Consider the following 53,207-nt stretch of genomic DNA (forward strand, 5'->3'; position numbering starts at 1 on the left):
AGGTGGCTCGGCCACCGAGCCACCTAGAGGTGGCTCGGTTTTGGCCGAGTCCCCTTTGGTGTTTGGGTTTTGCCATTTTGTCCGGTCTCGTGGTTGATTCGGACTCTGATTTGTTGATCTGATTTGGCAGTAGATCCGATTCCTGATTTGGCAGTAAATCCACTTCTGAGTTCAAGTCCGAAACTGATCTTGATTCGATTGTGATTCGTCCGAGTCTGCCCTTGGTTGGATGACTCGTTGACTCTTCGAACCCTTGTCTTGATTCCGCATGCGAGTGGATTTATTCCGTTGTTTGCGTGCGATTCGTTAACCTCGTCGCCTCGTTGGTTCGTCGGTTTGTGCTGAGCTGTGCTAAGGGATCTATAAGCAATTTTATACGCCTACATATATGTTCTCATTATCTCATGTATGTGAGTAATATTTAGCATTTTTTTTATCTATGTTTGCTCACATGTTTTGCCTTGGTCTTTATTTCATATACTCCATATGGTATTTTGATAGGGGGAGTTTTCCCTTTTCTATTATTGTTTTTTATACTCGCCCTTGCATATTGATAGGGGGAGCTTTCGCTCTCTTCATTCTTTATGGTTTTCCTCATTTTGATGTTGGCAAACGGGGAGAAATATTGTGAGTATAGCCTTCCTTGTTTATATGCATAATAATTACAATAATTTATATTCATTTCCTTTCATGCAAATATCATTTTTTATAAATTGTTTGTCATCATCAAAAAGAGGGAGATGGTTGGCCTCTTTGTTTTGATAATGTTTAACAAATAATTTATAACTAATGTTGTTTGTCTAGTGTTTGTATTTATCTATTTATTGTAGACAAACAACATGTTGGAGGATGGATGGAATTGCACATTCACGATCATATCCAATGGAGGTTGGCAGAATTGTGGAGTGAAGCCTACACAATTCAAAGTTAAAGATTCAAGTTCAAGCTTTATCCATAAGTGTACCAAGATAGAGCTTCGTTGAAGATCACAAACTTGGGTAAATTTAGTTTTAGGTTTTATATTATGTGTGTTAGTTCTTTAAGCTCAATCATACACACACATACACGTTTTGGTTTTTCTATATATATATATATATATATATATATATATATATATAGTCATATATATACATACATGTTTTGGTTTCCAAGTATATATAAATATGAAATTACATCATTCATATTTATTGTTTTGGTTTTTCAAGTTTAAATATGAAACAATTGAATATAATTGGAAAATAATTTTTGTTTCATGTTTATATGCTTATATATGATTTTATCAATATCTAGTATATATTTATTGAAATCATATTTATTGTTTTTTGAAAAGTTTGCAAAGATATGCAATTTTATGAAAATATTGTATTCTTAGTTTTTGGACTTAACAATAGTTATATACATCTTCTATTTAGTCTACAAAATCATTTTGTAATGTTTCAAAACATAGTTAAGCTAAAATGTCAAAACTCATGTGTATATTTAATGATGATATTTTTCATTTGGGAGGTCTTTTTTAAAAACCAGTTTTTATAGCATGTTTATTATTATGTCTACAATCATTTTTAAAAGTTTTACATTTTTTTGAATTTATTTGATATTTTTAAACAGGGTTTTAAAATCATAAAACTGTTTCAAACTTGTCAAATTGCATATATCTGTTTGCAATCGACAGCCACGGTCAACCGCCCTTGAGTCGAGAGACTCAGTATGTTTTTTGATGGCTTGCGGTTGACCGTGGCGGTCGATCGGATGCAGTCCAGAGAATTTTGTTCGACCGCCACGGTCAACCGTCTGTTTTTTAGAGCCCCAGTTTTTCCTTTTTGCTGCTCGCGGTTGACCGCGTGTTTTTCACGATCGACCGTCACACTGTCTTTTCATACACCAATGGCTATTTTTTGCAGCTATTTTTGTGGGGCTTTTTGGTCTTTTGTTTGGGGTTTTTGCTGTTGGTTTCTCTTCCTACATAAACCCCTCAAACCCCTTCTACCAACAACAAGATAAAGGAAGTTTTTAAACAAGATTTAATAAGGGTTTAAGTTGGTTTAGTTTGTTTTAAGTTTGGGGTTTGCTTTTACAAAGAGGAGCTTACATCAATTGTTAAGGAGTTCATCTTCAATATCTCATCATCCTCTCTTTGTGTTTATAGAGAAGTTTTCTTAAGTCAATTTCCTAGCATTTTTACTATTGTATTTCATATCAATTTTATTGCTAGTTCTTTTTGAGTTAGATTGTATTTCATATCAATTTTATTGCTAGTTCTTTTTGAGTTAGATTTTATTTATTCTCATTGTTACACACACCCACATGAGCTTATCGTATTTTTGAGTTAGATTTTATTTATTCTCATTGTTACACACACCCACATGAGCTTATCGTATTTTCATACATAGTACATTTGGGTTGGTGAGAGTTGTAACAATTGAGTGTGAGCTTTCATTGTGTTCTCATTAGAGAAAAATCATTTGTTGTATTCGTGCTTAATTATGAGGTTCACTTTGTAATACACTTGTACACCGAGAGGAGTGTGTGGTAAGAGATGGGGTCATCCCAAGAGTAGTGGGGTAGGTGGTAATACCGAGAGATAGGTTGTAATTCCTAACACTTGAGGAAGACACGGGCTAGAGACCAACACTTGAGAGGGTGTAAAGTGTGATTGTAAGAGTGGTGATTGTAAAGTTTTCGGTTAGCTAGAAAACCGAGTGTGAGATATAAATGTTGTTCGGGTAAGCGTAAAAAACCAGGTTATGATAGTGGATTTCTCCCCGGGAGTAGGGAGCGGAGATATAGGACAGAAGGTCCGAACTCCATGATCATTTGCTTGTGTTTGTGTTTGCTTTGGCGTTTTATTTGTGTTTAGTGTTCATTACATTCTTGTCACCATTGTCAATTGGCCTATCACTTTGTAAATTGTTTATTTCACTCTTGTGTTAGTTTATATATCCTTGCATATATTTTATAGTATATCTCATTGCTAGGATATATTCATTTATTCATATTGCTTATTCTTGCTTATAACATATTTTATATCTATATTGCAAGAAGAATAACTTATTAATAAGTTTTAATTGGTATAAAATCGGATTAGATTAGCATAAGACCCTAATCACCCCCCTCTAGGGTCTAACAATTGGTATCAGAGCTTAGTGCTCTTTGATTTAAGGTCTAATCACATTGAGTTAAAGATCCAAGTTATCTTTTTGTGCTTATCTTGTTTTAATTGTGCTTGCACATATATACATTATAGATATGCACGGTGCACCTAGTTTAGGTTATGTCATCAATATTGCTTCTAGATTAAATTTTTTTTCCCTATACCCAATGGTGTATTAAATTTAAACTTTTTGTTCAATCTAGACACTTTGATTTATGGGAAATTATAGATGATGCTTATATTGTGCCCAATTCGGAGAAATCCAAGTGGAATAAAAATGATCATCAAATGTTTACAATGAACAAGCTCTTGTTAGAATTTTAACATAATGCGTTCGTTTCATCTTTTTCTAACAAGCTTGATTCTTTTGATAGTGCTTACACATTGTGAAAACTTATATAAGTACATCAAGGGAATTTAGAGGCGATCTGACTAGCTTTGGAGGATTCCGCTTGTAGTTCATATGGAGCTTCATTTTTATGCACACGACCACTAGGCGATAGCCCTCGTGAGGTTTACGAGTTCAAATCCATCAATGATTTATCTAGTGATGAACTTTCTTGTGCTAGTGAAAAATTATTGCATGCCTATAACAAATTGCACAAAGATTTTATTGAATTACAAAGCAAGCATGTTGTATTAAAATCCGATCATGAGTTATTAGCTTCTAAGTATGAAACTATTCATGATTCTTTAATCTCAAATGTTACTAATTTAACTCATGAAAAAGATAATGCCATATTAGAAGTAGAGAACATAAAAAATAAAGTTGCTTCTTTTATAAATAACTATTTATATTCTACTTCTAATAAAATGCATATGTGCCTAATGATGATTTGAATCTTGTGAATAAACGCATTTCATCTTTAGATTCAACTTTGAAAATATGCATCAACAATCATAAGAAGCTTATGGATATGTGTGCCAAGTCTAAGTCAAAATCACCTACACACTATGTACACTTATATAGCAAAATTTACAAATGCTCAATTTGCGGTCGTAAAGGACACATTGCTAAATTTTGTTATGATGTACACAAATCTTCTAAGGTTAATGCTTCTTGTGCATCTCATAAGGCTTCTTCATTACACACATATGTACATGCACACACTCATAAAGTTCATCATAAGCATGCTCATGTGTTTAAATGTGATATTTGTGGTCGTTTTGGTCATTTGGCCAAATATTGTATTGATTTTAAAAATAAGTCTCATTTGCCAAATGTTTCTAGTAGACCATATGTTTATAAATGTAATGTTTGTGGTAGATTTAGTCACTTAGGAAAGTTTTATTTTGATAATATTTCACATTTGCAAAAAGCTTCAAATAATTTACCTTTGTTTTCAAATGTTCCACGTGCACCTTTTAATGGTCAACATAAGTAAATGCTTCCTTTCTATTGTACATATTGTAATCGGAAGGGTCATTTGAGCAATTTTTATTTTGACCATGTTCGTGCACTAAATGCGTCCAAGAGGGTTCATAACCCTAGGACTTTGAGCTTAAATGATAAGGTTCATGTCCCTAAACCTTTTGGTACCAAGATTACTTGGGTACCAAAACAAATTTGATTTTAAACCAAGAATTTTAGTGTTTTTATTTTTCTTTTTTCTTGGTTTTGAAAATTTTGCTTTGAAATTTTTGAATATGAAAACAAATTTTATTGATCAATTCTTTGTTTTCATGATTATTAGTTTTGCTTTTGATGAGAGGTTTTTGTTTATAAAACCCCTCTGGGTTTATTGGGTGTTTATTCCCAAATCTTGTTTACCAGGTGCTTAAATATTTATATGGGTTGTTACTAGCTCAAAAGCTAGATATGGTTGCCTCTCTTGATTTTAAAAAATCAATGATGGTTTGGTTTTATACTCCTAAAAATGATTTTTGGTTTTTAAAATCCATAGTTCATGATTCTTGTATGTTACTTTTGAACTATGAAAATTTTGAATTCTTGTATGTTACTTTTGAACTATGAAAATTTTGCTTTGATTTGTTCTTTTAAATTCATTATATAAGCACAAATAGATGATTCAAATTTCAAATATACTTTATAATGTATTTTTTATGTGGTTTGATCAAGTTTTTATTGATCAAATATCATTTTTGGGCTTAAAATTTGATTTATGATTTCATTTGGTTAATTTATTTTCATTTGAAAACTTTTTGCATGATTCTCATGTTCCTCTTGTTTTGATTTCATAAATCTATTTTTTACACTATGTTTTTATAATTGTGATATGAGACACTTTGTTCATCTTGATATATTTATATATGTTCTCATTATCTCATGTATGTGAGTAACATTTAGTATTTTTTCATCTATGCTTGCTCACATGTTTTGCCTTGGTCTCTATTTCATATACTCCATATGACATTTTGTTAGGGGGAGTCTTCCCTTTTATATTATTGTTTTTTATACTCACCCATGCATATTGATAGGGAAAGCTTTCGCTCTCTTCATTCTTTATAGTTTTCCTCTTTTTGATGTTGTCAAAGGGGGAGAAATATTGTGAGTATAACCTTTCTTGTTTATATACATGATAATTACAATAATGTATATTCATTTCCTTTCATGCATATATCCTTTTTATAAATTGTTTGTCATCATTAAAATGGAGGAGATGGTTGGCCTCTTTGTTTTGATCATGTTTAACAAACAATTTATAACTAATGTTGTTTGTCTAGTGTATGTGTTTATCTATTTATTGTAGACAAACAACATGTTGGAGGATGGATGGAATTGCGCATTCACTATCATATCCAATGGAGGTTGGCGAAATTATGGTGTGAAGCTTGCGCAATTCAAAGTTAAAGATTCAAGTTTAAGCTTCATCCGTAAGTGTACCAAGATAGAGCTTCGTTGATGATCACAAGCTTACGTAAATTTAGTTTTAGGTTTTATATTATGTGTGTTAGTACTTTAAGCTCAATCATACACACACATACACGTTTTGGTTTTTCTATGTATATATATAGTCATATATATACATACATGTTTTGGTTTCCAAGTATATATAAATATGAAATTACATCCTTCATATTTATTATTTTTTTTTCAAGTTTAAATATAAAACAATTGAATATAATTGGAAAATACTTTTTGTTTCATGTTTATATGCTTATATATGATTTTATCAATATCTAATATATATTTAATGAAATCATATTTATTGTTTTTTGAAAAGTTTGCAAAGATATGCAATTTTATGGAAATATTGTATTCTCAGTTTTTGGACTTAACAATAGTTATATACATCTTTTATTAAGTCTACAAAATCATTTTGTAATGTTTCAAAACATAGTTAAGCTAAAATGTCAAAACTCATGTGTTTATATTTTTATGTTTTGGACTATTTTGTAAAATGATGATATTTTTCATTTGGGAGGTCATTTTAAAAACCAGTTTTTTTAGCATGTTTATTATCATGTCTATAATCATTTTCAAAAGTTTTACATTTTTCTGTATTTGTTTGATATTTTTAAACAGGGTTTTAAAATCAGAAAACTGTTTCAAACCTATCAAATTGTATATATCTGTTCGCTGTCGACAGCCACGGTCGACCGCCCCTGAGTACAGAGACTCAGTATGTTTCCTGATGGCTTACGGTCGACCGTGGCGGTCGACCGGATCACGTTCGGCCGTTTGTTTTCCAGAGCCCCAGTTTTTCCTTTTTGCTGCTCGCGGTTGACCGCGCGTTTTCCATGATCGATTGCCGCACCGTCTTTTCATGAAGGACATCCTCTCAAACCCACACGTGTTATCAATGATGACATCCGTGATGGGCAAAGGAAACTTGTCCTTAGGGTACGCAGTATTGAGATCCCTAAAGTCGATGCAGATGCGAATCTTATCGTTCTTCTTCAAGACTGGAATAATATTGGCTACCTAGTTGGGGTGCTATTCCTCTCTGATGAAACCGGATTCGATCAATTTCTTCACTTCGGCCTCGATCGCCTCCATTATCTGCGGGCAAAACCGCCTCTGCTATGTTCGCGGTGAAAGTTGTTTTCATTGAATTCATTGTTCTCTCAAGTAATAGTTTTTCGATTACAAAAGATCCGGTCTTTTTATAAGATCCGGTTACAACGAAATCAAAGAAAGAAAAGAAAATTACAACTTTCCTTTAGAACAAATCGCAAGATCCTGTTTTGCGGTCTCTTGCTTGTGTGGGTTCTTCGCCTGCGCCAGGGTTAATCCGTAGACCACCGCGTGATCTTGATCTGGTCGGATCTACACGATATGACGAGTGCTATTTCACGAAGGAAATAACAGCCGGGGGTACTATTTCGCCAAGGAAATAATAGCCTTTAGTAATCGAAATCGACCAAGCGAAATCGATACTCTTCTCGGGATCAAAAAACCAAGTTTTGATCCGGAGGATAGTGGTGTAGATCTCAGATCTGATCCCTCTCTCTCGAACTCCTGCCTTATCTGACGTGGACGATCACCAAGAACCATATCTGAAAAGTTCAAGTCTTCCAAGCTTCAAAACTCCGAGGTTTAGCTCTTGATCCGGCAGAGTTTCGGCTCCAAAAGTTCCAACCTTTCAAAAAATGAGCCACGCCCACTCTATTTATAGGCACTGAAAGCGGATCTGGGCCCAGATCTGCCCGTGGCTCGGCCACCGAGCCACCCATGGGTGGATCGGCAGCCACCTCTTGGTGGCTTGGCCATGGCCGAGCCACCTCTTGGTGGCTCGGCTTTGGCCGAGCCACCTGGGTGGTTCGGCTTTGGCCGAGTCGTCCGGGTGTGGTGCCGTGTCGTCCGTCGTCCGGTTCCGCGGTTCATCGGTTTATCTGAGCTTCGTCGTTGATCCGAACTCTGATTTGGTAGTCTGTATCCTGATTTGGCAGTAAACTCGCTTCGGTGTTCGAGTTCGAATCCGTTCTACGGTTGGATGACTCGTTGACTCACCGAATCGTTAGCTTGATTCCGCACGCGAGTGGATGTATTCCGTTGTTTGCGTGCGGTTCGTTTAACCTCGTCGCCTCGTTAATCTGCTTTGTCGCATTTCACTTAGCTTCGGTGTTGTGGACTAACGATCACGCTTGGATACATCGCCCGATGGTTCGTTGGTTTGTCGAATCACCGTGCCGAGCTGTGTTAAGGGACCTATAAGTAGTTTTATACGCCTACATGCTACTGTTTGACTGGTTTAGCATCTGAGCCGATGTTGAGGCGATGCATGGCGACCTGCGGATCGAGGCCGGGCATGTCCTCGTAATTCCACGCGAAGACATCAATGTATTCCCATATGAGGGCAATGAGATCTTCTTTCTCCTGAGGAGGTAGACTACCACTGATGAATATGGGCTTGGGGTTCGCCTCATTGCCCATGTTCACCTGGAGGATTTCATCTTCGGTTGGTAGTTCGCGTTGCTCGAAGTAACTATTCCACTGAGCGTTGACGTGGCGGTCCCATGTCTCATCATAAAGTAGGACTTATTCGTCCCCGGCCATTTTTGCGGGATCAATCACAACCATGTTGACCGTAAGGTTGTCGAACAAATTCCTTACGCTGACGTCTAAGTCCCATGCTGAGGTTGTCGACGATCGATCCCCCGAACGCGCATAGTCGGAGTCCTCGTTGACATAACAGAACAGATCCGATGAGGAAGAGGAATATCCTAAACCTCTCCGAGTCCTGTTGAAGTAATTTTAGGGTTTGCCTTTAGGTACGTAAGCAGGTCGGATGACCGTCTTGCGCCCTCGGCCGTAATTCAGGCCCTCTGGGCGAGTAAGGTCATACCCCATGTTGCTCATCATGCGCTTCGCGATTTGACTCTACTACGAAAATTAAGGCGTGGGGTCTTCATCTTCAGACTCGTCCCACAATGTGCGCAAAGGGTGATCGATTCAACATTGTGGTACGACGAGTACAGCTCGTGAAGACTTGATCGGCTGTGCCTTCGCGACATACGACGAACATATAGGAAAGTGCAAGGAGTGGTCGTTATAGAGCTTCGACATTAGGTCGTTAGGCGCCTCATCCTCGGACGTTGAGCAAGACGACAAATAAGCAAAGTTGAACTTCTCATTCACAATAATCTCCTCCGCCTGAATAACGTTGGTTACATTGTGACTTTCGCAGCCGATTACAATTGATTTGAAATCATTCAGGACCAGGCTGTCACCATACTCGGACTCGCTATCCGCCTCATTGCCGCTCTCGAGTTCCTTGATCGACGGCTCGTCGGGGTCTTGGTACAGCAGAGAGTCCGTGAAGTAGTTCTCGACGCCTTTGAAGGGTTTTTTGTCGGCTACTACTGTCTTCACGCGATCATAGTCGTCCACGTATTTTAAACATTGATGTAAGGTAGATGGGACTATCCGGTTACCGTAGATCCATGGTCATCCCAAGAGCATATTGTAGGATGGCTCGGGGTCAATGATATAACAGGTCACCTCTGTCTTCATGTCGCCTATCTGGCACTTCAGGCGTATTTTGCCCAGTGGTCGGGTTCCCGTGGCGTTGAAGCCGAAGATAGTTATGGTAGTCGTTGACAGACGCTTCGAGGGCACCCCCAGGTGTTTGATCAATTTCAGAGGTACGCTGCTTAATGCAAACCCTGGGTCGACCTGAATTCGATCCACTTTCGAGGAACCGACGTACCCTCTGAAGTACAGTGGTCAATCGTGGGAGGTGCTTTTGATGAGCATGTCCTCAGGAGTGAACGTGATGCAAGGGACCCGCCTCTCGGTGGTTTGGCAACACATCACACATTCCCACTCCGTGTCTTCTTCCCTCGAGAAGTGGGTAAGCCTGGACAAGCACAAGAGATCATACATGGTAATGCGTGCAGGGATGCTTTTCAGTTGCGCAAGCACATTGAATCGGAAGGGCTGATTGCTCAAGCTCGGCCTGTCTGGATCCAGAGGAGCTACTGTCACTGGCCTTGTGGGAGGTCCTACCGGGTTCTCCACCCTCGTAGGGTATTCTTTTGTGAATTCTTTCCCTGTCCTTATGGTGAGGACGGTGGCTTCCTCCTCGGAGTCAGTGAGGGTTGATACTGCAGTCTGGTCCCCATCTGGCACGGCTGAGATGGCATTGCATGGTCTACCTTTGGTCTTCCTGGAGGGCTTTGTAGTCCACTGTTCGTCGCTGAGGAGGTCCGGATGGACCCACATCATCTGACCTGACGGCAAAATCAGAGGTACTAAGCCTTTCCCTTGTTGATTGTAAGGGTCGTCATTAGTGACTTTCAGGACTGCCTTGGGATAGGGATTATCCTTGATGGAGCCTGAACCTCTGGGAGATCTACCCCAAAACTCAAGGTGATCATATTCGTGGTCACCTGCTTTTGTATCTTCTCCTTCTTTAGGACTTCTGCATCGTAGAGGGCCTGAAGCTTGTCCTTGAGGATGTAACACTTAGAGGTGTGGTGGCCAAGGAATCTGTGATAGGCACAATAACCCAGGTCATTGGTTTTGTTCACCTCTTCAGGCTTTGTGACCTCCGATAGTTTAATTCGATTGCTCTTGAGTAGCGTATCGAATGTCGCCACCACTTGGTCTTTCTTAAAGTCGTATTGCCGTGGGGGGCATTGCTAGAATTGCATGGGCTTTGGCCTTTGAGCTGTTTTGGGTGTCGGGGCGGAATCGACAGCCATGATCTATTTTCCTCCTGTTCGAGGGGGATTCTTTGGCGTGGTCGGCTCTACGGCTCTTTTCTTGGGATGTGGCTCCTCGGCTTCCAGCCTTTTGATTATGTTTTCCACTTGCTCGCCGTGACGAACAAGTTCTTTCTAGGTCTGGGTTTCCACCGCGCCGACTTTAGACAGAATATGGATTGAGAGATTATTGCGGCACATTTCGATCAATGTAGACTCGGAGACCTGGTCTCGGCAGTGAACTAACCGATTTTGACTTCCGTTGCTTTTTGCCGAGGAGGGTGGCCATCGACACCTCCGTGTCATCGTCGAAGAAGCGGGCTAGGAAGAGCCTTTCTGCGTCGGCCCAAGATGTGATGGAGCCAAGCTCCAACTTGCAGAACCATTAAAAGGCCACGCCTTTGAGGGTACCGATGAACAATCGTGTGAGGATGGCATTGTTCCCCGTAAGGAAGCCAGTTTGCGCCATAAAATAATAAATGTGCTGCGAGGGCGAGCCCTTGCTGTCGAACTGCACCAAGCTAATCGGCTTGAACTCTGCTGGGTATGGGACTATATCCTACTCGACAGGATAGGGCCGGACTACCCCCAGCTTGTTCATGTTTTGCTGGAGTTTCAAAACGTTGAGTTGGCTTTGGAACTCATCTAACCTCTTGTCGCAGGCGCTACCCTCAGTATGCGACGTCCCTATTGATGTATTGGAAGAGTAATCAGATTGTGGACCGACATTATCCTCTGTTTCAGTCGTTGGACGATGGGGAGGTACCCATTCCTTACCCCCCCTTCCCCCGCTTGCCTCTTTACGGTGTGCGGGGTTCTTTTCTTCTTCTTCTTCTTGTTCAGAAGTTGCTCCAACATCTCCCTTAAGGAGTCGATGGTTGCTTATTGTTCTTCGAACTTTTGGGCCACCGTCTGTTCATGGGTGGGTTCAGCCATGTGTACCCTTGCTAGTGCATCCTGACTTGAGTGCGATGCTTGGGACGTAGCCACCGCTGAGTAAATATCGTCTTCGTCGTCGGAGGGAGGTGCTAAGGTCGAGTAATCAAACCCGATGCTCGCCCCCGTGCGACTACGGGTGCGCTGGTATATGCCGCCTTGACCACGTTGAACAAGCAGAGGATTAGGTCCGAGGAAGGAGTCCGGATCTGGAGAACCAGAAAGTACGGCCTTACCCTTGTCCGTCATGTTGATCATAGCGGATGGGAGCTCCAGATCATCGGCGGCGCATCCTCTTTGGTGACGACGCCTTCGACGAGAAAGTTTCGGTCGAGGAGGCCGTTGAGAGAGCCTCTCAAACACTAAAGGTTTTGCCGTTTCTATACATCGGCAGTCAGCGAGTACTGTTTGGATAAGCCTTTCGTAGTGGCACTGAGGATTCACCTCATGTATGGTGCGTTTGTGAGTTAGGTAACCCCGTAGGTCTTCTGTGGGCGGTTGGCGACAACCCCCAACATCAGAAAGATTACCCGAATGATCGCACGAGAGAGTTTTGGATGCACTCCCTGGTGTACACTGGGTGGAATGGTTAAGTGTTAGAGTTGGACGAGTTTTCCCTGATAGACTAGTCCTCGCGCTTGGGCGAACTCCAGCATGCAGGCGAAACTCAACCCTTTGCTCGTGCAGACGAGTTTGTGAGGTATCGCCTACTGCTTTGCTTTTGTAGTCAAGTCTCTCTCGCTTGTTATACTTATCCGTCGAGGGGTCATAGCGAGGCTCGCCCGCCTTTGAGGGTTCGCCTACTCAGATAGGTTTGCTTGTTCGGGGTGGTTTGTTCGCATCAGGGATGTGACCTAAAAAGTGAAGTCCACCCGAGTGGGCGGTCTCGTCCATCTTGGTTGGCGCGCCTGATTTGGAGAGCCTTCCAGTGCCAGGCGAGTTGCCCCTTCGCCTTACTCTCTTCGAACCTGGGTGATAGTTTAGGCCGTCGTATGAAATGAAGGCTCGGGCCTCCCGTCGGGCGAGGGCCTATCGTTGCTGCTGGCGAGCTCTTCTGGAAAGAGGAGCGTCCGTGCGAATTGCGGCAGCATGGTCTGCGTCGAAATGAGCCACTGTTTCCTCCTAGGCGGGTGTCTACGAGGGCCGTTTAGCGACCCATCTGGCAGTCTTTTGCCCTGTGCTCTCGACCTCTGGCTTAGCCTTGATCGATTTAGAGGGAGTGGGCTCCCCCAAGGTGATTCGAGTAGAGTCTCCAGGCGCGGAGGGTTTGACCGTTTGAGGTCGGCCTCTACGCACGACTCTGTGACGTTTGCGGGACGCATCGCCACTAGAGGAGGAAGAAGATAAGTACTCCTCGTACTTGGCTTAGTCAAACTCGATTTCTAGGGACTCCATAGTCGTCCCAACAGCAACCTCATCAAACTGAGCTACCACCATTTCGGTTGAAGAAATAGTTTCTCCCAATGTGGTCGCCATCTTCTGTAGGTGTGAATTTCTGATCTCCCGAAATAGGGATTTCGTTTGTATTTATAAGAACAGCTTATTACAAACTAATGAATCAAAAATTACAATAGAAGCGGAGGGAATGCCCTCCTTGTTTAACGTGGGGACTTTCGGTAGCTATAGGACGCCTCGCTCGGTTCTCGTACCGAGTCTGCTTCCCTTGGACGATCCAACCGAGGTTGCTGGTGAGCTTCAGTACGCAGTAGAAGCTCGAGTCAGTAGAGTTTGAGTCTCCGAGTTCGACGGCAATCAGGGCCCGAAACTAGGAGAAGATGCTGCAGTGCAAAGATTATGCAAAGAGCTTGTCGTCGACTCCTTTGAGAGTCGTGAGCTAGTGGTTTAGTTAACTGATTGAATTAATCAATTAACTATGAGCGAACCTCTTTTCCGAAGCTAGGAGAGGTTCTTAAATAGAAGGGAGATGACGTGGCCGCTCCTTGAATCATGGGATATGACTATGTACTGTTGGGAGATACCATGCCTTAGGTTTGTACTATGAGCGGCTGCTTAATGGGCTCGGAGTACTGTACTCTTTTCCTTCACGTCATGAGGAGTAGGATGGCCCCTCCTTGTACGTGGGATAGCGGCTACCCTATACTCAAATGGGTTTAGCCAGCTTGCCATTTGCAGGCGGATTTAGTTCTTGACTCGTGCTTCTGTTGTAATTTTTACCGTCTACAACCACGTTCCAGGATAACTTCAGATCAGTGTGGGAGGCTTTGGATCAGATTAAATTAAAATCTAGATGAAATCATCATTTTTAGTCCCAAGACAGACTTTGTGTCTCGGCCAAGTGTGTCTCGGCCTTGACCGAGACACAATACGTGTCTCGGTTGCGTTCATTGATCCTTTTTTCTCATAATTCCCAAGTTCGACCTCGAAATGATGCAATTCACAATGCGTTGGAAATCCAGAGAAGCGATCTACAATCTCCCATAGGTGAATCACACATGGAGTGGATGAGACATGAGTGGCGCTTCGTCTTTCATGGGTGAAATGTAACTCCCGATCGAATCGTCATTTTTTTATTCTACCGTCCTGTTGATTCGTACGCTTCATCAACTCACTTCATGCGCTTGTCGGCATTAAATAATCTTTTATAACATAGATAATAATGTTCAACGTCTTTAATCTATCGTGAGCTGCATGCGAGAACCTATAGGTAATTTTTGACGCCTATAGATACCCCATCCAAAGTGTTTTAGTCTCGTTTCTTTTAGGAGAGCCTGAAATACTTTGAATGTGATAGGCCCAACCTTCAGTCAGTGTAAAAGGACCTACAATTGGCTCTAGTTCTTAAATTCTTTGATTTACAATCTATTTAGTATTTTTTCAAATAGCTAAAATTCTTCCGACGCTACGTTTATCGTATGACCGATGTCGAAGTCTCGAACTGAGACTGGTGTGTTGATTTTTGATTTTAGCTAGTGTCGTTGAGTCGACATTGAACTGACTATCTTCATCAGGGATTCGTATCTGAATTACGGCTGAACTCCTTGGAGATTATCATACAATCTCAAAGAATCAGAGTGCATGTTGACTGATACCGCAGGGCGTGTCGACTAAGACCGCTTGTCATGTTGACAAAAGAGGCGTCGAGCTTCATGTCGACTAGTCGGGTTTCATGTCGACTTGCTTCGTGTTTTGAGTAGTGTCGACTCATCTGGTCGGGCATAGACTTGATTTGAGCCTTGTTTCGGTGAAATTTGTCAACACGTTGATTTTCATCGTGACGAGCTGAGCCGCATTGACCTCTATAATAACGCATTGACCGGCATTAACTCAAGGTTACGCGTTGACTGACGTTGACCTTCATCGCAACGTGTTGACCGGCATTGACCTAATGCTACGCGTTGACTGACATTGACCTTCATCGTAATGCATTGACAGCCGTTGACCTTCATTGTAATGCGTTGACAGACATTGACCTAAGGCTACGCTTTGATCGGTATTGACCTAAGGCTATGCGTTGATCGATGTTGACCTTCATTGCAACATGTTGACCGACGCTGACCTGCATCGCAATGCGTTGATCGGCGTTAACCTAAGGCTACGCGTTGATCGGTGTTGACTCAAGGCTACGCATTGACCAGTGTAAACATAGTTTATACTTAGACGTTAACTGGAGTCTACATAATTTAGTCTCTTAAGGTGTTGGAATAGGGAGGACCAGTTTATACTCATACTCCTGGGAGTTTCAGAAATCAGTTTAACCTCGTGTACCCGTTGGAGGTTCAAAGAGATGTAGTTTATACTCATATACTCATCGGAGTGTCAAGAAGAGTGAGCTGAGAATGCTTCGGATGCTCGCTAGGTTGATCTCTGATTGTCGGACTAGCTGTTGGTGCTAATACAGCTACTATCTCTGAAGTTGCCGAACATGTGAAGTTATTATCCTCAAAGCTTCGGTTGAAGTTGAGGTTAGCTCGACTATTCAAGTCACGAGACTAACTGGTGAAGCTGATGTGTTAGTGACTTTTGTCCCTTATTATGATTACCCATTCTGTTTTGAATAGATAAGCATAATATTCATAGGATTTTTGGCAAATCCTTAGCCATCAATGGGTTTGAAGTGCCTTTACCGAATACCATTTGAATCGGGCTAGTATGCAGATTGTTTAAATCTGTTACGCATGTAACATTATGCTAAGAGAATAAACTCTCTTAAACATGGTGCTATGATATTGAATACATAGGCTTAATCATTCCTCATGGGATGCTCATATGATTTATGGCAAACCCTCAGCCATCAACGGATTTGACTTACATTTACCAATCACCGTTTGAATCGGGCTAGTATATGAATTATTTAAACTCGTCTCACGTGTAACTTTGTGCTAAAAGAATAACCTCTCTTAAACTTGGTGCTATGATATTGAATACATAGACTTTGTCATTTTTGTGGGAACGAACCACCTGGTAATACGTGTTAGACATAGGCTTATCTCTAATTATGGGTCGAGATAAAGTTCTCTATGTGTGTGAACCATGGATTCTGGTGTTATTAATAATAACCTACCACGATGTCGAATACGTAGACTGTTGTCCTTTTCGCGGTAAAAGACTAACCGACAACGCGTGTTAGGCATAGACTTATCTCTATTCAGGAGTCGAAATAATGCTCCCCATGTGTGAAATGCATAGATTTTGGTGTTGTAAGATCTCCACTTTGAGAATCTGAAGGATGAAACTAAGAGTGAGATCTCCACTCCGAGAATCAAAAAAATTTAGATAACCCTAACTGATTAAAGGTTTAGTTATCCAATCTAAAAATGAATTTCTCATTTATCGAGTTAAAATTCCAACTTTAGCCCTAACTGTTTAAAGGTTTAGCCAAAGGGCAAATTGAGATGATCCTAACTGTTTAAAGGTTTGATCGCTCGATGTGGGTGGAAGCCTGTCGTTTATCGAAAGGGGATTCTGGTTTTTGTCCTAACTGTTTAATGGTTTGACCAAGATGGATTTTGAGATGATCCTAACTATTTAAAGATTTGATCGTTCAATTCGTGGACCTCTCGTTCATGAAAGAAATCGGGAGGGGATTTTGGCTTTGGCCCTAACCATTTAATGGTGACCGAAGGGAGTTTGAGACGATCATATCTGTTTAAAGGTTTGATCATTTAATTTGTGGACCTCTCATTCATGGAAGGAATCGAGAGGGGATTTTGGCTTTGGCCCTAACTGTTTAAAGGTTTGACTAAAGGGAGTTTGAGACGATCCTAACTATTTAAAGGTTTGATCGTTTAATTTGTGGACCTCTCGTTCGTGGAAGGAATCAAGAGAGGATTTTGGCTTTGTCCCTAACTATTTAAAAGGTTTGACAAAATAGGGGTGAGGTGGTACAAATAACAGTAGGAGTGTCGATTTGCACAAATTATTGTGTAAATACAGTGGGAGTTTTTGGTGTCAAGTTGCAAGGACTTTAACACAAAGGGGTTTGAAACTTTCAATACTATGTCCGAACTTTAACAATGGAAGCGTTGAGTGTACAGACACAGTGAGAGTTTGAGTGGATCAAACTAGAAATAATTTTTAGTGGAGCCAACGTCAATTAATTTGACCAGTGAGGGATTAAGCACTCCACAATTAGACCGTGGGGTTTTCGTGAGGGAAGATTGACCAGATGAAGTCATTGAATCTCATCTCGATGAAGAGTGCTTGAGAAGTCACAGAGGGAGGGTTTTAATCATCTTGGAAATGATTAAATAGCCAGAGTGGGAGGTTCTTAATCATTCTTTATCATGGGAGGGTTTTAATCATCTTGGAAATGATTAAATAGCCAGAGTGGGAGGTTCTTAATCATTCTTTATCATGATTAAGAATTTATTGAAATGATTAAATAGCCAGAGTGGGAGGTTCTTAATCATTCTTTATCATGATTAAGAATTTATTGGTTTTAGGTTATCCTTAATAATACCATGTGTAGTATTCTCTAGGAACTTCCCATTAAATGTAGGGAACAGTTTAACCTCTTGTACCAGTTGGAGGTTTGGGAAACAGTTTAGCCTCGTGTACCAGTTAGAGGTTTGGGAAATAGTTTATACTTGTATACCTTGTTGGAGTATACACCGTTCTCATTTGGCTTGTTTTTCCGTTATGACGCCGGAGTCAATTAAGGCTTGGATTTTATTTTTGAGGCCAAAGAAAACCTTGGTGGGATGAAAAACCTTCCTGTGGTACACACAGTAGTTTGGATCTGTAATCCTCTTAGCTCCTTCCTGATCTTTAATAGGTGGTAGTTCGATCTTGTCGTTGGCGAGGAGGTATTTTAAGATGGCTGGAACTTCCTCATCCTGGAAGGAATACTCATTTTGGACTCTCGGATCTAGAGTCCTTCGTTGTTTCTGATGTTGTTGTTGTGACGTTTGATTAACATCAACAGCAACCACAGGTGTTGTCGAATGGCTTCTCTCGGCCTTCTTTCTTTTGAGGAAGCACTCGACGTGTTCTCCACGTAGTTTTAAATCTTTCTAGGTGGTTGAGGGGACAACTCCCCTGACTTCGAGAACATCGGGTGAGAGATTATGATGCTAGGTCTGGAGTATGAACTCTTCTGTGACTGAATCTCAATAGTTCATCGCCTTGTTTCGGAAATGTTTGATTGAAGGTATCAACTGATTCTCCATCTTCTTGCTTCTCATCTAGAAGAGCTCCAATTAACACTTCAGTGTCATCATCAAAGAGAGGAATGAGCTTTTCATATCATCCTAACAGTTGATGCTTCCTAGCTTGAGATGTCGATACCAATCGAATGCATCCCCGTGAAGGGTACATATGAATGTCCAGATCATCAGTGTTTCATTCCCGAAGATCACTCCCAAATGAAACTTGAAATAGATCAAGTGTTAAGTGGGAGAGCCTCTCCTGTCGAAATGCGTGAAGTTAATTAGGGTGAACTTTGCCGGGTACGGGATCGAATCCCACTCTCTTGGATACGGGCACGGAATGCTCATTTTTCTCACTTCTTGAGTGGACATTAAGACACTGACCTTATTCTCTAGCTCTTTCATCATCTCGTCGTCGCCTATATCTTTCTTCGGGTGACTTTGAGGATGAACGATGGGATCACCCTCAGCATTGACATTACTGTTGGGGCCACCCCCAGTGTTGGTATTATTGTTAGGGCCACCCCCAGTATTGGTATTATTGTTATGGCCACCCCCAATATCTTTATCATTGTGAGTATCGGCATTGATAGTCTCCTCTACCTCTGAGTTGCTATCTACTTGATTGGTAGTGTGACGACGACTGGATTCACCATGCTGATTTGACAACTCCTGAAGTTGTTGAGCATGTAACTCCTTTACCCGCTGCACGACCATCTCCATTTCAATTTCAAAATCTTATTTTTTTGGCCAAGGCTTCTTGAAGAAGTTGAGCCACTTGTTCGGTAGTGATCATGAATACTTCTCGAGCTTGCCCCATGCTAGACATTATATCGTTGGAGGCGATTGCGGAGCAAGTATCTGAAAGTTTATCTTCTAATGACAGTCCTTCGTGCATCTTCAGGTAATCCTCATGTCTGACGGCTTCTAACTGGAGCTGAGACACTCGTCGGGCTATTCCAGAATCGACTTTCCTTCATGGAGAAAAGTCGGGATTAGCGTTATTCGAATTGAATACAGACTTTCCTTTGTCAGCCATGTTGATGGTGACTTCTGGGATTTGTCATCTTGAATGGCCGATCTTCTTTTGCGGGAGTGTCTTAATTTGGGTTTTGACGCTTTAGTGGAAAGCCCTTGGAATACCGAGACCCTCTATGGAGCGGTCTTGGGACAGCTACATTCTGATAATATTGCCCTGATTAACCTCTCACAAGACCAGTGTGAGTCTGATTTTAGGGTACTTTTCTTTTGAGAGTTATTCGTACCCCAGCCCAATAATACAACTCATCGGCATTATGGCCAGAGCAACCTATCGGTTGTTTACTTGAATTTTTAGGTATAACTCTGTCATCTGTCGGACATATTTTCTTTTGAATAGGTAATGCCTTGTTAGCGACCTTAGGAGTCACACGTTTGGAATCACACATTCGTGAAGGTGAGACCTTAACAGGCTCTTGGTCTTCCACACACACCCCCAAGCGGGTGGTTACAGGAATCAACTTGTTGAATGGTGCGTACGACTTCTAATCTGAATAGTTGCTCCGAAATTGAGGAACGACCCCAAGTGTTCCTTGACAGGAGTCTTGCCTCGATGTTCGTGTAGAGGACCTAGGCGATCCTTCAACGGAATTTTGAATTTGGAGAGTTCCACATTGTTAAAGGGCTTCACCGGAGGTGCAGGAGCAGAAGGAGCGGGATCTGAAATTGACGAAGGCTGGGAAACAGCCTTGGAGCTGGAATTGAGTGAGAGACATGACTGGTGTCTCTTGTCAAGTAGGGGCACCTTAGCTGTTTTTGATGCAGTTGTAGGCACTATTTTGGCCTACGACACCCAAACCAGCTTAGATCTTGGTAGCTCTTTGACTACCTCTTCTTTTTACAACTCTTGTGCTTTTTGCACAAGGATCTGGGCATGCGCAAGAAGTGAACGGTGCTTCTGGATGCGCTCCTCAAGAGTAGAACGGGTTGGTTTGACACGAACCCATTTGTTAGTCGGTGGTTGGGAGGAGGATCCCGATGCTTGTTGTGGTGACGGCTTAGCCACTTGATGTTTTCTGAACTCTAGATCTGCTTGGTAGCGGAGTCTATCCACCTGCTCCAAAGTATTGGCGAATTGGCGAGCGAGACGTTGGCGACGCCTCTGGCAAGCCCTCTTCGTTAGCACTGATGGGCCTTTGACGGGGGACTCCTTAACTCTTGAGGAGTTGTCACAAATGTCAGATCTGGCTTTCTTGGAGGTCAGAGGAGTCTTCAATAGCAGTTGGGTGAAAACTATCACCCTGAGTTTTCAGATCTGAAGGCCAATTAACCTTCTTCACGGAAGTGGTCTTCATGCGCTTGTAGGTAGAGGAAGATCTGGAGAAGGAGGAGGAGAAGACGTACTCCTCAAACTTCTATTGGTCGAATTCATACTCGACCTCTTCATCCACCAGGATCTTGATCAGTGGCTGTGACACGACAGCCTCGGCAGTGAAGCTGTTGGCTCCTACTGTGTTCGTCAGTATATTTTGGTGGAAAGTTAGTTCTTTCATTAGTGGACTCAATACAACTTTAGTCGTTACAATGATTCAACAAAAAAATAAAAACAAAAGATTACAATTCTCTTAAAACACACACAACGGACGTTTATCACGCGCTGTTTGCGTGGGTTCTTGACTTGTGCCAGGGTTTATCCGTGGACCACCGGCTGATCAGATCCAATATAGATTTCCTTGCCTCGCAAAAGAGATAAGAAACTAAAGTGACTATCTCGGTAACAGTGAGACAATCACTCTTCTCAAGAATCACAGCTTGGTACGATCTCAAAGAAATGGATGAATGGGTGCAGATCTCTCGAATTCTTCCTTTTTCTACTGAATAGCTCACCGAGATCTCCTTCTCCTCTCTGAAATTCTTGCTCCTCACTCTTCAGTTTGACAAGGTTTCGTCGATGCTCTAGAATTCTGGATCCGTGCAAATGAAGGCCCTAAGGTTGTATTTATAGGCTTTAGAAGCTCGGTTTTCGGATAAGAACGATGGATTTGATCTCATCCTCAGTTATAACCACTCAACCACATTCCAGGATAACTTCAGATCAGTGTGGGAGGCTTTGGATCAGATTAAATCGAAATCTGGGCAAAATTAGCATTTTTACCCCCGAGACAGACTTTGTGTCTCGGCCTTGGCCGAGACACAATACATGTCTCGGTTGCATGCCTTAATCCTTTTTTCCCATAATTCCCGGTCCGACCTCGGAATGACACGATTCAAGATGCGTTAGAAAGCTGGAGAAGAGATCTACAATATCTCATGGGTGAATCACACGTGGAGTGGACGAGACATGAGTGATGCTTTGTTTTTCGTGGGTAAAACGTAATTCCCGATCGAATCGTCTTTTCGTTATTCTGTCGTTCTGTTGATTCGTATGCTTCGTCAACTCACTTCAATCGCTTGTCGGTATTAAATAATCTTCCTTAACTCGGATAATGATGTTTATTATCTTCTCTTCATCTCGAGCTGCATACGGGAACGTATAGGTAATTTTTGACGCCTACACCGGGGAAAATTAGTAAACTCCCCTAAGGTTCATAAAGAGTAACCAGACCCAATAGAGAGGACCTAGTTGTAAATATGCAAGGATAAATTACTTATAAGACCTTGGTATTTCCTTAGTTTGCAATCAGGACCATACTGAATGATATAAAACTACTTTTAGGCTTGGTTAACTATCTGCAGCTCCCTGTAGGCACTATGAATTATTAATAGGTCCAAATTCATTAGAAAAGTGCAATAAATTTGTGATAAATTGATAAAATTAGTAATAAGCCTATGTGAACCCTATTTATGAGCCTTGATTACTATTTGATCATATTCTATCTTATTTGGACCTAGATTATGAAGTAATTAGTATAAGTTTATATTAGTGGGGCTTTAACCTTATAATTTTATATACTATAGGATCTTGTGAATATCGAGCGGATCAAATTTTGGAGATTTAAAAGACTCCAATAAGTTAGAGGTGAGTTCATTTCTCAATAGTATCTTTATATATATAATTGCATGAGAATTATAATTGATTGATTTTGTGCACAAAAAATAATTATTCTTTATTTGTCATGTAATATATAATGAAATGTGATTTGATCTATTCTATTGTGAGCTAACCCACAATATGATTTTGATTTTATATGAGATGTTAAAAATAAATTAGATTTTATGTAAAACATGATAAGCGATTTTGGTTTTCATGCTGACTCAAATAATTGTGAATATTGCTTTATTAGAAAGCTATTGAAGAATGAAATAATTTAAATGTGTTTAAACAGTTTGGTGGGTTCAAAAGATTTTTTTTGTGATTTGGTATTTGACATAAAAATTAATAAAAGTGAATTTTTTAAACTATGTAATTGTGATAATGAAATTTACACTCGTTCACTTGATTTGGAAGCGGTTGTGACTTTGACAAGTGAACAAGTTTATACGAATAGTATTTTTGGTATAAGTGTTTTCGAAATAAGGTAATGTGACAAAATATGTATTTTCGAAATCAAGTAATTTGACAAGTGTTGTTTTTGATAATAAGCAAGTTTAACAAATGACGTGTTTTTGAATCAATTGATTTTGACAAGTGATGTGTTTTTTAAATCAATGATGTTTTTAAAACCTTTAAAACTACACTAAGAAATGATGTGTTTATGTCAGTCATATAGTGAAGCACTTTTACGTGTCTATTTTAGCCCTTTATGAAGCGGCACTTTTAGGCATTTGTAATGTGGCTAGCGTCCTATGACAGTGTTGGTACATTATATTCTTGGGAATTATATGTTAAATGTTGTGTTTTTTTGCGTTCTCATGTTATTGGACTGTAATATTTGTAACCTTAGTGCGACCTTTGAGGGGATTCTGACAACCATATGAACAACTCATCGATATTTAAGATTTTAACATTTGACTATGAATTAGAAAATATGGTGATTTCTTTCTTTACACAAAATTTTATATTCCATTTTCTCAGTGTTTCTCAATTGCAAAATTTTTATTCAAGTATTCATGATAATGTATTCAGTTTACCAGTATAAGAAAGTTTTTCTAGGATCTTTCTAGGAGGTATTACAGAGGGAGCTTCCCTTTTGCTTTGCGTATAGCTAAACAACTTGTTTTTCTTATGTAAAATACTTATGACCGTGAGTTTGTGTGTTGTAAGTACTGATTATTATATATATAGTTTGCTTTGAACTTTTATCATCAACAAGTTCATATATTTTGAGAAAAACTGTGTGATATGAAGTGTCAGGCTTAACACATGCATGAAACTTGTCTTGCTTATGAATCGTTTTTGTTGCGTAACTTGTATTTCTATTATTTCAGGGTGTAACAACATTAAAAGTTGTAAATCAAGTATTTAAATTAATAGAAATCTGTTGTACGTGGAAGCCACCAATCGCTATGCTTCGAGGAACCAAACCAAATGCTGAGAGAGAAAGCCAAACGATGCAAAATAACATCACAAACAACCAATTTTACGTGGTTCGGCAAGTTGACTACGTCCACGGGGCAAGAAGGGGATGAGTTTTCACTAATAGAGAAGGAGAGTACAAACTGAGATTACAAATCACTCAAAACAAACCAACTAATCTTACCAACAAAGCTCTCAATCTCCCAACCAATAACCCTAACCAATAACTCCAAAAAGATCTATTTTTTGTGCTCCAAATATCCTCAATACTGCTCCAAAGAAACCCTAAAACATGTATTTGAATTTATATCAAACAGCAAAACCAAACCAAACAGGAAAACAAAATCAGGCCCAAACCCGAATCGTGGTCGACCGCACTTGACGCCGTGGTCGATTGGACAAAACGACAGAACCCAAAATTTAATTACAGTGTCTGGCGGTCGACGACCGAAATCATCGCGGTCGACCGGCCAAAAATCCAAAATCTGTACTAAGTCGTGCATGTTGCCGGTCGATCGTGCTAAAGCTCGCGGTCGACCAGATAGCACCTGAATGTCTATCAGCTCCATTTTTCCTGATTTTCTCTAATGTTTTCACTGTTTCTATAATTCTCCACCTCGATGAAGTTTTCCAAAAACTGAGCTGATACTAACCAAACCAAATGTCCCACTTGTTGCGTCCAGTACGAGGTGAAACAAATCCACAACAACATACTCAATCCACAACAAGTCGGGAACCAAAATGAGATTGCGAACAATCTTCAAATATCGGTATCAACTTACCAATTCAGCTGCATCATAAAATGACTACCTACGTACCCTCTTACCCAAGGAATCAAGCCTTCACGTAATTACCCAAATGACCTCCGTAGGCCCTCAGTCAACTAGAAGAGTTCTCAACCCCTCTCTAACATCACCAACAAATCTGCAACCGATAGCTCTTCCAATGACCCCAAAGTGAAACGATCCAAACACCTCCATATGAAATGAATCAACGGTCATATCAAAATTCGAACTATGTTCACCAGCTGCACTCGAATCAACGAACTCATCATCAGCATCCACATCGATATGATCCCCAAACAGTGTCACCTCAGCTGGAATCTCAAATGATGCAGTATGATCTGGAGTATGTGGAGTAATCTTCACCCAACGTGAAGTAGCATCACCCTCTACCTGCTGCGATATCCCAACGATCTGATCAACACTCTCCACCTGCCAAGAGTCAAATATGACATACCTGCTCAGAACAAAATCAGAGGCCCTCAGCTGATAACCAAACGAGCCTCTGAATCCCAAATGTGTACTCAGATCAAATCTCACATCCTTGATGTGACCATATGTTGGGCAACCAAACATCCGAAGCAACCCAATATCTGAAGCAGCTCCACTGGATCCAAAATTTCTAAACACAGCAGTCGGTAACCTATGAATAACATGATACCAATATGTCAAAGCTCCAACACTAAAACCAATGCTCGACATCAACCGCCGATCCTCCTCTAGCAATGAACGACCTATCAAAACTGTCATCTCATCACGTATCCCCAGTGTTTCCTCTCCAATAAAATATCTCAAACTATCGTGAACTCGACACAAATGCAGAAAAGAACCCCTACCAAAATCAGAACAATGTATTACCTTTCTGCCAATACACTTCTTCCACCTATTGTTGACTACTAGGACCTTACACCAACGGGACTTGGTTGCAACCCGCAAATGCCTAGAATAGTCACCAACACAAGAAACCAAATATCTATTACCTCCCAATGATGTCTCTTTGGAAGGCCCCCAAATGCCTGAATGAACACCACCTAGAAGACCCTTCGCTTGGTGAATAGAAGTGCCAAAATCCACCTCGGTCTCCTTGCTCATACCAATGTGCTCACAGAACTTCAATCTGCAGGTCAAAACACTCCTCAACAATCCATGCACGACACCAATAACCGAATAACCCAGTCTCAACAAACATCACAGCCTAGCCAAATCCAAAGAAGTCGTCAGCTCTCTACCAATCACCATGCTCCCAATCAAATAATATAAATTCTTCCTCCTGACGTCCTTCATCACAATCATGGACCAAAATGTGACCTTCAAAGATGTATCCTCTAAGGTCACACGATAGCCTGTTGTCACCAAAACTCCAAGTGAAATGATGTTCTTCCTCAACTATGGAACGAACCTCACTTCATCCAACTCCCGAATCACTCCGTCACACATCCTAATATGAACGGTACCAATACCATCAATAGGGCATTCATGATCATTACACATGAGCACGACATCCCCTCTTTCCAACTCCTAAAAGCTTGATAATCAATCCCTCCTAGGATAAATATGATAAGAAGCACCCGAATCTAACATCCACTTGTAGAGTCAGTAACACAAACTGACGGTGTGCAGGGCATGAATAGTCCGAAGAATCCGAATATGAATTGTTGCCACTAGCCTTGACAATATTCACCTCTAAAGCTTGAGTAGCTTTCCCCTTATTCTTCCCGACTCGATCAACCAGCTTTGGGCATTCGGCTTTTCAATGTCCATCCTCTTTACAAAAAGCACACCGATTCCTACCAACTACAGGATGGGCCCCTCTAGACTGTGATCTCCTACCTCGGTTTGGACTCTTTGCTCTTGCGACCAATGCTCCCACTACTGGCTCAATTCAAGTCTCATTATCCTTCTTCCGAAGCTGATAATTCACAAGTGCAGTGGTGATCTCACTATATGAAAGAGATGCTTTCCCATTAATAAGAATAAGGATGAAGGTCTCATATTCCTCGTCGGGTAAGGAACTCAACAATAATATGCCTTGTCCTCATCTTCAATCATCACATCTACATTCGCCAAATCCGTAAGAAGCTTCGTGTAATGGTTCATGTGATCACCAATGGAGGTTCCTTTCTTCAATTGGAAGCGATAAAGCCTCCTCTTCAAATGCAAGTGATTTTTCACACTCTTTGTGAAATATTTGCTCTCTAGAATCTCCCAAATCTTCTTTGCAAAAGTCTCATTGACCATATCATATTTCAAATCTTGTGTTAAAGAAAACCTAATCACACCACACGCTGTTCGATTCATCTTCTTCCAAACCTTTTTCTCAATGTCGTCCGGTTTCCCGTCGAACTCCAATGTATCCTCCAAATTTTACGTGTTGAGCGCATCAAAGACTTCGCATCTCCAAATACCAAAATTATTAGTGTCGTTAAATTTCTCTACATCTATCTTCATAGAGTGAATATTCAAACTTTGGACGGTATTTACGTCAGAAGTACCATCCACAACTCCTTCTTTCTCGGTCATCTTTATCAAAGCACTAACAAACCAATGCAGAACAAACGAAGAATAAATCCAAACTGAAAAAGAGATATTTTTACCTCCAACTGAAACCCTAACAAGGGCCTCCAAAAGATCTCACCCCCACATGATGGTAGACAAAATCCACAATAGTAAAAATCACACATTTATCACCAACTGAAACCCTAGACGAACTTCCAAAGTGATCTACTCCTCCAACTAGCCCAAGCGTAGCCCAAGCTCTGATACCACTTGTTGTGCGCGGAAGCCACCAATCATTATGTTTCGAGGAACCAAACCAAACACCGAGAGAGAAAGCCAAACGATGCAAAATAACGGCACAAACACAAACAACTAATTTTACGTGGTTCGGCAAGTTGTCTACGTCCACGTGACTAGAAGGAGATGAGTTTTCACTAATACAGAAGGAGAGTACAAACTGAGATTACAAATCACTCAAAACAAACCAACAAATCTCTCAATCTCTCAAACAATAACCCTAACCAATAGCTCTAGAAAGATCCATTTTCTCTGCTCCAAATATCCCCAATACTGCTCCAAAGAAACCCTAAAACGTGTGCTTGAATTTATATCAAACAGCAAACCCAACCAAACAGGAAAACAAAATCAGGTCCAAACCCGAATCGCGGTCGACCACACTTGACGCCGCGGTCGATCGGACAGAACGACAGAACCCAAAATTCAATTACAGCGTCTGGCGCTCGACCACCAAAATCGTCGCGGTCGACCGGCCAAAAATCCAGAATCTGTACTAAGTCATGCACGTTGTCGGTCTACCGTGCCAAAGCTCGCGGTCACCGGAGAACACCTGAATGTATATCAGCTCCATTTTTCCTGATCTTTTCCTATGTTTTCACCGTTTTGTAGAAAATCAACAATTTATGTTCGCAAGCCCATTGCAACCTCATAACAAAATCAACAATTTATGTTTGCAAGCCCATTGCAACCTCATAACGCTCTTAAGAGATGATCAATGTGATCTTAACAAAAAAAGTAAATCTATTACGGTAGATTGGACTTTCTTTTTAGAGCCCATTTAGTCTCACTATGCAACAACTGTATTCACAGCGCACGAAAAGATATTTGACACTTAATATGCAACAACTGTGGTAACCCTTGCTTTTATATGCAGCAGGGAGTCACAAGGCTCAGAATGTCACGAATTTAAGCTCCGAGTAACAAAAACATAGACATTTTCACTCATCTGAACATGAAACCTGGACCCACTTTATGATCTTTTACAATCATAACGGGTATAGCTAGCTGGATCAACTTGCCAATTGAGATTGACTGTTCCATGTAAAATCAGTAATATTCATAAATTCATCTCAGAAGCAAGCCATTATTCGGCAAACGTATGATGCAAAGGGACGAAAAAACAAACCATATTGATAGATATAAAAGGATATAACTAATTGCAGACAAACCCCTGCGGTATCGCTGTTTTGAATTTACTAAACCTCTAGTTTACTGTTGCAAATAGACCATTGTGACATGTGTACCTTTATAGAAAGATAATTGTTTTTTGACAAATAGATCCCCGAGTTCCAAGCATTCAAACAATTCCATTTAGGGAATCTATCTGCAACGATAAAACTAGAGAGGTACTATGTTCAAACAGTGATACCACAGGGTATATCCGCAATTACCCCTATATAAAACACCAACTGCCTTCAGATTCACCATTACGAAGACACAAACTGAAGTCAACAGCAACACAACACAACACAACTCAACTCAAGTGAGTGCTCATGTGCAATTACAATAATATTCACAACCTGGGAATGAAAAGAATCCATCACACAACTGAAAATTACAAATGGAAGAAGAGAGAAAGACCCACCAATCTATAGAACAAAGCAGGAAGTTCTTATCAGAAGGATAAGGACTCGAGTGTTAGCAAACTTCAGCATCACTTCCACCACCGCTTATTATAGCAGCGTCAGCAATGTAACATCTAGACCGACATCTGTTCAAATTTGCTTCCTAAAATATTCACGCTTATCACAGGCTTGCCGGCAGTTATAATTTTATAAATCAATGAGTAGGAAAAAAGAGGGAAGAAAAGAAAATTGACAAAAGACACCAAAGCCTATCTTGTAACTCATTACTGCTTCACTTAGCTTCTCATTACATGTTGCACTTAGCTTCTCATTACATGTTGCGCATCGACGCACTTCTCGCCACAGTCCTGTGTATGCGTCACAACAGTTTTCAATTTATGATCAAATGATATATAGCTGCTATACGCATATTTAAAGCAAAAAAGATATGCTCCATCTTCACAAATCTGCTGGCACTTTGTCACACAACTTGAACATAACGGACAAAGTATCATGAAAGCACTCTACAAACGTGAAACTGAATTCTTGATCCACCTTTGACCTCAAAGATGATGCTTGCTGCCAAGAAGAGCAGAGCATAATGTCCCAAAGTTTCAAGTTATTAATAGTTCAAATTGTTAATGCATTGGACTTAAAGAAAGTGTCAATCTGCCAAATTATTCAGGAATTTTACTACCTTATAGGCTTCTGCAAGTTTCTTTTAAGATATAAAACCCTGTGAGGATACAATTTATTAGCTGAAATCATGTCCTGACAGGCCCTATAATGATCTTTCCAGATCACACAAAGAAACAGGTTACAGGATACTGACTTGCTGTTGAGAAATTGACATCTCTATTGTATAATTCATTTGGATCCTCCAAGTACACATATTTATTTCTTGCTGCCTATGAAGATAGATTTGATCAATGCAAAACCAGTGTTCTATCTATGCAATGGAAGATTGATCCATGAAGATAGATCTGGTCCATGCAAAGCCAGTGTTCTCTCTATGCGATGGAAGATTGGATCAACCTTGTAATTTCCAGAATGGTTTTGGACAGGGGTTGGTTCATGGCAGTAATCAACCCACCATGCATGTTGATTGAAATTAAACCTACGCACGGCCAGGATAATATCTTAAGTGGGTCTCTGTAACAGGATTTGTAAAACTCAATCTACAAGGTTCTTGTCAGAAACTTCTTTAGAGAACCTAATCAACTATTACGAGATAGATACAATGTAATTACTAGATTTATGAATTGCATACCTGTGAAGCATTAGACCATGTGCTATACAAATTGCTAAGCCTTGATCTCATTGACCATTTTTATCATGGAAATTGGAACAAAAGAGGATTAAACTTATAAGAAGAAGGTTGACCTGGTAATATATTGGTTATATTTCTTTATTCGTGCTTTCAGTGATTTACAGGGCAATTTCTAGCTAGAATTTGTCATAGTTTCTTCATATACTTCTGTTGCCCTTCTTATTTTGGGAAAGATTCAGTTTAACTGCTAGATTGTTGCTCATTTATAACTGCTTCTCCGTTGTTGGTTAACATATAGTATCTGTTGCTATGGATGAAATAGGATGAATAATTGAATCTTTCCATAAACCGGAAAATAGGAGCTCATAAATACACCCGTAGAAATAAGACACTCAGCTGCTGATGAGTTCAAAAAGAAATAACAAGTCACAAATTTTGGAAGATGCTCGATACATGAGATGGTTGTATAAGGGTGCAACTAAGTAAAAGTAGTTAGTTTTTAATAATGTAATTTCCTTTTATTGTGAAGGTTATATCTACTTTCGTCTTTATGGGTTTGATTTCTATGCATGATTTGGATTTAGAAAATTTTGATACAAAAATTGGCTTACTTTATGTCGAATTAGATGAAGAGATATATATGCATTAACCAAAGGGTTTTGAAATTGAAGGCCATGACGAATGTCTTTGACTGTTGAAAGAAGTATTTATATGGTCTCAACAATCTTCCAAGTCTTAACTTTTTCTTTTTGTAGTCAATATTGGATGTACTAACAGCTGTATGTATTTCAGAAAGCTTGCAAAATGATTTTTTTTCCATTTATTTGTTCATTCGTGTTGATGACATTGATTCCGGGAGATCTTGAAAGATCAGTTTCAGGCTCTCTTTAAGCGCGTGTTGGAAAGCTAGTTTACATATGACAATTGCATTGCCTATCATGAATATGGAATATATATAAAGTTACTAAGATATAAAGGAAGATATTTTGGTTGAGAGGTTTATTTGAAAGGCTCAAATTAAAACATAAGAGTTGACTTCATTTATTGTTACAATCAAAGTAATACCAAGCTAACATAAAAAAATTTATGAATGGATGAAGCACATCAATTGGAAAAACTTCTTATTGTAGAACTAGGACATTAATAAGAAGGGTGTCATTGTTCTTGTGCAGCAGACTGTTATTTTAAATAATCCAATTAATATTGACAAAGACTCTTCCAATTATATGTTCTGGTCAGAACTTGACTGTTGTGTGCCATACTTGACGCCCTTCTATTTGATTCTCTAATTGGAGTTGTTTGGTTCTCTGATTGTAGCTAGATCCTTATTCAGAGAGAACAGAAATAAGTAAAAAAGAGAAGAAAAGAATAAGAAATCTTAACTATTCCATAATTAGGTTTGATGTATCTATACATAAACCAACTCTCTCTCTTTATACTGCCTTTGTTTAGTGACAAGTGACAAATTTGGAGTTTTCTTTCAGAGATATTTCCTACCCGAGGATTGGGATGTGTATTTGTAATTAGAGTTAAGAGTGTTCCCTTGCCTTGTGTACACTCGCAATTTGATTAGTAATATTGTACTCATCTTGAGGATATATGCTGAAGGCCAAACCACATTATTTCTGTATGTTTGTTCTTCTTACACTTCTCAATAATTTTGTGTTTGTGCCTGACCATTTTGTTTTCCTTTTTTGGGATTTGACGTAACAAAAAAGTGTCATGTGGCCTGACGTTGGGAAGATCATGATTAAAAGCTGTCCATGTTTGAACTGATAAATAGGTTCTTTAGAGTTTGTTCTTGGGCTTTTCACAAAATAAATTGATATTAGAGTTTATGGTTCAATGGATGCTTGCTTTATACCTTACTAGTTTGAGGTCAACGTTACGCACAAATGTTGTTTGATACAATACGTATTAAGGTTTACTTGGATGGAGACGTCACAATTTCCTGTTGTAATTTGATTTGTCTATAAAGTGTTACTTGAGATCAATGTTACATTAAACGCTAGGCGCTCAAAAACAGCAACTTCATTCGTTATTGCTGCAACTATCACTACAAGGTGAATGCGGTGATCCATGTACAATTGTAAACTTGTAATCTTTGAACAAATGCAGTTGTAATCTTTGAACAAATACAGTCCTGTTGGACAAATGTAATCTTTGAAGTTTGAACAAATGCAGTTGTAATCTTTGGACAAATGTAATCTTTGAACAATTAAACTTTGAACAACCTTGAACAACAAGAATTACTTATAAACTTAAAATGAACTTAAAATTAAACTTAAACAATTAAACAGCCCCATGATTACATATTTACTTTCTCTTTCAAAATTCTGAGATTTACAGTTTAAACTTAAACAATTAAACTTAATATAATATAAGCATATGATAGTGATAGAGATAATAAGTTTAGTCCTTTACTTATAGAGATGAAGCTGACTGGCAACGAGATGAGAACGAGGTCGGAAGTTGAGCTCGAAGACGAGATCGGAAGCGAAGGACGAAGCCAAGATCGGAAGCGAAGGACGAAGACGAATCGGAAGCCCAGGACGAAGACGAGATCGGACGCCCAGGACGAAGACGAGAGCTCTGAGGTTCTGGCGGCGTCAGGAGAGTTAGATTAGGGTTATTTTTTCTTTGTTTGTATTTTGGGTTTTGGGTTTTGGGTTTGGGTTACGGGTTTTGGGTTTGGATTTTCGTTTTTTTCTATTTAAATTGTGAGGCGGCCCGCTTAGCCTTGGGCGGCCGCCTAGGCGCTTCCAGCGCCTAAACGTGGCCGCTCAGGGCATTTCTGCACGCCCTGAGCACCGCCTCCGCCTAGGCGGGCGCCTAGGCGGCCGCCCAGGCCGTTTTTTAGAACACTGCTTGAGATATCATCTTTATTATCCACTAAATTGATGTGCTATACACTAAATGATGTATTATCCACTAAATTGATGTGTTAGGCCTGAGTTAGGCTCAACTGATTTGAGCCAAGGTAGAGACTTATAAGCAATGTCTCATACTCATTCAGTGTCAAGTGCGGTTTTGGTTTAGCTAAATTGGTATGAGGTGTCATTTAGTCCAAAAATTAGAAATGACTAGTATGTTGAGCCACATAACTCAAATGAAGTTATTACTTCAGAGTCTATGTGGATCCAGATGGATTAGCCTAATGGCCATAATCCAATTATCCTACTAGAATTTTTCAACCTAGCACCTACCAATAATACACAGTAAAGCAATAACAATCCTTTTTACAAATAAATAATGAACAAAAAACGCATTATCCTTGTTACCGTACTATATAGGTACATTATATCAAGTGAATCTTACAAGAAGAGCTTTGCATGAATATCTTGCAACTGACATGAATTAGGACAAACTAATTGCCAAAGTTACCCCAGAAGGGTATGCAAAGAACTTACAGTTTGTATAGTACCTTGTTAATTTTTGGTTTTCAGGGTGTGTGTGTGAGAGACCTCGATGAAGTTTTGAAAATCACATATTGAAAAGCCCTGCGTAACTGTTTGTAAATTAATTTCTGTGTAAATCTCGCAGAAAGAAAACCCCCTTAAATATCCCTATACAGGATTTCCCCTCATTTGGTCCATAATTAAAAGTTGGCAAGGAAAACACAAGTTGAATTTCAGACTTGATTTGAAGGGTGTTCAGCTTGGTATTATTGAAGCTTTAATGCATTTGCAGTCTAGAAGGAAACAATCCCAAAATAGTTGTACCCTGACTTATTGTTGTTATCGACAATGGCTTCCACGGTTATCATTGATTTTGTATTGAGATAAAAGGATGTCTTCAGAGAGGACACTATTCTCTTAATCTTTTTCTTTAAGGATATGTATAAACAAAATACAAACCCAAATAAATTAGCAGAGATTAAAATGTGAATACCAATGCCAAATGCCCAGAACCATAATCCAAAATTCATCAGCTAAAGTTCAATCCTTGTTTTTCTTTCAGTTACAAGATAAACTGTGTAACGAATATAGGTGACCATATATTCATAAGTTCTGATACTCAGTCTTCAGCATCATCAAGACTTAGAGCTGCTCCCGAAGACAACTCTATAGTCATGGACACAATAGTATGATGAGATACAAAATCAACAATCACCCAGTTAATATGTCATGGAAGAAATAAAAAAATCTCAATCTAGCAGCTGTAGCATCAACAAAGACATGCAAATTAATAAATCAAAACAGAAATCTGAAAATGTTATGCAATTGATTACACACTAATTTTCCTATTACGATGATTACTATCACTGAAAGGTTTGCTTTTTAAACCTACCTCCCAGGAAGTAGCTGAGAAGCATTTCCAGGAACCCTGGAACTGCCGAGTCGTTTAGTTCTGTTGTCTTGGTCCTTCTCCACTCGCATAGCAGCTACCTCTTTCTCCATAGCAGCTACTTCTCTTCTCATTTTCTTGGCCTCCACTTCCATTGCTTTAGTTAGAGTATCCACTTTCTTTGCTAACATCTGTACAACAAAGGGGAAATGTAATGTATGGGAATTGGGAAGGATGGGACAGGGTTGGGGGGAGAGGCCAGCAGATAAAAGCAACAGCCTTGAGATTACAACTTCCAAAACAGAATTTACCTCGATTGCATCGTCCTTGTCTTTCAGGCTTTGGTCTTTCTCATGGCATGCTTTCCTTAGGGTTATTACCTCCTTTTGCAACATGTCATACAACATTCCAGAAACAGTATCTTCAGTGTCTGCATTAGTCGACTCAGATGGTTTTTCATCTGAATTTTCCTTCCAATCACTGGGTATCTCATTGTCTCTGGTGCCATCAATAGATCTGTTGAGTGAATGGGCGGCCCCATTTACAAGGATCTTACCCCGATCAAGTGACCTAGTTCCACCATCAAATGATTTTGATGTCCCTTTCGCATGTTTCAGTACAGTACTAGTACTATTAGAAAGTGATGATCTAATTTGAAATGATGGTGATCTCCTGGGTAGAAAGCCATTTGGAGATAATTTTGATATATTCTCAGCTCCTCCAAGTGACTGGCGACGAGAAGAACCATTACTCATACTCTTCGCATCTATAGTGGAGCGATTTGAACCACTTGAAGACATCCTCAGGCCATCTTCAAGGACTTTAAGTCGTAACTGAAATTTATCCTGAGATGCCAAATATGTACACATAGAATTTTCTTTCCTTTTATTTCAAATAGAGTGAAGCATTGATGAGTTTTTGCAGTCTACTTTACCTTTAACTGGGCCTCCGATCTTGCAGTACGTTCCGCAACAGCAAGTTTATCTCGTAGTTGTTGCATTTCTCCCTATACCAATGTATTAAGAGAGAAGTTAGTATGAGTCCCACTCTTACTATGGATTAAATCTACAACCTTGAAGAGAAAGGTGTAACAAGAAAAAACCGGCCAGAGCAGCATAGAGCCTGGCATACCATGAAAACTTATGGATAATAATCTGTTGTGGCATTAAAACCTACCTGCATGAATCTCCGCTCTTCAAGCCACTGTTTAACAGGCATTACTTTGTCATTAGCATCTTTCCATTCATTTGCCACTACAACTGCGACTCTGTTAGCTGAAACCTTTGCACGGGCTAGTTCTCGGTCAAGAGTTTTTCTCTCTTCCTAAATATGTGCATTTAAAGAATCAATGATCAAGTTAGAAAGAGAATTTAGTTAGAATGATGAGTTCTCATAAAAAAGATGGAAATGATAGATTCAAGATATTTTCTGAGTCTTTTACTAAACAAAGATACGTTACATTCATCTCTTGAACTTTCCTCTGGTAGTCTCTCACAGCATTTGCAGCGGCACCACCAGCAAGAACAGCTTCTTCAAGCTCTCTCACAGTCTGGCTGAGCTTTTCAACCTCCGCAACCTTCTGACGATGCATTTTGTCTAGGATCTTGTTTTCTTCCTAGACGAGAAGGTAAATTTAGATCATACTATTGGTCCTACAATTACAATCTTTCTGTGATCATGAATAGAGAAATTTCCTTGTAGTTACCTGACAGATCTCAATCTGTTTCATTAACTCCTGGTTTTTGTTTTGCAAATCATCCACCATCGAAGCTTTCGCCAGAGCGATTTGGATAGTCCTTTCAGCTTCCAGTAATGCTGCTTCCTTCGATTTGGTAAGGCGGTCCAAAGCCCTATTGTCGTCCTGCAGCTTTGTGATCTGCAGTCATAGCATAGTGGCAGTGAACCTTAAGTTTGAAGAAACAGACCTTTACAAAAATAACACTGCTTTATTCTTGTTCTATGCTACTCAGTAACTCAACGCAAGTCTCAAAGAGATCCTTGTTTGCTCCTTGAGACAGAAACTCTTTACTTGCAGTGACCGTAAACATTCAGTATATTACAAAAAAAAAAAGTTCATGGAATATTTGAGCAAGAAAGGATCTTAGCAAGAGTAACAAAATTTATTCAGCATATGAAACAATGTTCAAAAAGAAGGCACGAGGTGAATCATAAAAATCCTTTATGAAGGAAAGGCATAAAGCTTAGAGTCTTAAGGCATAGTTTTCATCATTTTCATCTTAAGAATCTTTAACTATTCTCAAATTGAGAGGAAAAGAAAAAAGGAAAACAAATAAGTAGATGTACTTGAAGGCAATCTTTAATCTAGCAATGTTTACAAGTTTAATTAATTTGGCATTTTTACTGTTCCCTCTAACAATATGCTCTTCAACCAACTATATATTTCCAATTAGCTACAGAGATCTCATCTTTATTTGGTTAATGAAACACAGGCCTCATGCAAAAGGGCAAAATGATGTGTACCTTGAGAAATGCCTCAAAACGCAGTTCATTTGCATTTAGAAACTGATTGGAAAGTACCAATAATAAATACTACCAAACATTATATGTGAACATTTAAACTACAATAACGCTTTAAAGAAGTGAACTAGGCAGGATTAAGCAGAATACTGGAAACTCCTTGAAGCTACTCACAAGATATTTATGTAATACCCCCTCTCCCCCGCATGTACATGTGCGAGCACACACATATTAGTGTGGAAACAAAATTAGTTACTTGTGTTATATGTAACGTAACAAACTTTCAAGTTAGAACATAATGTAACATTTGATATAACTCACACATGTAGTAACGCTACGCTATTACAATAGATGTTATTGTGGTACTTGATAGTAAATTAGTATAGCTTGTTATTCTGTTAAAAGATATTTTATAATGGGAAATCATATTCCTATTTGTTAAAATTATTATGTTATTTTTATATCTTTTGAAGTAAAAGATAACTAAACATGTAACCTACATTATGCATTACCCTGTTATGGAAAGGCCAAGAATCACATAGTATATTATCATTATTTTCAACATTAACATATATATCAGCTATTTAACTTAGTTGGATATAGTTCCAATGAGAAACACTTTGATTTCATGAAAGTGTGGAGGCAAGAAGCAAATGGATGCAAGAACAATTTACCTCCTGACGAGCAAGCTTTAATTCTGCCTCAAGCGGTGCAAGAATGGCCTCTATTGGGGGCATGTCATCATCCTTTTGAGCTGCATGGACTCTTCTAAGTGTAGCTTCTGCAGCAAACTGAGCAGCCATGGCTGCTTTCTTTTCATCATTAATCTTCTTAATTTCCAGATTCTGCAATCAAGTAGCATCAATACTATCAGTCACTGATGCAAAAGAGGTAAACAACCAGGCAACAAGGAAGTCTGAGACATACTCTGTGTTCTAGTAGGGCTTCAGTTAATTTGAGCTTCTCATCCAACTTCTCCAATTCTTCATTAAGCTGAAATCAAAGGGTCATAATCACCATTCAATAAACAAGGCTGAATGAACATATCCCATCAGTAAATTCCATAATGGATTTAGATATCATACATATATATCTATAAATCAGAGTAAAGCTTGTTTCAAGAAAAGGGGGAAAAAGCAAAAAGAAAGAATTCACATAGATCTGACTGGCCCCCATCTTAAAACTATAAAGTATCAAGAGCGCTGGTCAAACTCAAATCATAAGGGCATCTACTGAAAGATAAGACACTTTAAGTAAATGAGATGTTAATCCTCATAAATTTAAAAAATATATCTCAGAGAATCACTGCATTCTACATTCAATTCTCGAAAAAAAAATTTACCTCTTCACAAGCTTTCTCTCTGGCGCGCTCGCTCAATCTCAGCGCCTTAATCTCCGCTTGCGCCTCCCCCAACTCCCGATCCTTGTCTGAAAAATTCAAAAAAAAATCGAAAATAAAAAATCAAACCCAAAGCCAAATCGCTCAAATAAACCATTTTCTCCCTTTAAAAAAATATTCTGACACGCAAGAAAACAGGCTCAGATCAAATCGCATTCTGACCTCGAACTTCATTCTCCAATCGATTGAGCTCGACCTTAACTGGATCCGAACCATGCAGCAAATTAATGAACTCATCCGCATCCAAACTCTTTCGGATCGCGAGTCTTCTCCTCGAGCTCGACTTCCCTTCCCCCTTCGACGACGGCGCTGACTCCGCCGCCGTCAGCCCATCGCCGCTGTCAAGTAACGGATCTGACATCTCAGATCTCGATTTAAGAGAAAACGAAACCCTAAAATTTTTCAACTTCTATCTCTTTGTTTCGCCTTCGCGTTCTCTTCACTTCAAATCTCGAGAGCCAAAAAACAGTAAGTGGAAAAAGAGCAGCGTTTTATAATGATTTTTGTTTTATAATTTAGAGAGAGGTAAGAGAAAGTGAGTAGAGAGAAAGCGGTATGCTTACCACCGGAAGGTGAAGAGACCGGGCGTTTTGGGAGCGCCATGTAGCAAGCAATTGGTCGGATTTGGGATTATTGAGGGGTGAGAGCATCCCGATTTCAACTCGAGGTGTCGGGTTGTAATCGAGTGTTTAAGACAAAACACCATAGACGGGACTAACTAATGGAATGGTGACACGTAATACAGTTTTTGAAAGGAACAGCTAGGGATTGACTCGCATCACGTTGGAGTCACAAAGGTAAAGTTTGCCGTGGGCAGAGACAGGAGAGCGTGTCCATACACTTTTGCCACGGACAAGTTTAACATAATCGATAATAACAATAACAACATGTTTATAATGTAATAAATCAAGAAGAAATCATATAGATATATTTTGCAAGAGAATAATAGGTATGATTGGTATTATGCATCGTGTTTGATAGTAATGGGATCACTTCTACTCTATTTATTTAATGGACCTATAATTAAATGAGGATCATTTGAAAATGGACACCTTTTAAGGGGGCTGTTTAGATTGATTTTTTAAATAGGTATAAGAGGGGAAAGCTGTCAAAAATGTCAGCTTTTTGACAGTTTTTCCCAAAAATCACTTCTATAAAAGGTGATTTTGGGGAAAAGCTGCCAAAAAGCTGACATTTTTGGTAGCTTTCCACCCTTTTATCTATCTAAAAAATCAATCCAAACAACCCCTAAATGACTAGATGAGAAACATGTATATTACTACCAAATATCAAATTTGTGTTTGATACTAAGCATAAACATTATTCTCATGAAAAGAACAAATAAAATTTTATAAGTAACTTAAAATATTATGTATATCGTATAGTTTTAGCTGCAGAGCATTGAAAGAATGGAAGCAACTTATTGGTGCACAAATTAGAAGGTTGATTCCATATTGTTTCGTTGTATTTGGAGATGAGCATTTTCCTGTTTGACCACATTGCAATCATATACTCATGCTATTACCAAAACTAGTACATGTACGAGGATAAGTTATGTAAATAAATATCACAAATATCACAATGGGTCTAGTTTTAAAAAAGGTGCTTTGAATAGATGTTTGAGTTTAATGCAAGGATAAAATAATTAATACGTGGGTTGTTGGACTTATTCTATGTTGTAGAAGGGCCAAATAAAAGGGAATGACCTTACTCGTCATTGACTTTGTAATATAATAATCATTGAGTTATTTACCATGGGAAAAAGGAAAATACGAAACCATTTGGGACCATATCAAAAGCAAAGATTTACAAGACCTTCACTAAGTTACACAGCTAGATGAAAATTTTAAAAATAAAATGTCAATATGGGACTGTAAACTTCAATTAACTTGGGAAAGTTTCTTACTTCCACCTTCGTATTTGTTAGGAGTGTAAACAGATTGATGACAAGCAAATTGGTTTCATGATAAAAATTCAAACTTAAAAGGGGCTTTCTGACTTTGGGGTGGGGGTGTGTTGTTCAAAAGTTACAAGAGGTCATCTAAAAGTAAAGTTTTCTCATATTTAGCCTACATATTCTTTAGGTTTGTAATCATATTTTCATAATGGTTATTTTTTTATTTTTTTATTTTTTTATTCTTTTTGTTGATGGAAAAAGTAGGGCAAGGCATCTTATGTTAGGTCTTATGTTTCTGAGTCTACTATCTAATCTAGTTTTGATGATTAACAAACAATTCCTAACATCGTGTGTCGAGTGTTTGCATTTGTTTTGTTAGGTAATCTGCACAAATATCCTCTGTTTTCAGTCGACTGAATAGTGTTGTGAATAGTGTTTTCAGCAAATTCTGTTTTTAGATTGTGCATGTTTTTAGTCGATCGACATTGTTCGTCAGTTGACCGATGAACTACTCTGCAATTGCTGAAAAGTTTCTGCTCAGTCGACCGATCTCCATCAGTCGACTGAATAGTGTTTTTAGTCGACCGATGGCTTGCATCAGTCGACTGATGGTTTCCTAGAATCAGCCAACGGTTAGCTCATCAGTCGATTGAATAGTGCATCAGTCGATCAACAGCACTGTAACGGCTATATTCCAGATTTCCTGATTTTCAGGGATTGTGTTGTTTTTAGTGGATTTTTCTGTGTTTTGGGGTTTGTTTTGAGAACATATATATGTTGGCCTCTTTGTTTTGATGATGTTTAACAAACAATTTACCACTAATGTTATTTGTCTAGTGTTTGTGTACTTCTATTTATTATAGACAAATAATGAGTTGGAAGATGGATGGAATCGAGCATTCACGATCATATCAAATGGAGGTTGGCGGAATTGTGGAGTGAAGCCTATGCAATTCGAGTTAAAGATTCAAGTTCAAGCTTCATCCACAAGCGTACCAACTCAAGCTTATTGAAGATCAATATTGCTTGGATAATATTTAGTTTAGGTGTTATATTATGTGTGTTGGTACTTTAAGCTCATATATTACACACCATTTATAGGTTATTCTATGTGTCGTGTGTGTGTGTGTGATGTGATATATTATATAATTTATTATATATATATATATATATATATATATATATATTATATATATAGTATAGATTTATATATATATATATGATTTATATATATATATATATACACACACACACATTTTGGTTTGGCTTATGCACAACAAAAGGTTTTTACAAGGCAAATAAAATTAAATATATTCTACATGTTTGTTTTTATGTTTATCATGGATAAGGTGGTTTGGTTTAATTTCATAGATATGAAACAAAAATATATTCATATACATACTCATATGTTTCATATTCTATTGTATTGTGAAAATACTATATTCATTATTTATAGACATCATAACAATAGTTTATATCTTTCTTTAAGTCTATAAAATTATTTTGTAATGTTTCAAAACATGGTTAAGCTAAAATATCAAAACTCATATGTTTACATTTTTATGTTTTGGACTATTTTGTAAAATGATGATATTTTACATTTGGAAGGTCCTTTTTAAAAACCAGTTTTTGTAGCATGTGTATTATCATGTCTACAATCATTTTCCAAAGTTTCATAATTTTTGGAATTTATTTGATATTTTTAAACAGTGTTTTAAAATCAAAAAACAACTTTCAAAACCTGTATTTTCATGTATCAGTTCGCGATCGACCGCCACGGTCGACCGCGCCAATGTTTTTCCCTCAGGATCCACCAGAAACTTTTGCAGTCAACCGTGATGGTCGATCGTCTGTTCATAAGTTTTCATGGTCGACCGCCGCGGTCGACCGGGTGTTGTCCTGAGCCGTAGTTTTGCTATTTTGTTGCTTGCGGTCGACCGTGAGTTTTCCATGGTCGACCGCCGATTGCCCAACAGCTCTATTTGTACAGAATCTGATTTCTGATTCTGTGGGTTGTTTGGTCTTTTAATTGGGGTTTTTGCTGTTGGTTTCTCTTCCTATATAAACCCTCAAACCCCTCTATACCAGAGTAAACAATGAGAATGTTTTAAACAAGTTTAACGAGTGTTTTAAAATTTGTTTTGTGTGTTTTAAAAGAGTTTGGTTTGTGAAGACTATTTCACAAGTGGAGGAGATCATCTACATTGTTTGGGTTTCATCTTAATCCATCTCTCCATCTTGTTTTTTCAGAGAAGAATTTCTAAACTCACATCTAGCTTTACATTTGCATATTTGTTTTGATTATCATTCTTTAAAACTAGTTTTTATATTGAATTTAGATTTGATACCTTATTGTTACACACACCCACATTGAGCTTATTGTTGTTCGCGTGGAAAACTGTTGCTTTCTTCATTAATGAGATAATTGTCATCTTGGATTACAAAGATCGGTCTTTTATAGATCGTTACAACTCAATCAAAGAAAGAAGAAACAAAAGTAAAAATTACAAGCTTTCTGCTTGTGAACAAATCGCCGAGTCATGGTTTTGCAGGCCGCTCGTTGGGTGGTCTTTGCCTGCCGCCGCGGGTTGTTTGCCGGTGACCACGCGGCGATCTTAGATCGTCGGATCTACACGATTATGCGGGTATTATTCCAGAAGATAATAGCGGGAGGATTAATCCACCAAGGGAATAATCCTCGCGATCTCTGAGATCTAAGACCAAGCTTAGATCTGGAGTATCGATTACCTGTTAATCTCAGATCTGTTCTTTCTTTCCTCTCGAGATCCTGCCTTTTTGACGGTGATGGCGCGAGACAGATTGTCTATGTCAATTTCAAGTCTTCAAACTCTGAGGTTTGCTCTTTCCAATCGGCAAAGTTCGGCTCTTGAAATTCGACCCCGAAACATGAACATCTCCTAGGCCTATTTAAGGCTTCAGACAGGTGCCCGCGCAAAGAGAAACCGCGGCAGTCGGGCACTGGCCCACCTCAGAGGTGGCCGGCACTAGCCGAGCCACCTTTGGTGGCGCGGCCACCGACGCCACCAAAGCAGGTGGCTCGGCGGCCACCTTGCTGGTCGCCACCGAGCACTCGTGCTCAAGGCCGGGGTGCAGCTGGCGAGCCATCCTTGGTGGCCGCGACCACCAGGAGGTCGGCTCGCGCCTCCGAGCCACCCAAGATGGGGCTCGGACTGGCGAGCACCTAGAGTGGCACTCGCCTCCCGAGCCACATATTGCGGCTCGGAGGTGGCCGACCACCCAAGGTGGCTCGGCCACCGACGCCACTTAGGTGGCTCGCCGAGCCATACTTGGTGGCGTCGCGCCACCGAGCACCTTGGTGCTCGTGAGCCCGCCTCGTGACTTGGCTTTCCGAGCCGTCTGGCGCCCTCCCGGGGATCACCCCGTGTTGGCTTTCCGTGGGGCCAGCGCCGGTCGTTGTCGGTTCTCTTCTGTGATCGTTAGTGAGAACTCTGATTCTGCAGTAAGTCGCGATCTGATGGCAGTAAATCCGTTCTGAAGTTCGACCGAACATGATCATTGATTCGACTTGTGATTCGTCCGAGTCATTCTCGGTGTGATGACTCGTTGATTCCTTAAACTCGTTAGCTGATTCTCACGCGGTGGATTCATTCCGTTGTGAGTCGATTTGTCGAATCTGGCCCTTGGTACAGGCTCTGTCGGTTGGTGCCGAGCTGAGCTAACGGACCTATAAGCAATTTATATGCCTACAATATACCCCCTCCGAAGTTAGTTTCAGCTCTCGTTCTTTTATAGAAGGGTCTGGAATACTTTGGATCTGATTGCCCGCACCTATTAGTCGGTTTAATGGGAATTGGATGATTTCTGTTCTTGACTCCTCAATTCCCAGGGCGTGTCTGTGCTGTTGCGAAAGTTCTGTAAGAGTTCCGGGCATGACATAGTCTGACCGTTTGTCGAAATTTTGAACTTTTGAAGTCGATTCCTTGATTTCATAATTTTTAGTGACCACTCGATTGTGACGCGATCTTTATGCTACAACCGGTTTGTCCGGCGTAGCTGCTGGTAGTTATCTTAAAATACTTATATAACAATATTCTCCAGGAACTTCTCAACCAAACTTTAGGGAATAGCTTTATACTCATATACATTATTGGAAGTATTAAGCAAGCAGTTTATACTCGGTATACTTTGCGGACTTTCTTTAGATCTCGATATTCCTGAACGGCCCAAAAATGCATGACACAAAAAAGGTAAGTATTTGCGGTCTTTCAAAATCTCTCCGACTCAAATTAACGTTAGAGACGGCGATTAAATTGGAACTGAAGAAACACGTGAGTTGATTAAAGATCGTTCCCATGTTTTAATTCCAGACTCCAATTTGACATTCTGGTTCAAATTTGAGTTCAAAACTGGATTCATTTGCTCAAAACTGAGCTCATTCTGTTCAATCTGGCTCAATTTGGCTCATTCTGATACTCGGTTCTGGTCCTAGCCAGGGCTCAATCTGACTCAAATTGGCTCATTCGCGCTCATCTGGCTCAATTGTCGGCTCACTTCTGGCTCAATCTGGCTTCGCCGTCTGGTGACCTTGATCGCTGTATAGACGTGACTTCAAGATGGTTCATGAGCCTCGCGGAGCAGGTATCTCTCTCTGGACGAACCAGCCCATTGTTCATCTCCAATCAGATCTGGATGAACCCAAAGGATTTCGCCATTTGGGGTTGTGTGCGACACAAGTCCCTTTTGGCGCTGTCCGTGTGGGTCGTCATTCACCGTCTTCATCCCGACTTTGGCGACGCGTTTTGGCTCGAACCAAGTTGTAGGCACCGACCCAAAACTGATTGATACTGCGTTTGCTCTAACATTCTTGGCCGGCTTCTGGGTTATGACGCCTACATCGATAAGCGCCTGGATCTTGTCCTTGAGGTGGTAGCACGACTTGGTTGGGTGATGGACCGCTCTGTGGTACGCACAATACTTCGGGTCCGTCACTTTGTTCGCCCCTTCTTGATCCACGATCGCCGGCAACTGGATCTTGTTGTTCTCCAACAGGTATTTGAAGATGCCGGGAACTTCATCATCCTTGAAGGAGTACACTTTAGGAAACCTCGGCTCCGCAGATTTCTGCTTCTGAGGCCGTTGTTGCCATTGTCCTCGAGATTGTTGGGGTGCTTGTTGCTGTGGTTGCAATTGAAAGGTTTGATTAGCATCAACTGCATTAGCTTGTGCCTTACCTTTCCCCCGTGGGACGAAGTTTTGCTTTGGAGCACTTGTCGCCGGTTGGCCTCTTTCCGCCTTCTTTCTCTTGAGGAATCGCTCAGCTTGCTCTCCCCAGACTTTCAAGTCCTTCCATGTCTTGGATGGTGCTGTCCCCATTGCTTCCAGCACGTCCAACGCGAGGTTGTTGTGGCAGGTCTGGAGGATGAATTCCTCGGTGATCGGGTCCCGGCAATTCATCGCCTTGTTCCGGAACCTTTTGGATCGGGTCCCGGCAATTCATCGCCTTATTCCGGACCCTTTTGACGAAGGTGTCGACTAACTCTCCGTCTTTCTGCTTCTCATCGAGCAACGATCCGATAGATATCTCGGTATCGTCATCGAAGAAGTTAGCCAGGAACTTGGTCTCCATGTCATCCCAGCTGTTCACGCTGCCTGGCTTGAGGCGGCGATACCAATCGAAGGCGGCTCCGCGAAGAGTGCCGACGAATGACCGCACCATCAGAGGCTCATTACCAGAGATCACCCCCAAATGCGATTTGAAGTAAATCAAATGCTGGGTAGGTGAACCCATCCCATTAAACGGCGTGAAGTTAATTAGATTAAACTTCGCCGGATATGGGATCGATTCCCATTCTCTTGGGTATGGGCAAGGAATGCCTGTTTTCTTCGTCTCTTGAGCGGAAATTAGTGTGTTGATTTTGCTCTCGAGGTTCTTGATCTTCAGGTTTTCGCCGGTTTCTTCGCCAGCATTCTCATTACCACCCCCTGCGTTGACGGGAGGATCATTGGTGTTACGAGCATTTGTATCCTCATCTTCCACATTAATCGGGTTACGATGATTCTGCTCGCCTTGTTGGTTCGCCAATGCTTGGATCTGTTGGTCATGCATTTCTCTCATCTGCTGCATGGCCATCTCCATCTCAAATTTGAAACTTTCTTTCTGCTTAGCCAAAGCGTCTTCAAGCATCTTGGCCATCTGCTCCGCACTTATCATCAGGGCCTCGCGGGGTTGTCCCTCGCTGGATACTGTATTATCTGATGCCACCGCGGAGCCGGCATCAGATTCTTCATCTTCTGAAGGGCGTCTTGTCCGAATCCTACCATAAGTTGCTCGCTCTATGGTTCCGGACTGCAGACGGGTTCTAGGTCGGGAAGCTTTCAGAATCGACTCGAAATCTTCTCGTGCCGATGTCCCTTTGCTCGTCATGTTGGTGGTGACCCTCGGAAATTCTCCGTCTTCAATCACCCTTCTTCTTCGTTGGAAGCGCCTAGGCCTTGGTTTTGGCGTTTCCGCATTAAGTCTTTCAAAAACTGAAACTCTTTCGGGGACCGCCTTAATGCAATTGCATTCCGACAATACCGCCCGAATGAGTTTGGAACAGGGACATTGAATTTCCCGTTCTCGGGGACTCCTCTTCCTGGTTCTATTCGTACCCCCAGCACGATAGTACAACTCGTCATTTTGACAGTCAGAGTAACCTATCGTGTGCGGGCACGCCTTCTCAGGTACAACACAATCATTATCAGATGATAATGTTTCCATCTGAGGTTGACTTGCCTTCTTTGGGCTTTCAAAGGTTACCCGCCTCAAAACATGCCTTTTTGGGCGTGAATTTTCGGCGTGATCTTGGACTTCAATGCGCAAATTGGTGCGCGCAGCTGCCTTGAGGTCTTTGTCATGCTGGAGGTGATGGCGACCCCCAGTATGTTGAGTCGTTCTGGGCTTCTTCATCGGGCCCAAACGCTCGTGAATTGGAGCTTTGCCTCTCACGTCAGGAATTGGACCGAGGCGCTCCAAAATTGGTTTCTTCTTGCGGGATGACTCTGCATGATCTCCCGGAGAAGTTATTGGGATTGACGGCGACTTTGGTTGACTCGCCGGAGTTTGACCTTCCTTAGAAGGCTGCACTGGTTGCTTTTTGGCCTGAGTCGCCACTTCAGACTTAGGCTTCCAGACTTGTCGTGTTGGTGGTGGCTTCTTCTCCACCTCCTTTTGCAGCTTTCTACGGGCTTCCTGAGCTTGAGCCCGTGCCTGCGCTGACATCGCGCGGCGCTTGCGAATGCGCTCCTCGAGTGTCGAACGGTTCCGTTTGACGCGGACCCATTCTTTCTTTGGCGGCTTGGAAGAGTCGCCATTCATTGGTGGTTGAGGCTGTTTGCCTCTTCTGTTCTTCAACTCCGCGTGGTAGCGGAATCCGTCCGTAGACTCCATCGCCTTAGCGAATTGCCGCGCAAGGCGTTGACGACGCCTCTGGCGGGCTCTCTTTGAGAGAGTCACAACGCCCTGAACAGTAGAGGCGTTGGCGGGAGTTGGGTTGACCTGATTGGAGGTCGGTGGAACTTCATTTGACGCAACTTCGGCGTCAGTTGGGTTGAGAGCTTCGTGGGCTTCCCGAGCAGCTTCAAACCAACGAGCTTTTCTCCCGGAGGAGAACTTCTTGGACTTGCGGGGGGAGATAGAGCCGGACGAGGACACGTACTCCTCGAACTTGGCTTGGTCGAACTCGTACTCGACCTCCTCCACGACCGGGATTGCAATCCGCGGCTGCGACGCATCGATCTCGTTGGCGAGATCGTCGGCTCCCACTGTGGTCGCCAGATTGTTCGCGTGGAAAACTGTTTTCTTTTTCATTGATATGATTGTCATCTTGGGTTACAAAGATCCGGTCTTTTATAGATCCGGTTACAACTAAATCAAAGAAAATAAAGAAAAATTACAACTCTCCTCTGTGAACAAATCACGAGCTCCTGTTTTGCGGTCGCTCGCTTTGGTGGGTTCTTTGCCTGCGCCGGGGTTAATCCGTGGACCACCGCGCGATCTAGATCCGGTCGGATCTACACGAGTATGCGGGTATTATTCCACGAAGGGAATAATAGCCGGGAGGGATTAATCCACCAAGGGAATAATCGCTCAGATCTCGAGATCTAAGACCAAGCTTAGATCTGGAGTGTAGTCTCGTGTAGATCTCAGATCTGTTCTTTCTTCCTCTCGAGATCCTGCCTTTTCTGACGTGGATGGTCGCCGAGGATCAGATCTGAATGGTGCAAGTCTTCTGGTCTTCAAGCTCCGAGTTCACTCTTCAATCCGGCAGAGTTTCGGCTCTTGAAAGTTCGACCCCTGAAAATGAACATCTCTAGGCCTATTTATAGGCTCTCAGGACAGTGGCTGCAAAAAGGGAATTGTCGGCCACCTCTGCTTCAATCCGGCAGAGTTTCGGCTCTTGAAAGTTCGACCTGGAAATGAACATCTCTAGGCCTATTTATAGGCTCTCAGGACAGTGCCCGCAAAAAGAGAAATGTCGGCCACCGTCGGCCACTGTCGGCCACCTCTGGGTGGCCGACACTGTGCCGAGCCACCTATGGGTGTGGGTTTTCCGAGTTTTTGAGTTGTGTCCGTTTTCCGGTTTTGTCCGTGATTCGGTTGATTGAGACTCTGATTGGTTGATCTGATTTGGCAGTAAGTCGGATTCCTGATTTGGCAGTAAATCCGCTTCTGAGTTCGAGTCCGAAACTGATCTTGATTCGATCGTGATTCGTCCGAGTCTGTTCTCGGTTGGATGACTCGTTGATTCCTTAACACTTGGCTTGATTCTGCACGCGGGTGGATTCATTCCGTTGTTCGCGTGCGATTTGTCGATCTCGTCGCCTCGTTGGTTCGTCGGTTTGTGCCGAGCTGAGCTAAGGGACCTATAAGCAATTTTATATGCCTACAATTGTATTTTCATACTTAGTATAATTTGGGTTGTGGGAGTTGTAACAATTGAGAGTGAGCTACATTGAGTTCTCATCTATTGTAGAGAACATATTTGTTGTTACATTGTTAGTGTTATAAAGTTTTTAGTGTGCTAGAAAACCGAGTGTGAGGAGTGAACGTTGATCGGTGAGTATTAAAAATCGATATTGTGAGTGATTATGAACGTTGATCGGTGAACGTTGAAAACCGACATTATGAGGTGTAAACGTTGTTTGAGTGATCGTAGAAAACCTGGTTGTGATAGTGGATTTCTCCTCGGGAGTGGGGAGCGGAGACGTAGGACGGAAGGTCCGAACTCCGTGATCATATTTTGTGTTTGCATTGTTTATTTGCACATTATCACTCTTGTTTTGTTTATGTTTATTTCACCCTTGTGTTAATTTGTATATCCTTACATATATTTCATAGTATATCTCATTGGTAGGATATATCTCTTTGTTCATATTTCTTATCCTAGCTCATATATTTGTTGTATTTCATACTTGCTAGGATAACTTGTTATTAGTTTTAATTGCCATAAAATCGGATTAGATTAGAATAAGCCCTAATCAACCCCCCCCCCCTCTAGGGTCTAACAATATATACCCCTCAGCCTCAATATTTTGAACTACCTAAGGAAAGTTTAAAAACAAGTTTACAAGTTTGTTTAAGTGTGTTTTAAAGAAAATTAAGTGTGTTGTTTATGTGAAGAGAGTTTCACAAGAGGAGGAGATCATTTCGTTCTTTTTGAGCTTCAATTCTCATACCTCTATCTCTTTTGTTTTTAGAGAAGTTTTACAAAACTCAATCTCTAGCTATTTATATTTTTTATTATCATTTCTATAAGCTAAAATTTAAATTGAGTTTATATTTATTTTACTAATTGATTGCACATACAACCTATTGAGCTTTTAGTATTTCACATTAAGTATAATTTGGGTTGTGGTGAGTGATTATTGAGTGTGAGCTTTATTTTGTTCTCATTCTTGTTAGAGAACAAATCCTTTGTATTTGTGCCTTATTGTTGAGAGAACACATTGTAATACATAAGAACACTTAGAGAAGTGGTTGGTGAGAGACAATGTCAATTCCAAGAGGAGTGACGTTGGTAGTAAAGTCTAGAGAGATGTGGTAAATCCAAGCACTTGAGGAAGGTGACAATGGCTAGGTCAACACTTAGAGGAGTGTATTGTATATTGTTAATTGTGTGAATTGTATACGTTTATCGGTGAGCATTGAAAACCGATTGTGTAGTTGTTTTTAAGATAGTGGAGATTCTCCTTGAGGGTGAGGAGCGGAGACGTAGGTCGTGTATAAAACCCCATGAATTTTGGAAAGTAGTGTGAATTATATTGATAAATGAGCTCTAATTATGATGAATATAATTTATGGATGAATGATTATGCTAAAAATTGATTTGAGATCAATTAAGAGTATATATGAGAGTATACAAAGGTTAAACATGCACAAAGAAGAAATCTAGAAAAATGACCAGTTAAGAGTATATATGCATTACAGACAGATACAGTTTGAATAGGAAAAACTCAAAAGACCAAAGTTGTAGGTATCTTTAATATATTTCCAACTCATCTTAAATTACTTTATTCCAAGGTCAGACGTGAAAGTTACAGCCAAAATACCGAAGACTATTTTCCTAGTCTGATTAGGTTTCTTATTTCGGGTTTGAGCTGTTTTGATTGGTTAGCAGTTATATATATACATGTTTGTACACGAAAAACACATCTTTTCATCACTATTCCAAACCCTAGCAGCCCCTCTTACTCTCTTTCAAACTCTAATCATAATTTGTGAGATTTGGGAGAGTTCTTGAGGTGTTTGTCGAGAGGAAGGCGAGATTTTGTGACTTTGGTGAAGAGGGATCTTGCATGCACGTGTTCAGGAGTTGAACACGACGTTTGAGGCAAGATCATCTTCCTCTAAACCTTTTTCTATAGTTAATTCAAGATTTAATATGTTTAATTGATGAATCTTATGTTTAAGCTTAACCCAATGTTTTAAAATATTAATTTATGATGTTAATCTTTAAACCAATGTTCTATAGATTTAATTGTTGTTTATATTAGTTTAATGATCATAATCATTACGGTTGTATTTATTTTCTTTTTGAATTTGTTAATCATGCCCTAATCATGTTTAAACCCTAGATTAATAAATAATTAGGTTTTAATGCTAATTAAGATGTTTAAACCCTAGGTTTATGATACCCGAGTGATGTGAACAAGTTTAAACTAATTTATCACTGTTTAATGATTAGAATTTATCATGTTTGCTTAACCATGTTAATAAATTAAGTTATTTGAGAATTTTTTGAGTTAATTAGGAAGATAACCCTAATTAGTTTAATTCAAGTATTTATATCATGACGAGTTAACCCCTGTTAAATGAATATAAATGTCTAAATCTTGTTTCATATTACATGTTAATTAAATTTGAGTTTTGTTTGAGAATAATTCCAAAATAATGAAAAAACTGTAGATTTGTTTTTCCACTCTGGCCGGTCGAGCGATCGAGACTAGTCGATTGACCAGTGAGGCCCTGAGCGTGCACATTGTGTGCACGATTGCTTTTGGTCGATCGACCTATGTTCTCTTTGTTTTTGAGTGGTTGTTTTTGCATCGTTTGACCGTGAGTGCAGGGTTCAAGCCGAATGATGACACATGTACAATCATGAGCATACATGAATAGTGTTGTAACATACACACAGATATTCTGGAGAGGATTATTACAGGTATTGTTTTCAACCACATTTGGGATATGAGTTATTTAAACATCATATACATGTATGGATATCGTTGATGAGCATCGCTTAGTACTACTTGGGATAGTGCGTCAATATACCATTAGTACAGGACATTGAGTCAGGTTTTATGATGCATGATCTAGTTGTTCGTCTCGCACGTAGATACGATGAGGCTTGTGAGTGTAGGCAATAAAAATTGTCTTTATATCAAAATAAAAAAGCTCGCCCACAAGACCTCGCCTACGTACTCAAACTTGCAAGAACAAGTTTGTTTTGCTTGCTTTCCTGCATCAAAAAAGGGCTAAGCAAAACTCGCCTAAATGTTTAGCTCACCAGCATGAATCAAGCTTGCCCAAATGACTTAGCTCATCAACACGAGTCAAGCTCACCTACAGGAAGTTCGTGCGCACAAGTCAAGCTCGCCAACAGGTTTAAGCTCGCCTAAACGATCAAGGGGTTCACCAGTCAACCTTGCGTGTTCACCAAGCTCGCCTGCATGCTCGCCTGAGCATTCAGCTCACGTATGAGCTCGCCTGCAAGCCCACCAAGTTCACTTGAACGGTTAGCAACTACTTGCTTACCTTGTGGGAATGGGCATATCTGCTTGCCACGGATTAGGGGATGGAGCATGGCTCTCATCACCTATGAGTGGTCACATCCCACAATTTGAGAGAGGGGTTATAGTCCTCCTCAACTATAATCATGGGAATAGTCACTTCCCACAATTTGAGGGAGTGTCCATGACTCTCCTCAGCTATATATAGCCATATTCGGCTGCGTGAGGGGCGCTTGGCTTTTAGAGGAGGGATTCAAAATCTTGATTCTTTGGGTTCTTTATTTTGGCCTTTTACAAACTCTTGCATTTTAGCCTTCTTTGTGCATTCGGCCTTGATACTCATCAAGCTCGGGTATTCGAACTCAATCACACGAGCTTCTACCACGCATTGAAGCTCAACCGCAATTTTGATCGGATAGTCCAAGGGAAGCAAACTCGACACAAGCATTGAAGGGACGCATCATATCGCTACCAAAGAACCCATGTTAAATAAGAAAATTGAAATTCAATTAATATAAATCTTCTTTAAGAACCAATTTTACGCCCTACAGAAGATGGTGACCACAATGGGAGGAACCATTACTTCCAACAAAATGGTGGTGGCGCAATTCGACGAAATTGCGGCAGAGATGACTATTGACTCCCTCGTAATTGAGTTTGATCAAGCTAAGTATGAGGAGTACTTATCTTCATCCTCTTCTGATGGCAAAGCATCTCGCCGATGCCGTAGAGTTGTGCGTGCGGCCC

General features: G+C 40.3%; 1 protein-coding gene across 3 annotated transcripts; it reads right to left on the minus strand.

Annotated features, from left to right (window-relative positions):
- Nucleotides 28,710-38,800, minus strand: LOC109844395 (microtubule-associated protein 70-2-like). 3 transcript variants are annotated; one of them, XM_020413403.1, is made up of 11 exons: nt 38,477-38,799; nt 38,258-38,343; nt 37,843-37,908; nt 37,590-37,760; nt 36,143-36,313; nt 35,897-36,052; nt 35,614-35,760; nt 35,372-35,443; nt 34,749-35,282; nt 34,441-34,628; nt 28,710-29,248 (listed from the first exon to the last, which is right to left on the minus strand). In XM_020413403.1, exons 1-11 carry the CDS (start codon nt 38,673-38,675, stop codon nt 29,212-29,214), a joined length of 1,827 nt encoding a protein of 608 aa, XP_020268992.1. In that variant the 5' UTR covers nt 38,676-38,799; the 3' UTR covers nt 28,710-29,211. The 3 variants fall into 3 exon arrangements, with proteins under 3 accessions (XP_020268992.1, XP_020268994.1, XP_020268993.1); XM_020413405.1 differs by lacking the exon at nt 28,710-29,248 and adding an exon at nt 29,310-29,459 and having other exon boundaries at nt 38,477-38,800; XM_020413404.1 differs by lacking the exon at nt 28,710-29,248 and adding an exon at nt 34,052-34,214 and having other exon boundaries at nt 38,477-38,800.

Source organism: Asparagus officinalis, chromosome 6, assembly GCF_001876935.1.
Source record: "Asparagus officinalis chromosome 6, Aspof.V1, whole genome shotgun sequence".
NCBI classification, from domain to species: Eukaryota; Viridiplantae; Streptophyta; class Magnoliopsida; order Asparagales; family Asparagaceae; genus Asparagus; species Asparagus officinalis.

Coding starts and splice junctions, on each gene's coding strand:
- LOC109844395 (XM_020413403.1), bottom strand. CDS start 38,675: ATGTCAGATCCGTTACTTGACAGCGGCGATGGGCTGACGGCGGCGGAG. Junction 35,761..35,896: donor GGAAAGTTCAAGAGATGAAT/GTAACGTATCTT, acceptor GCACATATTTAG/GAAGAGAGAAAAACTCTTGA. Junction 35,283..35,371: donor GATCGGAGGCCCAGTTAAAG/GTAAAGTAGACT, acceptor TTGGCATCTCAG/GATAAATTTCAGTTACGACT.